The sequence below is a fragment of the Lethenteron reissneri genome, chromosome 39 (assembly GCF_015708825.2).
Source record: "Lethenteron reissneri isolate LAM-NWPU_2019-01 chromosome 39, ASM1570882v1, whole genome shotgun sequence".
Classification (NCBI taxonomy): Eukaryota; Metazoa; Chordata; class Hyperoartia; order Petromyzontiformes; family Petromyzontidae; genus Lethenteron; species Lethenteron reissneri.
The window spans coordinates 5,082,883-5,140,412 of record NC_083817.1 but is presented as its reverse complement, the minus strand read 5'-3'; the positions used below and the strand labels follow the sequence as shown (position 1 = coordinate 5,140,412).

The 57,530-nt window shown below is 51.8% G+C and overlaps 1 protein-coding gene across 1 annotated transcript; it reads right to left on the bottom strand.

Annotated features, from left to right (window-relative positions):
- Window positions 1–42,007: 42,007 nt before the first annotated feature.
- LOC133351985 (GTP-binding protein Di-Ras2-like) lies at window positions 42,008–53,349 on the bottom strand. Its single transcript, XM_061567651.1, has 3 exons — window positions 53,266–53,349; window positions 47,372–48,469; window positions 42,008–46,614 (listed from the first exon to the last, which is right to left on the bottom strand). The coding sequence occupies exons 2-3, from the start codon at window positions 47,507–47,509 to the stop codon at window positions 46,153–46,155; spliced, it is 600 nt and encodes a 199-aa protein (XP_061423635.1). The 5' UTR covers window positions 47,510–48,469; window positions 53,266–53,349; the 3' UTR covers window positions 42,008–46,152.
- Between the last annotated feature and the right edge of the window lie 4,181 nt (window positions 53,350–57,530).

The window sequence follows — 57,530 nt, the reverse complement described above, 5'->3', positions numbered from 1 at the left end:
TATGACTGTTACAATCGCGTGTGTGTGTGAGACATTGCTGCAATCAGTCGCAGCAACAACATTCGTCACTCAGTGGCGGTGACGTCGCCACGGTGCTTGTGCCAGGCTAGGTGCACTTGGAGGCCACGTGAAGTGTCGAAGACTTGCTGCTGGCAGGAGTTCACGGGTGGGTTGACTGCTGTGCCAGGGTAGGTGCAGGAAGTCACGGGACAGACCCAGGTGTCGTGGGTTGACTCCCGTGCCAGGCTAGGTGCAGGAAGTCACGAGACAGAACCAGGTGTCATGGGTTGACTCCCGTGCCAGGCTAGGTGCAGGAAGTCACGGGACAGACCCAGGTGTCGTGGGTTGACTCCCGTGCCAGGCTAGGTACAGGAAGTCACGAGACAGAACCAGGTGTCGTGGGTTGATTCCCGTGCCAGGCTAGGTGCAGGAAGTCACGGGACAGAACCAGGTGTCATGGGTTGACTGCTGTGCCAGGCTAGGTGCAGGAAGTCACGAGACAGACCCAGGTGTCGTGGGTTGACTCCCGTGCCAGGCTAGGTGCAGGAAGTCACGGGACAGACCCAGGTGTTGTGGGTTGACTCCCGTGCCAGGCTAGGTACAGGAAGTCACGAGATAGACCCCGGTGTCGCGGGTTGACTGACCGAGATGACAGAGAGAGTGCACTGTGCACTGACTCATGCACACTCACTCACTTTACAAACTCACGACAAACACATCCTGAATACAAGCAGTCAGGCGGTAATGAATGTGCAAGCATTTGTTTTAATGGACAAACAAATACTGGAAATCATCAACCATGGTCAATCCACTGCTGGATGAAGCACCTCTTCCCCCCCCCCCTATAAGCCGCTGGCCAAAATAACAACCCGAAATATAATGACGGTGGCGAAGCGGTGAGCGCACAGCGCCATCAATAAATCCGCCGCCCCGAATCCAATCCCCGGCAAGGGCTAATGTCAGTGGCGAGTGATATCACCCCCCAAACAAAGACAACTCAATTCACCATCCTGCAATGACCAGCGTGATGAAGTATGGTCACGGCGTTCATGGGGGAGGTGTTCGTTCAGGAGTGGATTGACAAAGGGGGGGGGGCGAATTGAATGATACAGTAATCAGAAAGACAAATTCTAGATTTGAAGCTTTCGTGACTGCAAGCATTCATACTCTTAGGCTTTTTAGGTAAAGTCACGTAGGTAAAAAAAATATATAGAGTAATATAGAAATAACGTCGTGATTTATTATTTATTTCTATTATTACTTCTATTAATTTATTTTTTATTTTTTACCTACGTGACTTTACCGAAAAGCCTAACAGAAAGGACAATGATCTCCCGCATAGCCTTACAGACTGTTGGGGCAAGTGCTGCTAGCGAGCACCTATGAAGGCCGGAAACGGCACTGTGGCACACACAGAGCGGGTTGGCGGGTGGCCAGCACCACGCCGGCCGCCTTTGTCTCCCCCAGGACCAGTTCAGATAATCGTCACCGGTGTTGGCCGTGAGCGAGAATCGAACTCGGGTCGCCGGGTTCGTAGCGCAGCGCGCTAACCGCTACATTACCGCTCCACCACCGCTCCACTACACAGTAATCACACCCCACGTAACACACACACGCGCGACCACGGGTGCTTTGTGATACAGGCCTCCGAGATGATTAATTAGCTCGCTGACTCATACGCTAGCTCATACACAATTAGGGCGAGCCGACGCGGTCATTCACTGGCAGGGACCAGGGAGGCCGGGTCACACAGGTTTGGGAGCCACACGTCGACCCAATTAGTAGAACATTCTTCATGTCGAAATAAAATGAAAGCTGCGGCATCAAGACGTGAACACGTTGAGCCTATTTCTTTTATGACCAAATCGCGATCAGTAAAGAAGACTCGAGCCTGAAACGTGCTGACCGCTCGTACTGGATAACTGTGAATTTTTTTAAACACGCTTTTATGAAATGTACTAGTAATGGAAGAACTCCACGACTCCAGGAAGTGGCCCCGAAGCTTGCCATAACGTAAGGGGCCAATTACAGGCAACGTTTGTTGACCGTGACAATTAAACCCAAGCCAAAACATAACATGTAAAAAAGAATGTTTAAAAATATATATTTTTGTATGATAGAATATAGTATTGTCATCAGTATGAGCAGCAGGGCTCGTGGAGCAAGATCCACTGTTGTCCTGGCGAAGTATGGTCAAAACACATTCCTGCGGAGGGAGCTGGTAGGAACGTTGGGTTGCTCGGTCAATGGCCAGGGTCAACGGCGGCGTGGTGTATTCTGCAAATATGCCCGACTGTGAGGGCGGGCACAAGCCGGCGTGAGTAGGTTAAACGTTGAGTTTTATAAGGGCACCACGGGGTGACCAGCCCCTCCCCACCCAGCCATACCCCTTCCACCCCCCACCCAGCCCCACCCTCCCCACCCAGCCCCTTCCCACCCAGCCCCTCCCCACCCAGCTACACCCCTCGCATTTTTGGATGCACGACGGACGGACGGACACAATAATCCCCTGTGGGCTGGTGTAACCAGGCGGTTCCTACCAGTATAACCCCCAGGTGTGATGAAGGCCCTCATCCAGCAGTGGATTGACAAAACCGGTTGTTACGTGATAATAATCACAAGAATACAAACTCCGACGGTGCGACCCAGCCTCCCTGAAAAATAGTAATTAGAAATATGCGAATATTTTTTTGCTTTCTGTGTGCAAGCATCTGGTACAGGGGTCGGCATGTAAAATTACAAGAAAAGCCATTTTTTGTTGTCGGCTTTGGGCTGAGTCGACCTGATATTTAAAAGAGATGCAGATAATGTGTGTTCACCTTTGTTCTTGTCCTTGTTTGGGTATCGAACTCGCGTCGCTTGGCTCGTAGCGTGGTGTGGTAACCACCGTCCATCAACAACAACCACCACCACCATCATTATCACCCTCAGTTCCACCGCGATCATCACCACAAACAACGATAACAACCATTGTTTGTGGACGGAGGGGTGGTGGTGCAGTGGCGACACGCGTGACCTCACAACAAGAAGCCCCTAGGTTCAAGTCTCGAGTCGGGTTCGCCTTTCTGCGTGGAGTTTGTATGTTCTCCCCCTGTCCTGGTTGGGTTTCCTCCGGATTCTCTCCTTTCCCTCGATAGCGAACAAAGCCCCCGCACACAATGCCACTGCTATTGGACAAACATCCCAATGTAGCAGGACCTTCGTAAAACAAGAGACTTGTGGATTTCCCCGAGTAAATGTATTACTACTATCGTATCATCCGCCACAACAATAACATCACAAACATAAACAGCAGCCACAGTAGCCTTTTCAGCGTCCATCACCACAACCAACAACAGCAGCAACCATCCGTCATCTCTCACCACCAGCAACCCTTCATCACCTCTCGCCACCACCTCCTCTCATCTCCCATCACCGCAATTGAATGTGTGGTGTGTGCTTGTGGTGGTGTAACTATGTGTGTGTAGGGAGCTGTGGTGCAGCGGTTAGCGCGCGGCGCTACGAACCCGGCGACCCGATTTCAATTCCCGCTCACGGCCAACGCCGGTGACGATCATCTGAAACGCTACTAGGCCTCCCCTAGGTCGACTCAGCCTCAAATGAATATCTGGTGCTGTGTGAAAACATCGCCACTAGGGAGACAAAGGCGACCGGGCGTGGCGCTGGCCACCCACCCCCTCGTGCGCACGTGCAGGCCTTCATAGGTGCTCGCTACCAGCACTTGCCCCCACAGTATGTGAAGGCTATACGGGGGATCTTTGTCTTTGTTGCTCTGTGTCTTTGCGCGTGGCCGCCCATTCTGCCCAGTGGCTGGGTGTAGTGTGGACAGATGACAAAGCTGTCGACCCATACGGGGTTATCCGTATTCTTGTCCGGGGAATTGACTAAGAGAAACATGTCTATTTGTTTGTGTTTCTCTCCCTTGCGATGGGACATTGTGGGATGAACGTTGAGATTCATAAGGGGCACGGGGTGACCAATAAGATCTCAATTGGTCTGTAACAAGGTAGGGCACTGATAACGGGTTGATGATGGGCGATGATAATTGTGTGCCTCATTGATGATGATCATTATTTTGTGCTACATTTATGATGATTTTCTACATTGATTAAGCCGATGACGATCATTTTCTTCTACATGATGTTGTTCAACATCGTCAGTAATGATGACGCATCTCATTCCAGCGTCTGTCCAGTCGTCATGTTGTGTTCAAGACAAAGATCCCCCGTATAGCATAAGCACACTTTTGGGGCAAGTGCTGTTAGCGAGCACCTATGAAGGCCAGAACGGCCTACGAAGGAGTAGGTGGCCAGCACCACGCCCGGCCGCCTTTGCCTCCCCAGTGGCGATGTTTACTACACACCGCACCAGCTACTCATTTGAGGCTGTGTCGACCGAGGGGAGACCCAGGAGCGGTTCACATAATCGCATTTCTGTTGAGCGTAAGCCGGAATTAAACTCGGGTGGTCCGGTTTCCGTAGCGCAGCGTAGCGCTCACCGCTGCACTACCGCTCCCACCGCAACGCGCCGCACACGCGGACACAGCGACACATCACGACGAAGAGGAGGCACTTCCACGCACGTCTACCTCGGCAATCCCCTGCGCGTCGGTGCTAAGAGATGGGAGAGGGAGGTGAGAAACAAAAATTACGTAGAAAACAGGGGGGACATCGACATGGAGTAGGGAGAGAGGGGGTAGAGAGAGGGGGTAGAGAGAGAGGGGGATAGAGAGAGAGAGAGGGTAGAGAGAGAGGGGGTAGAGAGAGAGAGGGGGGGTAGAGAGAGAGGGAAGGGGTAAGAAGGAGGAGAGCAGAGCGTGAAATCTTTCATTTCAACAGGGGGGGGGGGGGGGCACATAAAGCAAAGCATTGAAAAAAAACGAAATGATGAACGAAGCAAAGTGCCGACAACACCGAGCATCTTCTTGTTCCTCTGATCGTAAAAGAAAAAGAGAGAACCATAACGGAGCCAACACACAACACGGCGGCGAGGTACACGTGAGACTGACGATGCTGATGATGCTGATGGTGGTGTTGATGCCCGGCTCGCCACCGGTGTTCACGGTTCCATTATTTTATTTCCTTTTCGCAAAATTGAGCCGAACGTGTCGGTGAAAATGGGGGGCGTGTGTGTGGGGGGGGGGGGGGTTACGCGGGGGAGAAGCCAGGAGATGATAGCACGCTGAGAAACAAAGAGAGGTCCGCACGCACGGGTTCACCAACCCACGTGCTTGCACCGTCATCCCGTGGCCTTCTTACAACAGTCAGCATCGGACATGATCAGTCCACTGCTGGATGAAGGCCTACCGCCTCCCGCGAGCTTTCGCCATCTCTCGCGGCCCGCCATTGCAATGATCCATCAAGCCACGTGCAGCGGCAGCTGATTCTATCGCTCCATCTCCGCTGTGGACGTCCTCTCGAGCATGCTCCTTCCCTTTGGCTGTTATTCCGCCGTAAGTCTCGACCAGGGATCGGCAAACGGCGGCTCCCGAAGGACTGCTTCGAGACGCGTCATTTGTCAATGACCACCACCGTCTCGTATTCGCATGCATTGCGACTCTTACAATATTGCGGGGTTTTTTGTTTCTTTGTTTTTGTTTAACCGATGCTAGAAAAAAAGATTCTGGTTTCCGACCCGCCTGATTTACACCCTCGGCCACCATCACCACCATCACTGTATCCGTGGCGTGTCCTACACACGCCCGCTTGTGTCGATGAAGCCCAAAAGAGAGATGCGATTTCGCGTTGGGATTGGTGCTGAATAGTCAAGGGGCCAGAATTTAACCAAAAATGGTACCACCTAATGTAGCAAAACTTTATTCGTGAGCATGTACTATATGTGTGTATATATGACGAGTAAACGTTAATTATTTTGATCACTCCACTTACAATCGAATGGCCAGTGCACTATTCATTGTCATTGGCCGCATAGAGAAGTGGGAACTATCGATTTAAAGCTTTCGTGACTGCAGGGATTCATCTTCTTGGTTCTTTCGGTTCAGTCACGTAGAATGGAAATAATAAAATAATAAACATAAAACATAATAAAATAATATTATATACTAATATAATAACATAATACAATAAAATAATAGAGTATAATAATATAATAATATTTTACTATGTTTTATTTTCATAATTTCCATTCTACGTGACTTTACCGAAAGAACCAGAAAGATGAAGTGGGAACTAATATCATGCCACCACCTCGGATGGTACCGACAAGTAACTCACCTGGACCGGACTCGTCAACTGTCAGCACCAACGACAAAGGTCAGCACAGAGGTCAACAACAACGCCGCACTGCAATATCTCAGGCGACGTTTCGGGCACTGGCCCTTTGTCTGGCCTGCCACGAAGAAGGGAGCCGTTGTCCGATGCGTTGCCTGGTAAGCGTCTTCATCTGGGGCGCCGCGGTGGCTAGGAGATGTTACCTCTCTCGCCTGGTATGCAGGAGGTCGTGGGATTCGATCCCGACCCTGACGCTTGCAAGTACATTTTGGAGTTTGCGTGTCTCTCTCTCCGTGGCCGCGTGGATTTTTCGTCCGAGTCCTTCGGGTTTCCCTCCCCTCCACATTTAGAATCAACGTCACACGTGTTTAGATAATTTGGCTGCTCTGCATTTCCACGTGATACGCCACTTCCACGAGCGATCATTTGTGGCCAGGTCGCTTCTGAAAAAAAAACCAATAGATATATAGCTCAGTGTGCCTTACCTGGTCAAATAAAATAGTTGTAATAGTGGTAGTCTTCAGGGGGGGGGGGGGGCAGTGCTGTTGACGACCAATGTTGAGTTTGCATCACGTTTTTTGTAAGTAAAACCTTTTATCCCCGGTGATTTTGTGCAGCCTGAAAAACAAATGACATTCGTGCGCATCCGTGAGTCATTATTTATGAACCGCCTCCGTCAAAACACACACATTCACACCGTGACATTTGCGAGGGTTATTTCGACGGGGGCGTGGGTGTGTGAGGTGGATGAGCGGTGGTGCAGCGGTTAACGCTACGCTGCGCTACGAACCTGGCGACCCGGGTTCGATTCCCGCTCACGGCCAACACCCATTGACGATTATCTGGACTGGCCCTGGACCTCCCCTAGGTCGACTCAGCTTCAAATGAGTACCTGGTGCGATGTGTAAACATTGTCACTAGGGAGACAAAGGCGGCCGGGCGTGGTGTTGGCCATCAACCCCCTCGTGTGCCGTGCCGGCCTTTATAGGTGCTCTCTTACAGCACTTGACCCTACAGTCCGTTAAGGCTACATAGGGGATCTTTGTCTTTGGAGTGGTGGTGCAGTGGTTAGCGGCCTCGCGCTACGAACCACCCGGCCACTCGGGTTCGATTCCCGCACATGGCCACCAACGCTAGCGGCGATTATCTAAACCGGTTCTGGGCCTCCCCAAGGTCGACTCAGCCTCAATTGAGTGTCTGGTGCAATGTGTGAACATCGCCAGTGGCACTTGTCCAACGGTCTGTTGAGGCTAAACGGGGATCTTTGTCTTTGGCGTGGTGGGCTACCAGCTGTCGAAACCATGATGACTGAGTCATGCATGCAAGGTAGTGAGTGGGTGGGAAGTGAGGCATAGTGGTGGGGGGGGGGGGGCCTCCGCCTCCCACCTCTTGTCCCATTACACGTGGAGGGGCGTTGTATTAAAACACGCAAGACCGAGATAATTACGTGCGGAGAGAGTGAGTTTACATAATCTGTGAGCACGTGTAGAGGGTATTTAGTTGTAAGCGAAAGTCTGGATCGACAGATAAGGTCTCGTCCCCAATAGTTCGGCTAACCGAGGCTTTTATTGAAAATAAAAAAAGCTTCGTTGAGTGGATGAACCACCACACAAATGTTTTTGAAATTCCCCGTGACCGACGAGGTTTCCATACCCTGACTCGCCAGGATCCAAAGCCCAGGGTCCTTGGATTGAACTTCTCGTGTTCGCGGGGGGTCCCACGACCCTTTTTCTCACACTCATTAATGGGCACTTCCAGTGAAATTTCCATCTGACGCCGATGGAACGCGAGGCCGGAATCGATGGGCGGGCGAGATCAAGTAATGGCTCACCGGTTGATCGTCCACGCGGGTAATTGTCGCTCTCACTCTTGCGAAGTCTGAGTGGGGAGAGCGAGACCTCGAGCGCTGAATCCGGAGCCGTTCCACCAAGAGGTGGGGGTTGCGACGCCTTTCCTGCCGTCTCTCTCTCTGTCATCGTAAACACCGCGACCGTTTTTTAAATTCTGTTTTAAACTACAGGGTGTTTCATAACGATGGACGAGATTTGAAATCGCTATATCTGTGAAATTGTGTCCATCATTTTGAAACACCTTGTATTAAGCGTTTTTATTTTTCGTCATATTTTCTATTCTTTACCAGGTAAGGCTCCATTGACCTATGGAGCTTGTTTTTCACAAGCGACCCGGCCACAAATGATAGCTCAACGAAGTGGCTTATCACGTGGACATTTATATCAGCGGCCAACTACTCTAAACGCGTGATGTTTATTCTAAATGTGGATGGAAAACCCGGAGGACCCGGAGACAAATCCACGCGACCACGAGGAGAGAGAGAGACACGCAAACTACAAATATACAGCAGCAGGCGTCAGGGTCGGGATCGAACCCACGACCTCCTGCACACCAGGCGAGGGAGTTAACATCTCACCACCGTGGCGCCCCACTGGGATGATTGTACAGAGGGTGGGTGGAGGATTGCTCATGCCTGTGCAGTGTGCTCATGACGAGCTTTCACACGTACAAAGACAAAAATTCCCCGTATAGCTTTGAACGGACTTTTGGGACAAGTGCTGTTAGCGAGTACCGATGAATACCGAAGCTCGGCACACGAAGAGGGGAGATGGCCAACACCACGTCCGACCCGGGAGCCGATGTTTTCACACCGCACCGGCTCCTCAATTTAGGGCCGAGTCGACCAAGGGGAGGCCCAGGACCGGTTCGGATATTCGTCACCAATGTAGGCTGCGAGCGGGAATCCAACTCGGGTGGAGGCGCGTTCGAGCGAAGTGCGCTAACCACTGCGCCCACCGCTCCCCACGCACACACGCCCAACACACACACAAGGCGCTGTGTGTGGAGTGCTGGGGACGAGGGAGGGGGGCGGGGTTTGGGCTCAGGGGGCTAAAACTGGGAGAAGGCACAGAACCGGTGGAGATAATCCCGCAATTTATTATTGATCTTTATTATTGATCGTGAGCGGAAATCGAACTCGGGACATCGGGTGCCCAGTGCACTGCCGTGCCACCGCTCTCCCCACACAACGGGACGCCACGCGCAGTTGCTCGCTTCTACCCCCCCACCCTCTCTCTCTCCCCCCACTCGTGCCTGTCGGCCCCCTAAAATATTGATGAGGTTTGTGCCGAACGCGCGATGCAATGGACGAAAAGTGCTGCGTGGATTGTTTCCTATGAAGGGAGAATTTGAGGGGGGGGGAGATAGGGAGGGGGGGGATGCAGGAGAAAGAGAGAATGGTGGGAGGGTGTGCAGGGTATGGGAGTCATATTTCTGCTGCTATTTTTATAGCGCGGATGTTGTTTACGCGGTCAGAGACAGCACGGGCTAGACAGTGTGTGTGTGTATGTTGAACTTCTTTCGCATCGTACGTAGCCAACCGTGCGAATCGGAGATGCGCGGGGGGGGGGGGACAACAACGAAACACACAAAAATCAGTTCTAAAAAAATGAGTTTGTTAATGTAGATGATGATTTCAAAGTGCATAGCTGCCAGTGGCTTCCTGATATCGGAAGGAAGAGCGTTCCAGACGGCCACAGAGACGGTAGAGCCCCTCGTGTGCACGGTGTCGCGAGGATCACAAACGGAACCACCAAGGAGGAGATGGAACGATAGCTGTGGGGTAGACGTGTGCGGAGAGGTGGGGTAGTGGCACGATGGTGGTGATGGTGATGACAAACTGTAGTTGTGTTGCCTGCTACTGATGATGATGGTAATTGTGCCGCTGCTGATGTTGCTGCTGCTGATGATGATACTAGTGGTGGTGCTGCTGAAGATTATAATGAGAGCAGCAATGTTGCTGATGATGATACTAGTGGTGATGCTGCTGATGATACTAGTGGTGATGCTGCTGATGATGATACTGGTGGTGATGCTGCTGATGATACTAGTGGTGATGCTGCTGATAATGATGATACTAGTGGTGGTGCTGCTGATGGATTCTAATGAGAACAGCAATGTTGCTGATGATGATACTAGTGGTGATGCTGATGATGATACTAGTGGTGCTGCTGCTGCTGATGATACTAGTGGTGATGCTGCTGATACTAGTGGTGATGCTGCTGATGATGATGATACTAGTGGTGGTGCTGCTGACGATTATAATGAGAGCAGCAATGTTGCTGATGATGATGATGCTAGTGATGCTGCTGCTGATGATACTAGTGGTGATGCTGCTGCTGATGATACTAGTGATGCTGCTGCTGATGATGATGACGATGGAGGCGGTGCTGCTGCTGATGACGCTGCTGATGATAACAATCATTTTGCTACTGCTGATGATTCCACTGCTACTGATGTTGATGCTAATGCTGCTGTTGCCGATGATGACGACAATAATAGCGATGCTGCTGCTGCTGCTGATGATGAAAATGCCAAAATGTGACGATTCTGCTGGTGTTGATGCCGATGTTGCTGCTGATACAGTACTAACAATGCCGATTCTAGTGATGATTATAATGGTGACGATTGTGCTGCTGATGCTGCCGCTTGCTGCTGCTGCTTACATAGACGTTGCCGTTCAATAAGTGAACTCACCACTTAGAGTCACCATCGCTCCAACCATTACACGGAGCATTGAGCCAGAACCCCCCCCCCCCCCCACCACCACCACGGCCTCGATAAACAAAACAACAATGCCCGCGTGGCATTCCGTTTGACATTTGCACGAACAACGATTCCGTCGAGTTGAACCCTCGCGCTCTCCGGGCGGGCCAAAATTCCTTCTCCGCCGTGTCCCGCGTCGCCCCCGTCGCTTCCGCCGAGAATCCTGGGAGCCGTGAGGCAGCAGAGAGGGGGCGCGGTGCCCAAGACGCCCAGCGCGAATTGATGGCACACAACGAGAAGCATTGCCAAGAGGTTAATGTCTGAATGGAGGTCGGATAGGGTCGGGGTTTGTTTTTTTTTGCACGGGGCGATAACAGCTGTTTTCCGATTATCAGTTCAACAACAAACTATATGTGAACTTAATGGCGGTACCCCGGGGTTCAATAGTACCCCGGCTCTCGCACAATGTCCGTGATGCGGTCATTCTTAGTCTGTTGATGGTCGGCGATGCGGCAATCGAACTCATCTCAACGAGCTGTACACGATGCACCGCTACGGAGCGTACCGTGAGCGTTCAGGGTTTCGGCGCAATCGTCCTCGCTGCGTTTCGACATCGCGGAGTGGCACCACCGACTGAGGATTGATTGCTACCCCAGTCGCGGAGTTTAAGTAACACCCCTGGAAAAAAATTGCGTCCTAGAAATAAAATATTTAATTGCCTCGGCCATTTGGTATGATTTACTAACCCGGGTACCGCCATAAGGATCACGTCGCTTCGACAATGCCACTGACATTCCCATCGCAGGGTGGCGCAAGCGGGTGATTGCAGCGCTGCACCTATACCACCTCTACCCGGGGCGAAGAGGTGGCACCGGGTAGCACCGCTGCAACTTATGAACTCGGCAACTCTCCAGAGTTCGATTCTCGGCCACGACTAACTTCAGTGGCGAGTGATAGCTGAACCGGTCCTGGGCCCTGTCCTCTCTCCTTTCGTTGTGCTCAGCGGCGTGGTGACGTATGACGCAATGATCGACGTGTGGTGGGGGGGGGGGCCTTTATCCATTAGTGAATTGACACATGGCTGTAAAACATGCCCCTTTATTTATCAAGGAAAGTATCACTGAGTCTCAGGAGTATTTCTGCATTAGCGCTGCCACAATGGGATGTTTGGCCAATTCCATTAAGGGAGTGTTTGACTTCACGTGGGAGGAAGCCGGGGAAACCAGAGGGAGGCCACCGCACACGCGATGGAATAAAACTCAAAACTCTGCACAGATAGATTCAAAAATCCACTGCTGCCATCTCTTGACCACGTCTCAGCAAGCAAGCTTACAACAACCCGGTGAAATTTAGCCAGTCTCCCATCTGTGTGATAATTATCAGATCCAACCCAGAGTAGCTGAAAAAATCCGATGACATTTGCTGCATTTGACGAGACATTGTCATGGGCGATTTGAAAGAAAAAAAACAGTTATACCATATTCTCTGAATTATAAGAGGCTCGTGGATGTAAGACGTGTCCCAAACTCGTGCCCGATGTTAATAACACCCACCGGATTATAAGGCGCGCCTCCAACTTTTGATTTAAATTAGCAGGCCGCATATCCGTTGGACGTGACCGTGTGCCCGTACCTCCAGCCAGCCAGTCAAACTTACACAAAATATATAATGGAGTATGAATACAAGGCTCGGGGTGGAATTTCTCGTGCTAAAATCCAGGGAAATACGGTATGTGTCAGCTCACAGATTCTGTTTGTGAAGGGGCATGGGTAGCTGACCCAAACTCACCCCTTGTGTCACCCCTTGTGTCACCCCTTTTCTCGGCACAGCAAAGTGGTATCTGAGCGGCAGCGTAATGGGCACTGTCCATGGTGCTGATTCTAGATGGGGATCGATATTGCCTCGCACTAAATGTGGTGTCTTATTCTTCGTACAACTGTTATGCTTTGCATTTTTCCGGGAAAAGAAACCTCGCTAAGTCTCGTGACTCCTTTTCAAGAGGGTCCTGCCAAGTTTCCGTAGTTGGGGGGGGGGGGGTCGCATTATTAATATGTATGTTACAAATGAACAATTTATGGTAAATTGTTATAATTTGTCAAATGTGTATCGTGACGCAGGCACACAGTGGCTCACTCTTGCGAATGCGGCTCACGGGATGCATGTGCCAGATCTCGCCAGATTTCGCCAGATCTCGCCAGCTAAGGAAAATGTGATTATGGTTACTATGCGGATGGCTGCTTTGATGACGCTGATGATGATGGGTAAGATTATGGAATTTATTTGTGACGACGACGACGATGATGATGACGACGAAGTGGTTGACGACGATGAACATTAAGGACGACTATTTACCGAATTTCGCAAAGTTTGATGTTATTGCATCCTAAACACGTGCACGCAGAATAAAAGCTGACAATGCTATTTCACAAACCGCACGGTGCATATCGTTGCTACCGCTGCTACGCGTTTGTACAACAAGACCGGCGGCACGACTGTTCGCACTGTGCTTTGAACCCGGCGACCTCAGATCGATTCCCGGCCACGGGTGACATCAGTGGAGCGTGAAAGGTTGGCTACGTACGGTGCGAAAGGAGTTCATCGTACAGTACATACATTTCCCCTTCACCACCCGCACCCACTTCCCCTTAACCAACCCGTACTGACCAACGAGGTGAAGTATGGTTTAAAATCGCCTCCTCGAGCCGCATGCCGCGTGGAGCAGACCTGCACTGCAACAACAGCAGATGCAGGCCGCGCACGTGCGAAGAGCAGCAATGGCTGATGATGATGATGGTGGTGATGACGATGATGGTGACGTCCTACATTGACGACTATGACGTAGAGCGTTACAGGATTAATCACGTGAAGAATCAGAATCAGAATATATTTAAACTGGAGGAATCCGATGAGCTATGAAGGGTTTTGTTTTCACAGATGGCTGGTAGGGGCGGGTCAGACACGTTACAACAACAACACAACAACATAGGAAAGGTAAGCAAATCGCTTAAATGTATAATGATGTTCATCCAAATATCACACTTTAATAGAACATTGCAACTTGCATGCACGACACATTATTCTGTGTGTGTATATAATAAACTGTACGGCACAGCAGCGCGTATTAACTCGTATTTATTGCGCCGTTAACAGCGCCGTCTGTTGCTGGCCGCTTGGCGTTTTTGGGGCTGCGCTCAGCAAAAAGAAGAAGAAAAAACGAGATTGAATAATTTAATAAATACAATACGAGCACGGGGAACAGTGGCAATGATTTCGGAAAAACTGCGTTGGCGGTGGTGTGCAGGAGCACACGTAACAGCAACAACAACCTTCACTATACACATACTGCGGCTTTAAAATAAAAAAAACAATATATATACAAACATCCAGGGTAACCACGACGTCCCTTTGCATGAAAGAACAACGAGAATCTACCTCCTCCATTGGAACGCCTCCGCGTGTTTGCCGTCCGCTGGATCGGTGTCCGAGTTTCCCCCTTGCGCCACGTGTCCTCCTCCGAGCGGGACGAGAGGCGCTGCTGTGCCGGCGACATCAGGGAGCAGGAGCGGCTGCTCCGAGTCGCACGCGTGTTCGCCAAACCGCTTTAAGATCGTGCGAAGCGTCCCTCCGCTGGCCACGGCGCAGATCGGATCCTCTCCCAAATCAATCCCCGCACGGAAATTCCTGGACTCGAATAATTCACGATTTTGCGAGGGGCATAAACGCGCCCTGGAGGCCCCCAGCCTTGCTGGCAGGATGCATGGATTTGCGACGGGATTTTGCGGCCATCCCTGTATAATGCGGGACGTTTCGGGCGATGACCCTTGCTCATTGCACGTAGGATAGGGAGGGCCGGAGAGAGAGACCGTCGTCGATAAGACTTGTTGGAGGCTGCTCGACTGATGGCATCGCGAGGGATAGCTTGCGAGAGGGACTTACTTAAGGCAATGAACACTGTTATTGTGTCTGCCCGCGCAGCTGTGCACCACCCGGTAATGGTTCGGCCGTCAAGGCCTCGCATTAATGAAACCATTTAAATGCAAAACGCCGCTCTGACATTCTGCTGCTGCTGTTTGTTGTTATCAAGGTGCATTACCGCGTGTCTGCTCCAGAGCTACAAAACGCCACTGTCCGCTTTGGAAATCCGCGGTAGCGTAAAGCAATGCGGACAATTGTGGTGGCGGTGGTGGCTGTGGTGGCAGTGGTGGCGGCGGCGGTGGCGGTGGTGGTGGTGGTGGCTGTGGTGGCGGCGGTGGTGGTGGTAGTGGCGGTGGTGGCTGTGGTGACAGCGGTGGCGACAGCGGTGGCTTTTGTGGTGGTGGTTGTGGCGGCGGTGGTGGTGGCTGTGGTGGCGGTGGTGGCGGTGGCGGCGGTGGTGGTGGCGGTGGCGGCGGTGGTGGCGGTGGTGGCGGTGGTGGTGGTGGCGGTGGCGGCGGTGGTGGTGGCTGTGGCGGCGGTGGTGGCGGTGGTGGCGGTGGTGGCTGTGGCGGCGGTGGTGGTGGTGGCGGTGGCGGCGGTGGTGGAGGTCGCAAGCGTCCGGACACAGCGGCCGGTCTCAAAAGTCTGCATCTGCGTCGATCCCCGTCGCCGAATGGCTCCGACAGAGACCGGCAAAGTGAGTCCATAGTTTCCCGGCATTGATTGCTGGATCCCGTCATTGGACTTCTCGGCCACCACCAAACCCCGATGGACGTCATCCGCGAATCCCGAGGGACTGCCGATGACGACGACTGCTGCTGCTGCAACTCAGCACTGTTCAGGAATCCGCTCGTCCAGAATGCAACTGCTCGAGTGCTCGCGCGCACGCCAGCAGCAGCGTAACTCACGTGGGTGCGAGCGGGCAGGGGGTGCCTTTGCCCCCCCCCCACACCGTCCCCTGGTGGGCAAAGCTACGAGTTGGCAGCCCCCTTGACAAGCACCAAAAACAACAAAAGTGTCAAAGAAATAAAAACGTATTTTTAGCGACGAGCGGAGCGCCTCCCGCAGCGTTAAATGTCCGAGACCGTGAGCGTGACGACGATGTGGATTAAGGCAAGATAAGGCGCGATGTATAAACATCTTCCTCTAGCTGTGACCGTGCGAGACAACTCACAATATTAGGGGGGGGGGGGCTCCACCTGACCGATTGCCCCCCCCCTCCCCTGAGCTGATTAATGTCGCCACGACGCAACTAGCGCACGCACCGTTCCGCGAGCACATCACACGCCTCAATATCACGTCTCTACATTGGCTACCAGTGAAATATCGAGCGGATTACAAGATCCTGCTGCTGCTGTTGCTGCTGACCTACTACAAGGCACTCGATGGGTTAGATCCGCAACGTTGGCGAGAATTCATTCATCTTTATACTCCGACGACGTCCCAGAGACCTTGGGCTCTTCGGCTCGTCTTCCGCCCCGTGCCGATCGGGCTCTTGTCACTGTGCAGCTCCCGCACTGTGGAACAACGCGCCCCTGACTTTGGCAATGACGCAATCGGAGTCGTTGGAGCGGTCTAAGTCCCGTCCTGAAAACTCCCATCACTTTCTTATTAACACCACGAGCCTGATTTTACGTCGCCTCGACCCCGCACTTACGTCGCTCACAGCATCACCGTCCGTCCAAACTCGTTACCCGTCGCCGCTCAGCCTTCGCCTCCACCACCTGCACCCATCGCTTCGATCGACGCCGTTTCGATATTCGTCATCGCGCCCTTCCATGAACGCATCGGTGACGTAAAGCCGGGGGTAGCAACGTCATCCGACGTTGTTATGCGGCGATAAACGTCGTGGGTGCCACGCGCGAGAGGGTGCCACGTCCACGGCTGTATCCGTACTTGTATGCGCCCACAGTCGCGTGTGCCGCCCGCCGCCAATACCGCCGCGCCACGTGGCGGCGTGATGAAGTGAGGTCAGAGAACGCGCGGCGCTGGAGGCGAGGCCGTCGTATCCCGACGGCGCACCGACTCAAGATCCGCGCGTGGTCCGAATGCGTTCGGGACGGAGAGAGTTTGCGCGGACAAATTCGTGGATGAGAAGCAAAGCGATTGCGGTCGTTACCCAGATTGATCCACCGCATGAATCTGAAGAGTGGGTTTAAACAAATAGATATATACACACTATTGGGGCCGCTATAATGTGGACCGAGTGCTCTTGCCAATAACAGGCAACGGTTATTGTGCAGCGAGAGAGTCTTGACTGCCGCTGTCAGATCCGAGGCGTGAGGGGTCGACACCCGAGGCAGAGCTTTCTGGCTGATAAATAAACGCCGATGGAAAATATTGCTCTGGACAGCCGACAAGGCTCGTACTTTCAAACACACATATATGTGTGCGGTACAATGTATGTGGAGAGACGAGGTGGGGGCAATTTATTTACGTCCGCAACGTAACGCATAATTGCATCACCACCACCACCACCATCATCATCATTCTAGCAATTCGACATCATTACCCACAACATCGTCTTCATGACCACACTTAATGATTGATGCAACACGTCATCGCTATGATGCTCATCCTTGCTACACATCATCATCATCATTTTTCTCCCCCCACATGGATGAACGCCCATTAGCGGAGTTGGGTTAATATGCCAATACAGGACGGCAGAGCTTGCGTAAAACGATCGTCGGTGCTGGTTCTGGCTGCCTTGCCGCTTTGTGTGCGTGTGTGTGAGTGTGTGTGAGTGTGTGCGCGTGTGTGTGCGCGTATGTGTGAGTGTGTGTGTGCGCGTGTGTGTGCGCGTGTGTGCGCGTGTGTGTGAGTGTGTGTGAGTGTGTGTGTGTGCGCGTGTGTGTGAGTGTGTGTGTGCGCGCGTGTGTGCGCGTGTGTGTGAGTGTGTGCGCGTGTGTGTGCGTGGCTGTTTCCCCTGCGCCTCCCCGATGCGATAAAATATCCACATTAGAGAAAAACATTTAGCAGCTTGAGTAATTTTATGTACAATGCCAATCTTCGTGGATTACGTCATATATCGCGTACTTTTCTGTCTCCCCCTTTCAGGCCAAGATCAATACCCCGGCCAGCCGCCACTCAGTGACGGTGACGTCACCACGGCGCCTGTGCCAGGCTAGGTGCACTTTGAGGCTGCCACGTGAAGAGTCGAAGGCTCGCTGCTGACAGGAAGAGGGCTTGGGTCAGACCCAGCAGGTGCCATGGGTTGGCTGACTGAGATGACCACTGGTAGATGCACCACCAGCTGTACCCCTACTGTGCCAGGCTAGGTGCAGGAGGAGGTCTCGAGACAGACCCAGCAGGTGCCATGGGTTGGCTGACTGAGATGACCGGTAGATGCACCACCAGCTGTACCCCCCTGCTGTGCCAGGCTAGGTGCAGGAGGAGGTGTCGGGTCATACCCAGCAGGTGCCATGGGTTGGCTGACTGAGATGCCCACTGGTAGATGCACCACCAGCTGTACCCCCTCCCCTACTGTGTCAACTTGCTGCGTCTAAGGCCGCTCCTCTGCCCCCCGTTGTTGCTGGAGGTCGACTGCCTCCGACTGCCCAGCAGCAGCAGCGTCCTTCACGAGCCTCCTTCCATAGTGGCCGATCTTGGCAGCATTTAATGCCACACAGACACACAGGATTGTTGACAAATGTGTTGATGTTGGTGTTGTTACCTGTGCTTGTGCATCACTGCAGCAGAAACACTAAATACAAAGGTTATTTTGGGTTTTTTTTAATTTCAATATCGCATTTTATATTCATCATCACCATCATGATCGCCGTACTCGTTAAGTATCAACACAAATGTCGTCATCGCGGCTTTAACTGCGGCGCGTACATTGCCATTACCGTGAAATCATCGCTCACACACTGCACGCAGTTTACTGCGCAGTCACAGAATCTATTCCTTGTTGCCAGCTGGGTTCGCTGTTGCCGTTAATTAGGGCGATGAGAATTAGGGTACTTTAAGAATTGCTGTGTACGAAACATATACACGGCGTAATATGGACGTGTCAAAATGTATAATTGAGACGCTCTGACCTGATGATGATTATTGTTGTTGTTGTTTTCTGCTGTGTGCAATGCGAGCTTCCGCAGATTTCTCTGAGCACGAGCGAATTTTTTATTTCGAGATGTGAGTCAGCCGGCCGGGCGAGAAACGACAGCGGCCACAACCCCCGCACCCTTCTCCCCCCCCCCCCCCCCCGAGTTACCCCCTCCACTGAGTACCCCCCTCGCCACCCCCTTCAAACTCCACACGCCACCCCCCACGCTCACCCCGACACACTCCCTACAAGACAAAGACCCCCCACCGTAGAGCCTTAACAGACTGGTGGGGCAAGTGCTGTTTGCGAGTAGCACCTATTAAGGCCGGCATGGCACACGAGGGGGTGGGTGGCCAGCATCACGCCCGGCCGCCTTTGTCTCCGCAGTGGCGATGTTTACGCACCGCCGCACCGGGTACTAATTTTAGGCTGAGTCGACATTGGGGAGGCCCCCCACACCCCCCTCCCTACCAACCCCGCACACCCACACACAAAACGTACCAAAATAAAAGACAAAGACACAGATGCCCTATGTAGCCTCCGCACGCTGCTTGGGGCAATTGATGTTTGCGAGTGAGCCGATATATGTTGGCAAGGCGCACGAGGTGGCCAGCCAGCACCACGCCCGGCCGTGGCTTCAAGAGCGAGAAGACGCTGACTCTTTCCAAAGGTGGCCACTCTCTGCAAACTTGGAGGTTGCATTGACCGCGTTATCTGGTGGTGATTCTCCTGCTGCTGCTGGTGCTGCTGCTGCGTTACAACACGTGTGTACAAGGACAACCAATAATGACTCATTCTTCATTAATAAACAAGTGGCCACTGTGGACAAAGAGCTCAACACTTCCTCAATAACACAGGGAAAAAACCCCCAATATAATAGGCGACGTTTCGGGTAAGGGTCCTTCTCCGTGTGCTATTGAGAAGAAGGGCCGTTTTCCGAATCGTCACCAATTATGTATGATTATATTATCCTGCATTGTAAGGCAGTGTCATTGATTGACGAATACGTTTAGGGGTTTAGTTGTTGTTAGCTCTGCTTCTGCACCACTACCAACGCAGCAGCATAACCACCAAATAGGTTTAGATTCAATCGAAACTAAACCAATTTTATTTTATTTTACCAGGTTAGGGACCACTGAGCTATATAGCTCGAAGAAGCGACCTGGCCACATATGATCGCTCAATGAAGTGGCTTTTCATAACGCGGGGCTAAACCGAAGGACCCAGAGAAAAATCCACGCGACCACGGTTAGAGAGAGAGAGAGACACGCACACTCCAAATATACTACAAGCGTCAGGATCGGGATCGAACTCACGACCTCCTGCATACCAGGCGAGGGAGTTAACATCTCCTAGCCACCGTGATGATGATAAGAGAGATACACGCAAACTCCACATATACCGCAAGCGTCAGGGTCGGGATCGAACCCACGACCTCCTGCATACCAGGCGAGGGAGTTAACATCTCCTAGCCACCGTGATGATGATAAGAGAGAGACACGCAAACTCCAAATATACTGCAAGCGTCAGGGTCGGGATCGAACCCACGACCTCCTGCATACCAGGCGAGGGAGTTAACATCTCCTAGCCACCGCGGCGCCCACAAATCACTGGGGGTGCGCCCAGAAAGTGGGGACTCAACCCAGAGCGAACATTTCCCCTTTGCACTAAAATACAAAAAACGCGTTTCAGCCCGAACAGCAGCTGGCTTCCACAGCCGCGAATTAAATACCAACGCACATGTATGGAAAAAGCGTTTCGGAATCCGTGCGTGTTCACGGTGTTTTTATTACACGCTTTCTTTTAACTCACTCTGTTGTTGTTGTTGTATCCTCAAATCTTGTAACTCAATTTTAACCCACTTCCCAATGTGGTATCGACTGCAAACTTCGTATACTTATGTCATACTGATGACAATACTATATTCTATCATAAAAAATATATATTTTTAAACATAATTTTTTACATGTTATGTTTCGGCTTGGGTCTAATTGTCCACGGTCAACTGACGTTGGCTGTAATTGGCCACGGTCCCTTGCGTTATGGCAAGATTCGGGGTCACTTCATTGGAGTCGTGGAGTTCTGCCATTACTAGTACGGTACATTTCATAAAAGCGTGTTTTCTCAATTTTTTTTATATTACTTATTTCTTCTCCATTTCTCCCCCTGCCCCCAATTTCAAGTCGGGCGTGAGTGCGCCACCACGCCAGTTCGCACGAACACCGCCGATGTCAACGGGAAGGCGTTTGTTGAACAAACCAAGGTTGTTGTAAAACAACCGGTGGTGCTCTATCACGCGACTTCCTCTGATCAATGGATCAGCTCCCATGGGCCCTTCTCTAAGACTCTGCAGTGGCTCTGTGATACCCTTGCATCACACCATTGCATCATGTCAATACATCATACTCTTGCAGTATACCCATGCATCATGTGTCATGCATCATACTCATGCATCACACCATTGCATCATGTCCATGCATCATACACATGCACCATAGCCATGCACCATACCCATGCATCATGCCCATGCATCATACTCATGCATCATGCCCATGCATCATACCCATGCATCATACCCATGCACAATACCCATGTATCACATCTATGTACCATACTCATGCATCATACTCATGCATCATGCCCATGCATCATACCAGTACATCATACCCATGCATCATACCCATGCATCATACTCATGCATCATGCCCATGCATCATGCCGATGTATGCGTGGGTTTGATGCTCTGTGAGGCAGTGACGCCGGTAGCACAATCGGGAGTCAGAATCCGAATGTTTATTTATTTAGACTGGAGAAATCCTATGAGCTGTAAAGCTCTTTCTCACAATGTCCAGCAGAAGCGGGTCAGAACGTGACAACAACAAACAGAACAACAAAAACACGATAGGAGTGCAAAGTATAGGAAAGGTAAACAAATCACTTTTTAAAAAACGCACAAATAAAACTAAACTATTTCTATAGTTTTTATCTTACCAAGCAAAAAGCGCGCTGAGCTATTAGATTACAATTCAATAGCGACCTGGCCACAAATAATAGCTCAACAAAGTTGCTTATCACGTGCAAATGTATAGCAGCAAAATAAAAATAGTATAATTAGGGGAGGCGGGGGAGGAGGGGGAGGAGGAGGAGGGGGACGAGGAGGGGGAGGAGTAGGGGGATGAGGAGAAGGGAGGAGGAGGAGGAGGGGGAGGAGGGAGGAGGGGGAGGGTGGAGGAGGAGGGTGGAGGAGGAGGGTGGAGGAGGAGGGGGATGAGGAGGAGGGGGATGAGGAGGGGGGGAGGAGGAGGGGGATGAGGAGGAGGGGGATGAGGAGGAGGGGGGGTGAGGAGGAGGGGGAGGAGGAGGCGATAACAAAACCGAATCGAACTTCACGGATTTTTGGGCGGCACAGCTGTCGATGACCCCGCCGAGAGGGCCAATTCGCGGCATCGCAGAAGACGCTCCAGCCACGTGGCGCCCGAGACCTCGATTCGAACGCAGAAGTTCAACAGCGCCGGCTCGATTCTCTGAGACGACATTCCTTCCACAAACATCGAGAGGAGGCTTTATCCACTGACGTAACCCCCCCTCTCTCTCTCTTCCATTACCTGTCTCTCTCCCCTCTCTCTTTCTCTCCCTGCTTCTCCGATCAAATAAAATAGAAATAAAGCGCATTGAATTTCGATTTAAAGCTTTCGTGACTGCGGGGATTCATCTTCTTGGTTCTTTCGGTAAAGTCACGTGGAAGGGAAATAATAAAATAATAAAAATAAAACATAATAAAATGAAAAATTCTCACGACGTTTCGGCCACAACACAAGCAGCCGTCCTCAGGTGAAGAAACAGAGCTGTCGGAAACGTCGTGAGAATTTTTATTTTATTATGTTTAATTTTTATTATTGTATTATTTCCCTTCTACGTGACTTTACCGAAACAATCAAGAAGAAGCGCATTGAATAATGGACGAGTGAATGAAGAGATTCTACGCAGAGACTCCCATGACGCATGCGGGTGCTCGTGTGAACACACGCGCGTGGGTGTCGGTGTGTGTTTGTGTATGTGTGTGTGTACGTGTGTGTGTCGGTGTGTACGTGTGTGTGTACGTGTGTGTGCGTGTGTGTACGTGTGTGTCTGTGCGTGTGTGTGTACGTGTGTGTGTACGTATGTGTGCGTGTGTGTACGTGTGTGTCTGTGCGTGTGTGTACATGTGCGTACGTGTGTGTGTGTACGTGTGTGTGTGTGGTGGGGGAGCGGTGGTGTAGCGGTTAGCGCGCTGCGCTGTGAACCCGGGCGACCCAAGTTCAGATAATCGGTGACGATCAGATAATCGGTGACGATTATCTGAACCGGTCCTGGGCATCCCCTAGGTCGACGTATTCGCTATCACCCGTGTTGGCCGTGAGCGAGAATCGAACTCGGGTCGCCGGATACGTAGCGCGGCGCGCTCCCGCTGTGTGTGGTGTAGCGGTTAGCGCTACGCTGCGCTACGAACCCGGCGATCCGAGTTCGATTCCAGCTCACGGCCAACACCAGTGACGATTATCTGAACCGGTCCTGGGCATCCCCTACGTCGACTCAGCCTCAAATGAGTACCTTGTGGGGTGTGTAAAAACCACTGGGGAGACAAAGGCGGTCGGGCGTGGTGTTGGCCACCCACCTCCTCGTGTGCCGGGCTTCATAGGTGCTCACTAACAGCACTTGTCCTGACAGTCTGTTACAGGCTAGACGGGGGATCTTTGTCTTTGTACACACACACTCACGTGGTTGTACACACACACCCACGTGGTTGTACACACACACCCACGTGGTTGTACCCGCACACCCACGTGGTTGTACCCGCACACCCACGTGGTTGTACCCGCACACCCACGTGGTTGTACACGCACACCCACGTGGTTGTACCCGCACACCCACGTGGTTGTACCCGCACACCCACGTGGTTGTACACGCACACCCACGTGGTTGTACACGCACACCCATGTGGTTGTACCCGCACACCCACGTGGTTGTACACGCACACACACGTGGTTGTACCCGCACACAGGCAGGGTCATTGAGACTCGCGCTCTCTCTTCTTTCACGCGAGACTTATGTGCTGAGCTTAAGCAGGGACAGATGGTTTGTGTTGTTGCTGTACGTGTTCCCAACACGTGGTGATGCTTACACTTGGAACCCGCGTTATCACATTTGAACACCGAAGCCTCGCCCCTCCACGGGGGTTATCTGCAATCGGCAAATCCGCGATCCGCTTACACGACCGCTCCCCACACGGCTAAACACACACAGAGACACACACACAGACACACAGACACACACACAAAGACAAACACACACACAAAGACAAACACACAAATACAAACGCACACACACAGACACACACAAGCACACACATAAAGACAAACCCACACACACAGACAAATACAAACGTACACAGACAAACAAACGCAGACACACACACAATTACAAAGATCCCCCGTGTAGCCTTAACGGACTGTAGGGGCAAGTGCTGTACCTGGTACGGTGTCTAAGCATCGCCACTGGGGAGACAAAGGCGGTCGGGCGTGGTGCTGGCCACCCACCCCCTCGTGTGCCGTGCCGGCCTTCATAGGTGCTCACTAACAGCACTTGCCCCGACAGTCTGTTCAAGTCTATACGGTGGATCTTTGTTTTTATCTTTGTACAAGAGAATGATAAGTGTATGTATATGATGCATACATAAGTATGACTCACGCATGCATATGGTGAATGCATGCGCGTGATGCATGCATATGCATGATACATGTGTAAAGTAGTAACTCGGCAGGAGACGACTTCACGGGTAGCACACTCTTTATTTTCACCAACTTGTAGTTACACGGATGACTAACACCCTACTTCGTTACACGGGTGACCAACACCCACTTAGCTACACGGGTGACGGACACCCACTCAACTACAACTTCGTTACACGGGTGACCAACACCCACTTAGCTACACGGGTGACCAACACCCACTCAGCTACACGGGTGACCAACACCCACTCAGCTACACGGGTGACCAACACCCACTCAGCTACACGGGTGACCAACACCCACTCAGCTACACGGGTGACTAACACCCACTCAGCTACACGGGTGACCAACACCCACTCAGCTGTACTGACACGGGCTCTTACGCCCTGTAGCCTTCCGGGACACACCCAGCCGGGGTGCCCGTCTCGGCTCTGGGTACCACCGTCCCGACCCACACGGGCGTCGGACTACGGTCCCCCCAGTCTCGGCTCCGAGCCACACAGGGCCCCTACCTCCTCCACCCCGTCTTCGGTCTTCAACTGGTTAACACTGACCACGAGTGCTCTCGCGCGTCCCCCTTTATACCCCTCCTGCGGACGTCGCTGAGAGTACTCACTTATCTGACCAATCACTGCGCACTCGCTACGATCCTCTTTTCCCAGCTTGTGTGAGCGCGCCTCCCCACCGGCGCGCGCGTCCATGCCACGCCCCCCACCGCGTGCCCAACCCCGCGCCCCGTGATCCATCACTCCCGGCGCACGTCAATACCACCACTACATCACCCCCTACCACATAGCTCGCAGCCGACCCGGCTGCTAATAAAACATACTACACCCCTTCACCCCCACGTGTGCCCCGTAACATAACACAAACCCTAACAACACAACATGAACACCGCAATCCGCAAAACCCAGCAACCGCCACACCCGCAACAAGAACAACATGCACAATCCGGCGAATGGCAACGATACTGTGTATGCGGAAAGAGTAACAATAAAAAAAATTTCTTTAATCATTTTCTCTTCTTTTCTCTCCGACTCATGCAGCGTCCCGATGTCCGAGCGTCCCTTGAACGGGACATTACCCCGGCAGAGGGGGAAGCCGGCAACGAAGTCGGGCTTTAACAAAAAAAGAAAATTTTTTTTTTTTTTTTTCATGAAAAGTGTTGCGTCCTTGACCGAGTCCGCCTTGCCGGACCGTCGTACGGCACAGGACGCAGTTGGCCATCCGGCGGCGCCGGCAGTTCAGGAAGGCATGGGCCAGGCATCGGGGCTCCGTGCGAGCCGCGGGGTTCCGGTTCTCGACGGTCAACAGCCGTCAGGTCCGAGACACCTGGGGGTGGGTCAGGTGGAGACACGTGAGGATCAGCCTGCGACACATCCCTCCCCGAGTCGACGGTCACATCACACGCTCGGTCGTCACGGCACAACCCGGGGTCACGTGGTGCCGCGTAGGGTTTCAGTCGGGAGGAGTGCACGTACCAACGGCGTTTTCCCCATTTAATCTGTATACTCTGGGGTCGTGCAACCCGCACAATTTCCACCGGTCCCCTCCATGGTCTCAACAGTTTGGGGGACGTAGCCAACGGTGCGTGTGGACAATGCAGCCAGGCCTTATCGCCCGGTTCCCAATTGTGCGTATGCACCTTCCGTTCACGCAATCGCTCGTTCGCGATCTGCCGAGAGCGTGAATTCAATCTCGCAGCCTCTCGCGCCTCAGCCAATTTGGCGATGTTAAACTTAATGTGGTCTGCCAATTTTGATTTCGCACGTGGCTGTGAAATCCCCAGTTGGACGTCCATGGCCGGATCAGCCTCCCGCCCATACATCAGAAAAAATGGAGAAAACCCCGTCGCCGCATGGGGTGCCATCCGATAGGCCGCTAGTACCCCCCGGTACCTGTAAGTCCCAATCCACCTGGTCGTCGCATACCTGTTGGCACAGCATAGACGTAATCGTCCTGTTCAGACGTTCAACCATACCGTCAGTCTGCGGGTGGTACGGGGAGGTACGTACTTTCTTTGTACCCAACAGGTCGCACACCTCGCGCAACAAAACACTCGAAAAGTTTTTCCCTTGATCCGTCAACAAGCGTTCGGGGGCGCCTTTGTCCAAAACGTAACCTTGGACAAAGGCGTCCGCCACTGCCGCAGCCGACTGGTTGGCGAGTGGCCACGCCATGGGCCAGCGGGTGAAGTACTCTACGCCAACCAGCAGGAACTTATTTCCCCGAGGTGTAGTGGGAAAGGGCCCCAAGATGTCTAGCGCGACCAATTCGTTCGTGCGCGAAACTTGAATGGATTGAAGCGGTGGATTAGCCGCTATTTGTGGCGGTTTTCTTTTAGCGCACCCTACACACCCCTTAAGAATGTTCGCCACGTCACTGCCCATCCCAGGCCAATAGTAGTCTCGCTGAATGAGGGCGAGCGTTTTATGAAACCCCAGATGCATGAGTCGTTCATGGGCAGCCAGGACGACCTTACCCCATACAGCAACCGGCACCACAAGCATGTGACGCCAGGACATGGAGTCCCACTTCATCAAGAGGCCCTGTCTGCACACCCAGGAACCGACCCGCGTTTCCCCGCCCTCGGGAACGTTAACCTTCCGACGTAGCGCGAGTAGGGAGCTGTCGGCCATTTGCAGACGGCCCCACTCGATGAGAGGCAATGCTAACAGCGAGTCCCTCCCCGTGGGGGCGTCGACCCCCGTAGTATCCGTGGCGGCTAGCACTACTTCCGCGGGGACATCGACAGAAGGTTTACACCGCGCCGATCCCAACTGACATGCGCATTCCGTACGCGTCGGCAACCGTGACAATGCATCCGCGTTCGAGTGGCGCAACCCCTTGCGGTAAATCGTCGTGAATTGGTAGTCCTGAAGGACCTCCAACCATCGGGACAATTGGCCGGATGGCTGCGCCACCCGCATAGCGTATTGGAGAGCCGCATGGTCCGTGCGAACCGTAAAGTGACGGCCATACAGATACGGCCTGAATTGCTGTATAAAAAACACAATCGCCAGCAATTCACGCCGTGTCACGCAGTAGCGTTGTTCCGCGGGGGACAGAACCCTGCTACCGTAGGCGACCACCCGTTCGACCCCCCCGACCACCTGTGAGAGCACTCCCCCGATACCCGTGTTACTGGCATCCGTGTCGAGCACAAACGGTTGCGTGAAATCGGGGTAACACAAGGGGGGAGCCTGCACCAAGGCGTCACGAAGGGAGCAGAACGCGGCCTCCTCCTCCGGCCCCCAGTGAAACCGCACCCCTTTAGCCGTCAAGGCGTGCAGGGGCCTGGCTATGGTGGCAAACTGTTTGACAAAACGACGGTAATAGGAGGCAAATCCTATGAAGCTGCGGACTTCAGTAACAGAGGTCGGTGTTGGCCATGAGCCGACGCATTGCGTCTTAGCAGGGTCCGTCGAAATCCCCGAACGGCTAACGATATGGCCCAAATACCTGACCGATTCCCGAAGCAGAAAACATTTAGCCGGTTTAAATTTAAGCTTCGCGGAACGCATCCTGAGAAACACTGCCCTCAGTCGCTGGAGGTGCTCCTCAAAAGTTCGGCTGAAAACGATGATATCATCGAGGTAAATCAAACAGGTGTCCCATTGAAGGCCTGCCAAAACCAATTCCATGAGCCTCTGGAACGTGGCAGGAGCGGAATGTAAACCCATGGGCAATCGGTTGAACTCAAATAGGCCTCCCGGTGTCCGGAAAGCGGTTTTAGGTTTTGATTCGTCATCGAGGGGCAATTGCCAAAATCCCGAAAGCAAATCGAGCGTCGAAAAAAACTGTGCTCCTGCCAAGGCATCCAGCGACTCATCCATCCTGGGGAGCGGATACGCATCGGCCATTGATATTTTGTTTAGGCGGCGGAAATCAACACAGAACCGCAGGGATCCATCCTGTTTTTTAACCAAGACGATAGGAGCACCCCACGGACTGGAAGAGGGCGCAATGATGTCGGCCGCCAACATGTCATTTACTGCCGACTGCACATGCTCCTTCTCGGCTGGACTGAGCCGGAAGGGATTCTGTCGAATAGGGGCCGCGTCCCCAGTCTCTATGTGGTGGCGCAACAGGTCTGTGCAGCCAATGTCGTACTTGTGCCTGCTAAACACGTCAGCGAACTCGAGCAGCAAGCCCCTCAATGCACCCAACTGCACACTGGACAAGGTACTGGACCCGGCACACAACGCGTCCAACCACTCCGTCCCCTCCTCACTTTGGGGATGCGTATTGACATGTGAATCGGCGTGAGCAACGAGCTGTTCCTCGACGGGTAGCGGCGCGGCGTGAGCGAGCATCGTTCCCTGCGTAATCACGGCCGGCCGCGACCCCGTATTCAGGACCACAACGAACGGCTCACTGTCCCCCCTCACCATGGTCTGGGCCACCGCTAAGCCGAGGTCCCCTTTAGCCCTGTTAGACGGCCCCAATAGAACTCCCTGCGCCCCCGCATCCGCCCCCAGTTGTTTTCTCAACCGAAGGGGTACCAACATTTGCGATCCCGGGGGCACCCGTACAGTCCGGGTTGCCAGCGCCTGCACCGTCGCACAAGCCGTGCGTATCTTATTTGGACTCTTCAAAAACTCAACCCGCCGACCCGACGGAAGCTCAATGCAGGCCTGGTCTATGAGAATTTTTATGGGCATTTTAGACAGAAAGTCCGTGCCTAGTAAACAAGGAACGGCCAACGATGATGATACAAAAATAGGACCCGCCAATTTAATGTCGCCAATACAAATATTCGCCCGAATCTGGCCGATGATTCCCAAAGATCCCCCGTTTGCCGCGTAAAATGGTACGTCCACCGGCAGAAGTGGTCGACATTGTACGGGAAGAATATTATAAATAAGGTCCGAAATAATAGTGGCCGACGCACCCGTGTCCACGAGCACCCGGACCTCAACCCCGTCAATGTACCCCGTTACCACGGACGACCCGGCCGACGCAGCCACAATCCTGTGGGCCAATTCGGACCACTCGACTGCCTTCGGGCCGTACGCGGACCCCTCTCGCCGAACCGAACCCCCGGCGCCCATACACGGTCCCCCCACCGCTAAGCGGCGATCCGAACGTGCCGTGCGTGTGGACCGAGCGTGTGAGGTGCCGCGACTTGCCGGGTTCAGTTGGGATGTCTTGAGTCCCTGGTCGTCGTCCGGACGTGGTCCCGCGGTGCGTTGACGCGGGGCCCGGCACCCGGCCGCGACGTGGCCCCGAAGGCCGCAGTTGTAGCAGACGACGAGGGACGTCGTAGGTTTCAGTTGCTCCAGCTTGCGGGAGGAGCGTGTGGGCGAACGACCTCCCGGTCTCCACTCCCCCGGCCTCGAACCAGCGAAGGCCTCCTCCCGAGGCACAGCAGGCTGGGGTCCGCTGATCGTGGCGGCCGGTGCCCCGTTCTCCACCGATGCGCAGGCGACCGTCGGCTTCCGCTGTAGGACCTCGTAAGCGTGGATACTCGTGGCAATCCCCAGGGAGCAGATGTCCATCTCGTCCGCCGTATTAATGGGAACTCCCAATCCGTGGGCCAGCGCCAGCAGCTGCTCCGTCACCATGGCGTCCTTCCCCTCCTTGTCCATGCGGGGAAAAGCTGAATCCGCCAGGGCGAGCAGCGCCGTGCGATAGGCGAGCGTTGTTTCTCCAACCACCTTCCGCCGATCGTAGAACTGGTGGCGACAGGTCGAGGGCGGCCCGAACACCTTGGCCAACAGGTGCAGCGCGGCCTGGAGCGTTGAGCGGGACGACCTCGGGGCAGACGTGAAGGCCGCAAGCGCGTCGTCGTCGAGCATCGCTGGCAGCGCGCGCAGGGCCGTGGTGTCGGACCACCCCGACATTTCTTGATGCGCGATGAACCGTCGCTGGAAGGCTCCCCAGTCGCCCCCGTCCGCCTTGAACACCGACAGCGCGGGCAATCGTTGCTGGAGAACTCGATCGTCGTCGTCGTCGTTGGAACGATTTTCCCGCGCGCTGCTGTGGTTGTAGAAAATGTCGGCTCCCTCTGCAGGCGCAAAATGGAGAGCTCCGGCGCTCGCCGATGACGCGGGCTGCGCTGTGTGGAGACCTCTGGCCACGTGGTGTCCGCGTTTCCCGCCAACCGGAGGCGGACCCTCAAAAATGGCGCCAACTCCCAAACTTTTGGCGCGAAACGCCTTATGGCGGGAACCCTCCAGCCGCGCCGCCTCTTCCAACCCCGCAGGCGTTCCACCGGCCGCTGGAACGGAGATCTCCGCCAAGATCGCAGCGGCGGCGAGCAGCAACTCCGCCAGGCGGGAGTGTGCGTCCTGCAGGCTGGTGTCGGAGGCGGGCGGAGCATCGGCCATTTCCGCGAAGTGCTGCATCGGCGGCAACTCCTCGTCTTCTCCTCCCGAGGGTGGTGTCACCGGTACGTCGTCGTCTCCCCGGTCTTGCACGTGGGAACGAGAAGTCTTCCTTGTGTCCATTCTCCTTGAAGACAGGTTTACTTCTGACGCCAGTTGTAAAGTAGTAACTCGGCAGGAGACGACTTCACGGGTAGCACACTCTTTATTTTCACCAACTTGTAGTTACACGGATGACTAACACCCTACTTCGTTACACGGGTGACCAACACCCACTTAGCTACACGGGTGACGGACACCCACTCAACTACAACTTCGTTACACGGGTGACTAACACCCACTTAGCTACACGGGTGACCAACACCCACTCAGCTACACGGGTGACCAACACCCACTCAGCTACACGGGTGACCAACACCCACTCAGCTACACGGGTGACCAACACCCACTCAGCTACACGGGTGACTAACACCCACTCAGCTACACGGGTGACCAACACCCACTCAGCTGTACTGACACGGGCTCTTACGCCCTGTAGCCTTCCGGGACACACCCAGCCGGGGTGCCCGTCTCGGCTCTGGGTACCACCGTCCCGACCCACACGGGCGTCGGACTACGGTCCCCCCAGTCTCGGCTCCGAGCCACACAGGGCCCCTACCTCCTCCACCCCGTCTTCGGTCTTCAACTGGTTAACACTGACCACGAGTGCTCTCGCGCGTCCCCCTTTATACCCCTCCTGCGGACGTCGCTGAGAGTACTCACTTATCTGACCAATCACTGCGCACTCGCTACGATCCTCTTTTCCCAGCTTGTGTGAGCGCGCCTCCCCACCGGCGCGCGCGTCCATGCCACGCCCCCCACCGCGTGCCCAACCCCGCGCCCCGTGATCCATCACTCCCGGCGCACGTCAATACCACCACTACACATGCATGGGTATGATGCATGCATATGCATGATACATACATGGGTATGATGAATGCATGCGTGTGATGCATGCATTATATGCATGATACATGCATGGGTTTGATGCATGCATGATGAGTATGAGGCACGCATGTGTATAATACATGCGCTGGTACGATGCATGCGTGCGTACGATGCATGCATGCAGTGTAGGATGCATGCGTGTGTAGGATGCATGCGTGAGTTTGCCTGTTCGCCCATCAGCACCAGCAACGATCCTTAGTCCACGCGTGCGGAGGCGGATTGCGATGGGATAGGTGGAGGGGGTGCGTCAAAGTGTGGAGGGGGGGGGAGGTATGGAGGTTGGGATGATGAGAGATACGGGGGGGGGGGGTGATGGGGTTTTTGGTGAGGTGATGTGACGTGGGAGCGTAGCGTCAGGAGTGGGAGATGATTCAAAGGGAGTGTGTGGGTGTGTGGGGAGATCCACACTAATCACGTGTCTCCTAGCAACAATTCTATAGCTGCCGCATAGCGTCACACGCACGCACAATCGTACGGACTCACACGCACATAGGTATATATATAGCCCGCATAGACTGTTACATATACTGGTGGACCAGGCATTGAACTCAGCTGCGCGAGTTAATAGAACCGAGTGCTAATCACTGCGCCACCGCTCCCCGCTCTCCCCAATAAAGCAAATATCCACCCTCGTGTCGTCTTTACCAGACTGTTGAGGCAACCGCTGTTTGCGAGCGCCTATTGACGTCGATGGTGGGTGGTGATGCGGAGAGAACCACACCAGGCCGCCTTTGTCTCTCCACTGCTGATGTTTACACATCGTACTAGAAATGTTTTTTAAAGGCTGAGTCTACCTAGGGGGATGCCCACGACCGGTTCATATGTCCATCACCGTTGTAGGCTGAGAGCGGGGTTCGAACTCAGTTCGCCGGATTCGAGTGCAGTGCGCTAACCACTGCGCCACCGCTCCCCCCACACACACACAAATACATCAAAGGCACTGCGTGTTGAGTGGTGGGGGGTTGGGCTCAGGGGGGTAAAACCGGGGGCTTTGGGCACCTCAAGGGAGTAAAAGGAATAGAGATCGCTTTGAGATTCGATTATTCCTGTCCCAGAGATAATGTTGGATGCTTGAATGCCTTCGGTTAGGGATTTACAGATGAAACAGCTGAGTGTGAGTGAGTGTGTGCGTGCGTGCATGTGTAGCGAGCGACCTCCGACACGCGTACGAGTCGAAGGCTTCTTATTTAGAAGGTGATACACTTCGTAACGCGGCTACCCTAGGCTGTCCAAACACGTAACCCATATTCTTAGGTTTTTTTCGGTAAAGTCACGTAAGTAAAAAATTAAAATTAATAAAAATAAAAAAAATTAACCCGTAAAAACAAAGTTTTTCACTATAAATCATTTATATGCGTGGCATCGGTTTAATTTTATTATTCATTTCTGTTTTTCTTGAGTAAGAGTTTCATTTTTATCACATTGGTATTTTAAATTAAATATGCATTTTTTTGCCACGCACAACGAGTCTGTGTGCAAAATGTCAGCTCGATTGGATCACGGGAAGTGGGTTAAAAAACGACCGAAAGATTTGCACGGTCGTAAGCGCGCAAGCAAGCAAGCAAGTGAACTTAATATAAAAGATTTAATAAAAGTCACGACGTTTCGGAGGCAACACAAGCTTCCGTCTTCAGGTGGAACCGTCACAGCGCGCTTGCTGTATCAAGTAAATGAGAAATTCCAAGAGATACTACCCCGTATAGCCCATCTCCGAGATACTACCCCGTATATATGTAGCCCATCTCCGTTCGTGCGCTACGCTCTGGCTGGCAGACGAGCGTAGCGGCGGCGACGGATCTGCTCTTGCAGAAGAGCAGTCATGCGGTCGAAGAGATGGCGACCTTAGGAACGCAACCAGGACCCAGACTCCACACTAATAGCCCCGAAGCTCTGGTTCGCTGCTCCTTATATCTGCCTGGCCACGCCCCCTTTCTAGAACCTTCTAGAACCTTCGGGATGGTTCCCGGCGCTTCTCGACTGACTCCGCCTTTGACCTTTACCCCAGATACGCCCCATCACAATAAGGTTGTGAGATGACGCAGAGTCCGCAGTGTGTGTGGTCACATCGGTCGTGCAGCGGTGAGCGCGCTGCAACGTGGACCCAGCGACCCGAGTCAGAGTCTCGCTCACGGCCAACATCGGTGACGATAAAGATGGACCAGCCTCGAACGGGAACCTTGCATGAGGTTTGAACATCGCCACCTGGGAACTGGCCACCCGCCCGCCGGCTCGCCGTGCCTTTTCATAGGTGCTGCTCGCTAACAGCACTTGCCCCAACAGTCTGTTGAGGCTACACTGGGAGTATCTATCTCGTACTTTGTCCATACCACATCTACACCATAGAACAGTGGTGTTTCACCTTGACTTGCAGCCTTGCATCCCTTTGGTTCTCAATCGTTAAATATTTTCTTAAAATAATAATACTCTTTGGTTCTTTCGGTAAAGTCACGTAGGTATAAAAGAAAATAAATCACGAAGTTTTGGGTGCAACACAAGCGTCCATCATCAGGTGGGAAAGCATGGTCTGCTGCTGAGGCAGACTGTTGTAAAAGCTTTGAAATGGGTGTAGCTCAAGGTTCATAAAGAAGTGGCCGGGGCTAGTGATGTTAATGTGAGAGATTAGCATGATGTTAATGTGAGAGATTAGCATGATGTTAATGTGAGAAATTAGCGTGATGTTAATGTGAGAGATTAGCATGATGTTAATGTGAGAGATTAGCATGATGTTAATGTGAGAGATTAGCATGATGTTAATGTGAGATATTAGCATGATGTTAATGTGAGAGATTAGCATGATGTTAATGTGAGAGATTAGCATGATGTCAATGTCAATGAATACATATGGTTTGATGAAACAAAGTAGTTGCTTAATTTGTGTTTTCGATTATTTACCTTCTAAAATGTAATTTGGCCATGTCTCGCACCCTCCAGAAAGGGCATCTCACACCCCCAGGGTCTGACGCGCACCCCCCAGGTCAACACGATGAAAAAGAACCACTGCCAAAGACAATACTTTCAGCAGCAATGGTTCAACAAAAGCTAACCCTGGACCCCTTACGACATGAATTGTCTCACCGCCAGCCTCGGGCTTGATGGAACCAACGCTGATGACCGGCTCAGCTCAATTTTAGTGTGCCTTTCTCCTAATTTTCAAGCTTGCGTGCCGTGCCACGTCGTCATCTTATTTGCAGCAGCAACACGTTGCCGTCCACTCGTTGATATGCAAATTTTTTCTCTGCCCCCTCCCTCTCTCCGCCCCCGCCCCCCTCTCTATATTTAAGGCCCCGTCACAGAAACGACCTCTCTCTTTGTGCCGATATGTGTCCTCTCTCTGTGTGTCCTTGTGATGTCTGTCTGCTTGTATGTCTGTCTATAGTTTTCTAGTTAGATTTTTGTTGCTATTTCTTTTATGCCTGATGATGATTGCTTGTGTTGCAATCGAAACGTCGTAATATGCTATTATTTAATTTATTATTTTATCTTCAGACGTGACTTAACCGAAAGAACCAAAGATTAATGACCGGCTCAGCTGTTCAAAGGTTAAGGAAGGACTCTCTTTCTTGGACGCAAAGCTCCGTGCAGAAATGCAAAACGCAACATCATCATTAGGGTCGTGTTGGAGGGTACAAGTAGGGAAATGATAATTCAGACAACAATACGCCTCCATTCAGATGTACCTGTCCATCCGCATGAAGAATAAAAGTACAGGCAGACCTCGTTTAGCGCAACACCCCCCTCCTCCTCCCCCGTATAACGCTAATACCTTAAAGCGATTAATACTGTGCGCACATATACACAGCGATTGTTAAAGATCCCGTGACGTGATTGGCAAGAGTAGGCCATCGCGTACTGGCGGCGTCAGGGTTCGAATCTTTCCAAAATGTTTATCGTTTATACCGCAAATCAGCAAAATAAACAACAAAAACTTGACAGGACCCTCATGGAACGGAGTCATGAGACTCGGTGATGCTCGACACGTGGGATAATAATCCAGAGTTGTGGTGATGATGACGATCAAACGCTGCACCAAGGGTGCACTGTCACGGTTACATAATGGTGCAAGATTATGGATGATGACAATTCCACGTTTCAGTGACGGGGCCCAGGATAGACATTTATTTTAAATAACAACAGCTGGTATTAATTTTACCGACCCTACGTGATGATGCTACGAAACAACGGTGTGATGACAACAATAATAATTACAATAATGATACAGTGATAATAAAGAACTTTATAAACATAGACCAGGCCACGTGAGCGGTGAAGAGATGACAGATGGCTGATCCGCGGGACAGGAGGCCTTTAGCAATATGGAGAATTGATTTATCATCAATCAATCAACCACCAAATCAATCAATCAACCAACCGACCACCCAGACAATCCATCAACCACTCGAATAACCAACCACGGGCCTGGTGATGACGCACGACTGTGACGCAGAGGCAAGGGTTTGTGGATCTCGTAGAGATCCGTGAACCTCCCCACACCTGCTGGGGAAGTTGTGGGTTCCTGGACCCGTCTGTGGACCTGGGAGTGTGATTATCGTCGTGTAACACACACACACACACCCCATGTACGCGCACCTCACAGAGACTAAAGGACGCACAGCAGCTGGAGATATTATGTCGCGCATCGCACCAGCTATATCATTTAAGGCTGAGTCGACCTAGGAGAGGCTCAGGCCTTGTTCTGTCGTCACGTTTCGCGCTTACCGCCGATGTTAGCCGCGGCCGGGATTAGGACTCAGATTTCGCCAAGTTCGTATCGTAGTGGGCTAACCACTGCGCCACCGCTCCCCACTCGACGAACGACCCGTATGGCCTTAACAGACTTTAGGGGCAAGTGCTGTTAGCGAGTAGCACCTATGAAGGCCGGTACGGCACACGGGGTGGGGGTGGCCAGGGCCACGCCCGGCCGCCTTTGTCTCACTATGGCGATGTTTACACACCGCACCAGGTACTCATTTGAGGCCGAGTCGACCTAGAGGAGGCCCAGGACCGGTTCAGATAATCGTCACCGGTGTTGGCCGTGAGCGGGAATTGAACTTGGTGGCCGGGTACGCAGCGTAACACTACCCGCTGTGTGTCTGGTGCAATGGTTAGCGCGCTGCGCAGCGAACCCAGTGACCCGAGTTCGATTCCCACACGCACACACACACACATGCATACACACACACACGCATACACACACACACGCATACACACACTCGCACGCGCACACACACACGCACACACACCCACGTACACACACACACTTGCACGCATACTCGCACGCACACACTCACACACACACATACACGCACTCGCATGCGCACACACACACACATACACGCACACACACACGCACACACACACTCGCACACGCACACACTCGCACACACACACACGCACAGATGGAGGCGACGTTGTGGTGAGTGGAATTGCAGAGGGACCTGGGTGTGCGAGCCGCGTGCAATATGGACGACTCAGAGAAATACAAAAATAAACATCGTGCGCAAACAATTGAGATGTCTTGGTGGGTACTTTGGCCCGGATGACTCACAGATGCCATTTTCAACGTGAACCCGGCCGGCTACGGGTACGGGTAGGCCGTGAGTCACTGGTGAGTAACCGTTCGTCACTCATTTCCCAACGTCTTGTCTCTTCTCACAATTCAAGTTCCTAGAATCAACCCACCCGCGCCTGCAACATGGCTTCATCCCAGAGGTCGCAATCGGGTACCCGTACCCTACCCGATACCCGGCCGGGTACGGGTAGCCGGGTATCGGGTAGGGTACGGGTATGGGTACCCGATTGCGACCCTGGTGCGGCCGGGTACGGGTAAGGAATCAAAACCCGTTTGCGACCTCTGAGGCAAATGAACATGCCCTGACTCTGCTGATGAGACACTGTGTGGTGGAAACGGCTCACAGAGAGTTTGTGTGTTTTGGGTTGTCTTTCAAATCGACGCCGCTGACGAACACGCGCTCTCAGAATGCCGTGACGGGAGGCGTGGGACGTACTTTTGTGTCTCATCAAGACGGCTACGTGAAGGGAGACGTCGTTCGCTTATTTATTTTCCTATTTGCATTCTACACAACGATGCCCATGATTATTCTGAGGCGGGGGGAGGGAGGGTGGTGGTGCTGGATAAAACGAAGGGCGCTGCTTTGTGAGATCAGATCAGCGGCCGTGCGAGGCAAGAGAATAAACTCAAACCGTGGGGTTTGAGTTTAAGACTTGAGCGGGGACAGGGAGTCAACAGCTTGGACGGCTGGGGAAGGGGGAGGGCGTTTCAGAATCTATACATCCTTAGGGTACAACGACTTTGTCCTTATTTTTGTTAGGAGGGGGTATTGGGGAGTGCGGGGGGTATAGGCTGCAGCGTGGAGACGGTGCAGGACAACTGTTGAATGTAAACCGAGACGTTTTAAGGGCTATTCGTGGGGGGCCTGGGTGAGGGGCGTGGAGAGGAGTGATTTTGATTGGGGGGGGGGGGGTCACAAGATTCTGACTGAGAGCCGCTGCTATAAGATTATCATGATGGACATTTGCGGTTTTTATGTTCGTTTTTGTATTACCTAGGTCATAGATGATCACCATCATCATTATTCGTATTCAATTCATAGGGCCCTGGTTCCTCCTGGTGAGAATCAGCCCCTGCTCGACTCTGAAGGTGGAAGATGACTGAATGAACTCTGTACCGTGACTTGTGGGGGAACGAAAGGAGTTTATAAAAAAAATCAAACTTCAAATCTATAATCAGTTCATAAACAGTTCGGACACTTCACATTAATTCTAGATTTGAAGCTTTCATACTCTTAGTTCTTTCGGTAAAGTCACGTAGGTAAAAAATGAAATTAAAATTAATAAAAATAAAATAATAAAATCACGACGTTTCAGGGGCAACACAAGTCTCCGTCATCAGGTGGGACCGTCACAGCCAGATTTGCTGCATCAAGTGAGGCTTTCGTGACTGCAAGGATTCATACTCTTAGGTTTTTTCGGTAAAGTCACGTAGGTAAAAAATAAAATGAAAAGTTAACATTTAATTTTATTTCAATTATTACTTTTATTAACTTTTAATTTTATTTTTTACCTATGTGACTTTACCGAAAAAAACTAAGAGTATACTTAACATTAACACGGTCAATCCATCAATTTAAAATGTTTTTATAATGCGCGCCACAATCAGCAACAAAGCTCAGACGAAAGCGCTGATGGTAATGAGAAAACTAAACTCAATGAAACTAAGCAGAAGAGATAAGTAAATGTTTTCGCCTGGACTTTAAATCACCGATCGTCACAGCTTCAGCGCACTTCAGCCGGCATATAGGGTACTACTCTGTACACACATTCACACAGAGCAAGGATTCAAATTAAGCGCAGTCTTTGACATTTTTTAATGAAAGATCGTTCATATTGTATGTACATTGTTAAAATACATTGTTACGTTTGTCATTCATATTATGTTTGATTTATATATATGATGCAGGGTGACACAGAGATGAACATTAATACGATGCAGATGACCCTATCCACCCAGATTCAATTCCTAACCATGCAATTCATATCGTTGGTGGCAAATTGGGTTCTGAATCTGGCATGGGCATCCCCTAGGTCGACTCAGCCTTGAGTACAATACTCGGTGCGGTGTGCAAACATTAGCTAGGGGAACATATATAAAGAGGCGGCCGTGCGTGCCTGGTGCTGGCCACACCACCCCCTCTCCGCACTTGTGACGGCCCTAATAGGTGCTCGCAAACTGCGCTTGAAGCATCGGCAGGAACTCGGCACGTTCGTCGCAGGGCAACGTGGTCCAGGAGCTCGATGGCAAAGTCGAGGTGCTGCTGCTCGCCACGGCGAGAAGAGAGAGTTGGTGTCGTTTCGCTGTTCCTCCTCCTCCTCAGTTGAAAGAGCGCAGATCGCAGTTGGGTTTACGACGCGGTCCGCAGTTTCGGTTGCATGGCCACAGACGCACTCGGGTGGCCTGTCTTTAATTTTCCACTTGTCATTTGATGCAAAATACGCCCACACACTGCGCACATGATAAATACCAGCACAGTGTGTGCGCTTGTGCGTCCCCTGTGCCCGCGTGTTACGGGATGCGGCGATTTCATCGATTAATCGCTTTATAAATCACGACGAACCGTGCGTGCGAGGACTGCTCGTTCTCGATTTGCGCAAAATCGATGGCGCAACACGCGACCCTTGTTGGGCTCATGGGACGAACTGGGCGGAGCTGAGGGACGCGGGAGAGAGAGAGAACAAAATGTAGACAGAGACAGGAGGAGCCGAGCGGTACTAAACGAGACGGGCAGTATGGGGACAAGGCAACCGAGACAGACGTACAGACAAGACACACACACACAAGATCGCACGGGCGGGTACGAATCGGACACGACACCACCGAGACCAAAAACGAAATGAATTTTCATTCGAAATAACCGACGGCGAAACGTGAGGTCCGGATCGCCGCCGACGCCGCCGCCGAAGAGGGAACGGTGGGGGGATTGGTGACTCTCGGCGTCATGAACGCTTCGGTATCAATCGCTCCCCCACTGCTGCGTGCAGAGTTATTGTGCCCGGTGGGTTTATTGATCCCGTACATGCACACGGCGTTGTCCGATACCATAAATAATACCGCACGTAGGAGTTTTCTGATCTCCATAACATGTACACGGTGCAGTCCGATTCCAAACACGAGTGTGGGGATTTTTTTTTTATATGACATCATGTCTTGGGATTTTATGATCCAATGAATGTGTATGGGATTTTATGATTCCATAAGTGTGTATGGGATTCTAGGACCACATTAATGTATATGGGATTGTTAGATCCCATACATCTATATGGGATTTTTTTGTACTCCATGTGTATGGGATTTTATGTTCTCATAAATGTACATGGGATTTTATAATCCCAAAAATGCACGTGAATTTATGATTCCCATAAATGTATATGGGATTGAGCGCAAAACTGTATGCGGCTTGTTTGAGGATTTTGTTTAATTCTGTGTGGAGTAGACACGAATCACATAATGATGCAGCTCCCCAACCCTCTCCTTCCTCAAGAGTTGATTCATTAAATAGAGAGCACACATTACGGTACATTGCATCCTGATTTTGGACCGGTCGCATGAAACGTCAGCCCCCCCACCCACTGAGTACAAAACAAGGTGATAGTATACAGGGAGGGTATGTTACAGGCCTCGTGCTTCAGAGTATAGGTTAGACACCAGCCCACGTGCTTCCCCGTGCAACAAACACAGTCACAGTTACCACTGCACCCCCCCGCCCCCCGTTACGTACAAATGGGGCTGTGTGCGTGTAAAGGAGAAGACTCACTTCCATCGTAATTGGCCAAACATCCGAGTGCATGACCCTCCTGAGCACGAGTCTTGAGACTCGGCACGTGCTTTGAAGAAGCACCTCCGATTAGCACGGTAGGGCTACGTACGGTGTGAAGTAAGTTCAACCTACATACGTACACGTAGCCATTGGCGGAATCAGAACCTGATCATTATTTTTTTGAAATCCTTTATATTAAGTTCGCTTGCTTGCTTGCTTGCGCGCTTACGACCGTGGAAATCTTTTGGTCGTTTTTTATTTAAATCCTTTATATTAATTTCGCTTGCTTGCGCGCTTACGACCGTGCAAATTTTTCGGTCGTTTTTTAACCCACTTCCCGTGATCCAATCGAGCTGACATTTTCCACACAGACTCGTTGTGCGTGACAATTAATTTTCGTGAATAAATTTTTTTCCTAAATTTTACACTTTTTAGGAACAAAAAATTATATGAAATTACCAATTGCTTAATGGTGCCAAGCAATAATCTGACCCATAGGTGGCAGCCATCTCAAGCCAGAGGACGAGAGGACTCTAGCCGCCACGCATATAAAGGATTTATAGTGAAAAACTTTGTTTTTACGGGTTAATTTCTTTACCCTTTTATCTGGCAACAAAACTGACACCTTTTTTTACAAGGAGTCATGTTTGCATTGACCACAATACCTGCGGTCGGAATGCAAACAAAAAAACACAACTCTGATAATGTATGCACTGTCCTTGAAATTGATTGGTCCACACCCGAAACAGCTTTCTTAAGTGCGCCTTTTGGCGTCATCTGGTCCAACACCATGTGAGACTAGGCTCTAAAGAAAGCTGTCTCGGGTGTGGACCAATCAATTTCAAGAACAGTGCATACATGATCAGAGTTGTGTTTTTTGTTTGCATTCCGACCGCAGGTATTGTGGTCAATGCAAACATGACTCCTTGTAAAAAAGGTGTCAGTTTTGTTGCCAGATAAAAGGGTAAAAAAACAATTATCATATTTTGCTACTGACAAAGGAGGTTCCAATGCGATAATTTACTTGTTATTTTTGCAGGAGGGTCCCTCTGCTGCTACATTGGGTTTGTATTTCAAGATGTTTTCGGCCAATTAATGACGAGTGTTTATTTTACATGTGGCCGGAAACAATCTGTGTGGCTAAATAAATTATTTACATCATGATCGTTGTCATTATTATTGATGATGTTGTTGTTGTCATCATGTCCCTAGAAAAAAAATATATACCAATGCAACATGCAAGTAGCGTGGCCACGGTCAGGAGTCGATGCCACCTCATCTCGCCATCGCTTCCTTCCTTCTGCTAGAACTCAACGTTGTTGCAAGCTCATTACCCCTAATTCTAGATTTGAAGCTTTCGTGACTGCAAGGATTCATACTCTTAGGTTTTTTTCGGTAAAGTCACGTAGGTAAAAATAAAAATAAATAATAAAAATAATACAAAATAAAATAATAAATCACAATTTTATTTATATTATCATTTTATTAATTGTATTATTTCTTTTTACCGACGTGACTTTTCCTCAATACCCAACATCACCACCACCACCACGAGGTCTTCCCCTTGCTACACAGCCTTGTCCTTCAAGGACTCTCTTCGTCTCATCATCAGCATCACGTGGCTTCAGTCTGCCCTCCTCCGTCGCGACCTCGTTACACCTACAACGCCTTCCGTGAGCCACGTGCTGCCACGCCCGGGACTTTAAAGTTGCCCACCCAACCCCCGTGAGTGGCGGCAGCGGTAGACGGGAGTTATAAAGATGGGGACACGTGTGGTGATAAGAGACCGGCATACATGGGGGGTATATGTCTCTCAACACGTGCTCTGGATTTACACAATATCGGAGGGGGTGACATCACGTGCAAGGGCTGGGAGCGATTGGCCAGACATTTGTCATCGTCGTCGTCATCAGCAGTAGTCATAGTAACCATCGTGGGCTTTGTGATGCAATACAAAACAATCAGATCCACGTGTTTCCCCCTCGAGAATACACAAGGGTGCGATTCCACATAGAAAATAAACAACTCAATCACTTCTTCAACCGAAGTGTCGTCGTCCCCCCCCAACCCCCGGACTTCAAATGTGTCATACGTTCATCATCCGACAGCCGTCGGTGGACATTCCGTGCCAATTACGGATGTACCTGACCTCGGCACGGTGATCGCCGTTCACTTGCCACACCGAGTGGTGTCAGACTCACGTTGTGGTCCTGTAGTTGATCGACTCTGCAGAGATGATGATGGTGATGATGATGGTGATGATGGTGATTATGGTGATGATGGTGATGATGGTAATGATGGTGATGATGGTGATGATGATGATGGTAATGGTGATGATGGAGCCCAGTTAACCCTTGCAGGGATTCAAAGTAAAGATCTTAAATTGGGGAGCTCTCTTGCTCTCTGCCCACGACAATACATCCCTATTGTAATTGTAATTGGTTGCATTATTACTTTTACTAAGCCCTCGACCACCTCCGATTAGCACAGTTGGCTACGTACGGTGCAAAAGAAGTCCAACATACTTACAGACCAAATCACCAAATTCCAGACACCAGGGAGATAAACACAGGCACTGGAATTGAATCCAAGTAATTATCCCTGCTGTGTTGACCCTGTGCAAAATTATGAATTTTTGGTGATTGGAATGCAAGGTCACACTGGAGTCAATAATAATTTCGATATTTAAAAAGGGAAACTTATGGCATGCGCATTAACTGGGGATAACACACTGCCAAATCCTGTTTCGGTCATTCTGACTCCATGCACCCCTCCACTGGAATTAACCTCCCCTCGACATTGAATCACACTGCACCATAGACTCAACACTGCACCATAGACTCAAAACTGCCCATAGACTCAAAACTACCATAGACTCAACACTGCACCATAGACTCAACACTGCCCATAGACTCAACACTGCCCATAGACTCAACACTGCCCATAGACCCAACACTGCACCATAGACCCAACACTGCCCATATACCCAACACTGCACCATAGACTCAACACTGCCCATAGACCCAACACTGCCCATAGACTCAACACTGCCCATAGACTCAACACTGCCCATAGACTAAACACTGCACCATAGACTCAACACTGCCCATAGACTCAACACTGCCCATAGACTCAACACTACCATAGACTCAACACTGCCCATAGACTCAACACTGCACCATAGACTCAAAACTGCCCATAGACTCAACACTGCCCATAGACTCAACACTACCATAGACTCAACACTGCCCATAGACTCAACACTGCCCAGACTCAATACTGCCCATAGACCCAACACTGCACCATAGACTCAACACTGCCCATAGACCCAACACTGCCCATAGACTCAACACTGCCCATAGACTCAACACTGCCCATAGACTCAACACTGCACCATAGACTCAACACTGCCCATAGACTCAACACTGCCCATAGACTCAACACTACCATAGACTCAACACTACCATAGACTCAACACTGCCCGTAGTCTCAAAACTGCACCATAGACTCAATACTGCACGATAGACTCAACACTGCCCATAGACTCAACACTGCCCATAGACTCAACACTACCATAGACTCAACACTGCCCGTAGTCTCAAAACTGCACCATAGACTGAACACTGCACTATAGACTCAACACTGCACCATAGACTCAACACTGCACCATAGACTCAACACTGCCCATAGACTCAACACTGCACCATAGACTCAACACTCCACTACTTCCCGTCCCTCCCCTACCCTTTGGTGATCCCGAAGTACCCCTCCATCGCTGCCGCTCATGCCTCCTCACACGCCTGCCAACTACATCGTCCTGTCATCGTTTGGTAAGTGGCGTCAAGCGCCTTGAGTGAAGGGACTCTACGAATCAGATGAGATTATGTACAACGTCGAATGCACTAACCCACACTTTGTAAACTGAAACAGCTGAAACTATTATTTGTTTTAAATCGGTAAAACCGGAATCAACCCGTGAGAGTCTATCTTGAACCTGTTGAATTGTGACCGCTTCAATTGGTTTTGGGTTTCACCCAAACCAAACCGAAAAAGCAATGGGTTACACTCCCTGCCGACCGCATCAATCGATCGCTCGTTGCTGCCGAGCCCAAATCTCTCGAGGTGGTCCTGCAGGCACGTGTGTCTGTGTCCAGGAGAGATGGTGATGATGATGATGGCGGTGATGTTGATCATGGCAGTGGTGACGACGACGACGGTGATGGTGACGTTGACGGAAATGATGATGATCACGGCCCTGCATATGATCGTGGTGATGTTGACGATGGAGGTTATACTAACTGATGATGTTACGACGATGGATGTGATGATTATGGCAGTGGAAATAACGATGGCAGGGGTCATGTTAATGATGACAATGGTGATGATGGTGTCGATGTTGACGCCGAAGCGTGCAGCGCTGCGTGGGGAGCGACGCTCACGCGATGAACACGCGGGCAGCTTGGGGACCACCCCGTGTGGGAGGGGAACTGAACCCACGAGGTCGGAGGCTTCGAGGTGGTGAACCCAACGGGCCCGTCCTGTAGAAGCCTCACATGAGATCCCTCTCACTGTTAGAGCACTAAACTAAACACAAAAAGAACCGATGTCCTTTTAAGCCGTATAAATATCCAATATTGCACATCGACCGTTTGTTTTCAAAGTCCTTTGCTGAAGATGGGGCACATCTCAATGTGTTCAGTTGTTTAAAAATAACCAAAAATGTGGACAAACAAGCACAACAACAACAACAATAATAAAATATTAAATTAAAAGAATCCCTCTTGACCACCTTCAATCACTAAGTTCTGTCCACCGGTTTTCCTCTGCTACAAATGTGCCATTGTCATCCTCCGTATAATGAGAATTTCCTTACGGTCATCATTTGGACATTCCTATCATCATCATCATCATCAAAGTTCTACCTCTTCATCAAAGTAATTTGGCCATTATTCTTCTCATCATCGTCGTCGTCTTCCCCATCCCCTCTTACATGACCACGCACTTTCCCTTCATCCTCTCCTTCTTGCCACCCTCCGCGCGCGACTTCTTGCCCTCCACGTGGAGGCTCACGTTCCTCCTCTTCTCCAGGTTGAGCAGCTCCTGGAAGAGCTCGCGCACGTTGTAGTCCATCTTGGCCGACGTCTCCATGAAGGCGCACCTCCAGGCCTTGGCCTGCGCTTCGCCCTCCGTCGTCTGCACCTCGCGGGTCGTCTCGTCGCACTTGTTGCCCACCAGCATGATGGGCACGGCCTCCGTGTCGCCCTTGAGCGAGCAGATCACCTCGTAGATGGGCCTCAGCTCCTCCAGCGACTGGCGGCTCGCGATCGAGTAGACCAGCACGAACGCGTGGCCCCGCGAGATCGACAGCCGCTGCATGGCGGGGAACTGGTGCGAGCCCGTCGTGTCGGTGATCTGCAGCGTGCAGATGCTCTTGTCGCAGCTGATCACCTGCCGGAGGGGTGGGGGCAGGGGGTGGGTGGGCAGAGCGAGCAACCGTTGGTCTCGTCCGTCCTTCCGCCGCGAGAATCGCTGCCCGCGACGTCCGCGGCGGAGGCAGTCTTCACCGAATTGGAACGAGGATCTCTGTGCGAGTGCCTGCCACAATATGGGTCTACTTGCAAGCCTGTGGGTTTCTATGTACGCCGATGGGTCTGTGTGCATCTGTCATTCTACGTGTGTTTATGGATCTCTGTGCGAGTACGTGGATCCACGCGTGAGCCTATGAGTCTCTATGTGTGTTTATGGATCTCTATGCGAGCCTACGGGTGTTTATGCAAGTCCGTGGTTCACTATGTGAGTATATGGCTCTCTACGTGTGAGCCTATGGGGCTCTTCGTGTGTTTATGGATTTACATGCGAGCATACAGGTCGATATGCCAGTCTGTGGGTTTCTATGCGAGTCTGTGATTTTCTATGCAGTCTATGGGGCTTCATGTCCGGGGTCCTCCGGTTTTCCCCTCGACATTTAGAATCAACGTCACGCGTTCAGAGTGTTTGGGCTGCTCTAAATTTCCACGCGGCGACAAGCCACTTCGTTGAGCTATCAATTGTGGCCAGGTCGCTTCTAAAAACAAAAAAAAAACGTTACAGTATAGCTCAGTGTGCCTTACCTGCTAAAACAAAAAAAAAACAGTTCGTGAGTTTAGTTTCATAGTTTTAGATTTGTTGTATTCCAAGCGGCCTGACGGCTTCGCGGAGCGAATACCTGGCGGTAGGTGTCCTCCACCGTGGGGATGTAGCTCTCGCGGAATGTTCCGCGCACGAAGCGCAGCACCAGCGAGCTCTTGCCCACGCCGCCGGCGCCAAACACCACCACGCGGTAGTCGTTGCTTTGCTCCGGCATGGTGCGGCGGTGGCGGTGGTGGCAGTGGTGGCGGCGGCGGTGATGGTGGCGGCGGTGGTGGCGATGTTGGCGGTGGTGGTGGTGGCAGCGGCGGCGGTGGTGGCGATGTTGGTGGTGGCGGCAGTGGCGGCGGTGGTGGCGATGTTGGTGGTGGTGGTGGCGATGTTGGCGGTGGTGGTGGTGGCAGCGGCGGCGGTGGTGGCGATGTTGGTGGTGGTGGTGGTGGCGGCAGTGGCGGCGGTGGTGGCGATGTTGGTGGTGGTGGCGATGTTGGCGGTGGTGGTGGTGGCAGCGGTGGCGATGTTGGCGGTGGTGGTGGTGGTGGCGGCAGCGGCGGTGGTGGTGGCAGCGGCGTTGGTCGCGCTGGTGATGGTGGTGTCGATGCCAGTGGTAGTGGTGACCGTGGTGTTAATTGTGGTGATGTTACATCTAATAAGGATGATGATGATGATGTTGATGATGAAGCATCTGCTTATGATAGTGATGCTGCTGCTGCTGATAACGATTAGGCTGATGCTGAAGTTACAGAGGATGGTGACGCTCGCCAATGATGCTTGTGATAGTGATACCGCCGATGCTACTTACAACTCATGATGGTGATACTGCTAATGCTCTTGATAATGATGATGTTGTTGGTGGTGGCGAGGATGCCGTTGGCACTGATACTGTTGTGATCGATAACGACGCCACTGCTGCTGACGACGTCTTTGCTACCTACGATTGCTTGCTGTTGCTGCTTGCGATGACGATCATGACGACAACGATGACGATGATGATGATAACGACAATGAAAGTGACGATGCTACAATCTGCCGAGGATACTAGCTGCTGCTGCTGATGGTGTTATTGCTCACGACCATGCTGTTACTGATGCCGGTATTTGTGTTGGTGGAATTTATGCCGCTGCCGCCGCCGCTGCTTCTTGAGTCTCTGTCGCTTCAGCTCCTGCAGCCGTTGCGTCTGCCCACGGGGTTGAGAGTTAATGTTCGACTCCTGTTCAAGCTCTATGCCTTCATCTACACACATCATAGACTCAGTATTGCTATAATCCGAGTAGGTACATTCATAAATTATTGTTAATTTTTTTGTTATAAATTCACGACAATACTATCACTGTCCCATTGCTGCACCGTGCAATGCTCCAACTTATATTCTCCCCCCTCCCCCCCGCCGCTTTCACCAACGCACACGGACCGGAGCGGTGAGGTATGGTCGATCCACGCAGGCACGGTGAGGGGAGGGGGGGGTGACCCCACCTCATCCAGCAGTGGATAGACATAACGGTGCTGCGCGTGTGCGTCATTATCGCTGTCGCCAAGTGGGGAGGAGGGAAGCGAGGAGAGAGGTAAATGAAGAGAGAGAGAGAAATGGGGGGTGGTGGTGGTGGTGGGGTGGGAGAATACACGGCAAAGCAACGAGAAGCCGACACCTGGACCGCGCGTGCTCTGTGTTTGTGTTTGTGCGCCACGGCGAGGCAGCTGGGGGAGTCTCGCTGATCGACTGAACGAGGTTCTCGAGACATCAAAATACAAGTGGATTTTGATGTCTCGAAAGCAAACAAAAAGGAGGGAGCGGCGAGGAGCAGGGGGAGGGAGAGAGAGTCAGGTGAGGGGAGAGAGAGGGGGAGGGTAGAGAGAGAGGGGGGGGGGGTAGAGAGAGAGGGGGGGGGGGTAGAGAGAGAGGGGGGGTAGATGGGGGGTAGAGAGAGAGGGGGTAGAGAGAGAGGTGAGGGGAGAGAGGGGGGGTAGAGAGGGGGGTAGAGAGAGGGGGGGGGGGGGTAGAGAGAGAGGGGGGGGGGGGGATAGAGAGAGAGGGGGGGTTAGAGAGAGGGGGGGTAGAGAGAGAGGTGGGGTAGAGAGAGAGGGGGGTAGAGAGAGGGGGGGTAGAGAGGGGGGGGGGTAGAGAGAGGGGGGGTAGAGAGAGAGGGGGGGGGGATAGAGAGAGAGGGGGGGTTAGAGAGAGGGGGGGGTAGAGAGAGAGGTGGGGTAGAGAGAGAGGGGGGTAGAGAGAGGGGGGAGTAGAGAGGGGGGGGTAGAGAGAGGGGGGGGGTAGAGAGAGAGGGGGGGGGATAGAGAGAGAGGGGGGGTTAGAGAGAGGGGGGGTAGAGAGAGAGGTGGGGGTAGAGAGAGAGGGGGGTAGAGAGAGGGGGGGTAGAGAGAGAGAGGGGGTAGAGAGAGGGGGTAGAGAGAGAGGGGGGGGGGTAGAGAGAGAGGGGGGGTAGAGAGAGAGAGGGGGGTAGAGAGAGGGGGTAGAGAGAGAGGGGGGGGGGTAGAGAGAGAGGGGGGGGTAGAGAGAGGGGGGTAGAGAGAGAAGGGGGTAGAGAGAGGGGGTAGAGAGAGAGGGGGGTAGAGAGAGGGGGGGTAGAGAGAGAGAGGGGGGAGGGGGGTAGAGAGAGAGGGGGGGGGGGGTAGAGAGAGAGGGGGGTAGAGAGAGAAGGGGGTAGAGAGAGGGGGTAGAGAGAGAGAGGGGGGTAGAGAGAGGGGGGGTAGAGAGAGAGAGAGGGGGTCGAGAGAGAGAGGGGGGGGGGGTAGAGAGGGGGGGGGGTAAGAAGGAAATATTTCGTGAAATCTTTCATTTAAACGGGGGGGGGGGGGGGAAGACATAAAGCAAATCATTGGAAAAAAAAAACTGAATGATGAACGAAGCCAAGTGCCGACTACGCCAAGCATCTTTTTGTTTCCTCTGATCGTCAAAAAAATGAGTGGAGAGAGGAAAGGAGTGGAGAGTGGCAGGAAAGTGACAGCTGAGGAGGGTGAAGGAGAGTGGAGCGGAGAGGTGGGGCCACCAGATGGGGAGGAGATCGGAGGGGTTCAGATATGAGAGGAGAGAAAGAGGATGAGAAGAGAAAAGAGGAGGGCAGTGAAGAGAGAGAGAGGGGAGGATGATAAGAGAGAGAGAGAGACTAGGAGAGAGACGGGGGAGAGAGATTGGGTGCAGCGGACAGAGGGACGGGGGGGGGGGTGAGCAGGATAGGAGAGGGGGACTGGGATAAGAGAGAGGCAACCAGGGAGAGAGGCAGAGAGAGAGTGGCTGAGCTATGAGACATCATCACGGAGGGAATCTGCAGTGTTTATGCGACAGCGAGCGGCTTGCTGCTGCTGCTGCTGGTGGAGAGAGGGGGGGGATGCCGCATCAGCAAGGGGCAACAACCATCAAGCACCCAGCCATGCCTCTCGTCTCTCACGCCGCTGCTGCTGCTGCTTCCATAGCCACTGTAAGAGCAGCAATAAACAGCGGTCACCACCACCACACAGCATTGTACACCACCACCACCACAGCATTGTAGACCACCACCCCCACCACCACCCCCACCACCACCCCCACCACCACCCCCACCACCACCCCCATCACCCCCACCACCACCCCCACCACCACCCCCATCACCCCCACCACCACCCCCATCACCCCCACCACCACCACCCCCACCACCACCCCCATCACCCCTACCACCACCCACACCACCACCCCCATCACCCCTACCACCACCACCAGCACCCCTTCCACCACCACCACCACCACCCCCCACCACTACCCCCACCACCCCCACCACCACAGCATTTACCAGACTGTTAGGGCAAGTGCTGTTTGCGAGCACCTATTCATGAGGGCTGGTACGGCCTTCATTATTATTAGGGGTGGTGTTCAGCAACACGCCCGGCCGCCTTTGTCTCCCTGGTGGCGATGTTTACACCCCGCACCAGCTACTCATTAGAGGCTGAGTCGACCTAGGGGAGGCCCACGACCGGTTCAGATAATCGCCACTGGCGTTGTTGGTGGCCGTGAGTGGGAATCGAACTCGGGTCGCCGGGTTCATTGATCCGCTGCGCTAACCACTGCACTACCGCTCCCCCAACACCACTACCAACTACCACCACCACCAACCACCACCACCAACCACCACAGCCAACGTAAAAACCATCACCAATAATAACAACAACAACGCTACAAACATCGTGTTACACCACACTAACCACCACCATCACCACCAGTAACACAACCACCACTACCAGCACCATCATCATCATCCCACCACCACGACCGAAACAACTTCACCTGCACATCGATATCGCCACGATAAATTCCACCACCACCACTGCAACAACACTCGAACTGCCACCAACCAAGATCACCACAACCACCCCATAATAACAGCTGCCACCCATCACTAACATCGCCACCACCGCCACCACCACGATCAACATCACGGCTGTACATCAACATCACCGTCACTGCCACCACCACCATCACAATCAACATCATCACTTTCCACCACTACCACAACGAACAAAACAAACGCCAACTTTACAATCACCACCATCGACGCTACGACAACAACAACAACCCCCCATCATCACCACCACCACCAGGACATCACCACGATTGCCACCGTCACGACCATTTCAACCAGCTTCACCACAACCACCACCACCACCACAACCGCTGCCACCCATCGCAACCAGAATTGACATCACCACCGTCAGAACCGCCAAAAAACACAATCACCACAACAGAAACTTCCATCCATCGCATCCATAATCACTCGCCACCCATCTCCACCACACTGTTCAGCACCATCACAACATCCACCACTACCACCACCACACAACCACCACCAACTTTAAATATAACAACAACAATAATCGCCTCCCCATCACCACCATCATCAACATCACCACGACTGCCACGACCATCACCACCAACAACATCGCCCCCACCACCACCACAACTTCCACCACCAGCATCACCACTATAAATCAACATCACCACCACCACCAGCCACGCACACCACAAACAGCACCACCACCGCAACAACAACAACCACCTCCCACATCACCATCATCCAACACCATCAACACAGCTCGTACCAATTTTTATTATTTTGTACATCTTTTTTTGTACATTTTATTATTTTATTACTTCCCTTCTACGTGACTTTACCGAAAGAACCAAGAAGCTCGTACCAACTTCAGCTAAAAGCTATGTGCGCTAACGCGATGGAACATATAATCACCATCATCATCATCCATTACCATCACGCTCTCCACAGCGTCATCCGTACATCATCATCACCCCTTCTTTACCATCATCATGATTATCCCTACAGCATCACTCTACATCCCGTGCAACGATACTTTAATACTGCACACCATCAACTCTACACCATCAACACGATCACGAGATCATCACCATCGCCACGACATCATCATAACCTCGACAGCACCTCCCCTACACCATCACTTTTCAGCGTCATTCCTACATCAACATCATCACCCCTACATAATTATTCATATAACATCATTCCGACATCATAATCCGTGCATCCCCACTGCATCACCTTCACCACGACAGAACCATCATCCCTACATCATCACCACGACAACATCATCCCTGGATCATCAAATCGACATAATCCCTGCACCACCACCACCAGCACAGCAGCATCAACACCCCTGCAGTATCACCATCAAACCCGTTGCAGCTTCACCATCAATATCATCATCATCATCATCGCTGCAGCATCATTATCATCACCCCTACATCATCATCACCTCCGCAGCAGCAGCATCATCATCATCATCCCAACAGAATACAAATAACGTCCGGAGCACGACATACACCGCCTGCCACTGCGCCGGCCCTGTCTATAGAGGTGCGAAGCAACACGATGAACACCATCACCAACATCATCATCATCACCAACAACAACATCATCATCATCATCATCAAAATGAACCCCCCCCCCTCTCTCTGCCCACCTTGCCGGGAGAGCCGCGTGCCGGAATGCGACCGCGTCTTGAGCAGTCGCGATGGAAAGCACTTCCCCCTCCCTTCCCTCTCTCCCTCTTCCCCCTCTTCCTCCTCCTTCTCCCTCTTCCTCCCTCCTCCTGCTCCTCAGTGCGGGAGTCACTGCGAGGGGAGGGTGGAGGGGTCCTGGGGAGGGGGGAGCGGGCGGGGAGATGGGGGGAGGGGGGAAGGCCGCGGGGGCGGAGGGGTGGCACGGATGGAGGAATAGTGGGGACTGTGTGTGTGTGTAGGGTGTGTGTGTGTAGGGTGTGTGTGTGTAGGGTGTGTGTGTGTAGGGTGTGTGTGTGTAGGGTGTGTGTAGGGGTGTGTGTAGGGTGTGTGTGTAGGGTGTGTGTGTGTGTATGTAGGGTGCGTGTGTGTATGTAGGGTGTATGTGTGTAGGGTGTGTGTGTGTGTAGGGTGTGTGTGTGTGGGGTGTGTGTGTGCAGGGTGTGTGTATGTAGGGTGTGTGTGTGCAGGGTGTGTGTAGGGTGTGTGTGTGCAGGGTGTGTGTGTGCAGGGTGTGTGTGCAGGGAGTGTGTGCAGGGTGTGTCTGTGTCTGCAATGTGTGTGTGTGTGCAGGGTGTGTGCGTGTGTTGAGTTGTGGGGAGCGGTTGTGTAACGGTTAGGGTGCTGCGCTACGAACCCGGCAGCTCGGGTTCGACTCCACGGCTAACACCGGTGACGATTATCTGGACCGATCATGGTCATCCCGTAGGTCGACTCAGCCTCAAATGAGTAGCTGGTGCAGTGTGTAAACATCGCCACTAGGAAGACAAAGGCGGCCGGGCGTGGTCCTGGCCACCCATCCCCACGTGTGCCGTGCCGGCCTTCATAGGTGCTATTCGCTAACAGCACTTGCCCCAACAGTCTGTTAAGGCTATACGGGGGATCTTTGTCTTGGTGTGGTTTTGTATGTGTTAGGGATGTTTGAGGCATAATTTAAGATTGTATTTTTTCACATTTTCAGATTTCAGCGTTATTAACCCTTTAACAACTTTCACATGTTATGAACAATGTTCACATTTTAATTGTAATTGTACGACAACGGTTTTCATATTGTTAGGTTTTTTCGGTAAAGTCACGTAGGTACCTACGTTGTCGTGTGTGACTTTACCGAAAAAACCTAAAAATATGAATCCTTGCAGTCACGAAAGCTTCAAATCTAGAATTAACGGTTTTCATATTTTTAGTAACTTGGAAAAAACAAAGTGACGTCCAGTGCGTCCTCACGTTTTCGGACAAATCCTAAACAGGCAATTACATCAGAAAGGTCACGACTTTTTTTTTTATATATCAAGGCCAGATTACCACGGGAATCTGGAACACATCCCTGGTGTATATGTGTTCATATAGATGTGTGCAATTGCATACTGTACTCTATATGCATGTATGCATACATGCAGTGTGTATAAGCACGTATGGACGGATTTGGGTTCAAGATAGGGGCCCAGTAGCAAGCGGGTACCTGAATCTAGCCTGGACACAGCCTTTGCAGCAGAACTTGCCTACAGGGAACTTCCCTAGGTCTACTCGGCATGAAATCCGTTACCAGCGCAGTGGGTAAACATCAGCGCGGGTCGCTGCGGGTTGATGAACGATTGTCTTACCCCACTGCCCGGCCCAACAAATTGGATGCAAACAATTTTTATTTTTTAAATTACCCGCAAGTCACTCCGTGTGAAGATACAGCACATGGCAATCGTCGCCCCCACCTCCCCCCCTCCCTCGAAATGCGACAGCTTGGAAGGACACTCCAAGCTGCAAAAAAATAAATCACGAGACTGATCTTCTTGGTTCTTTCGGTAAAGTCACGTAGAAGGGAAATAATAAAATAATAAAAATTAAACATTATAAATAATTCTCACGACGTTTCGGCCACAACGCAAGCAGCCGTCCTCAGGTGAAGAACAGGTCTGTCGGAAAGACAGCGTCTGAATGAACACCACCAGGCTTGGCAGCGTATATTTAAGCTGGGTTGGAGGGAGAAGAGCGCCTTGACAAAATAATTTGCATATCAAGAGGACTTTCGAATATTTATGGAAAATGCAGATATGGGATTAGTCACTACTTGTGGAATGCGTAGTAGGTGGGCGGGGGGTTTCAAAGTCATATTATACCCGTTCATTATGCATGATTAGCAGCATCAAAGGGAGTAAGTAGGGTTAGCATTAATAAAGAGACTGAGTGAGGCTTTCCTGGGTAAGGTATACCTCGTAAAACAACAACAACTCAATAGCAGCACAAGCACCAGCCACAGCAAGGACGACTCTCGTCACGCCAGACACTCGATCGCGACGCGATCCACCAATTCCGTCCACCACCCCAACCCATCCACCGTCTTGCGTCTCGATCACGCAAATCTCGTGCCTTTGGCAAAGGGCTCTCGATGCATGTAAACGCGAAACGGCTACATGGAATTAGCTCACTCTCCCGACACGCGCTCCTCAAATTATGATTGTGTGGAGCGGCAGGACCATGATTTAGAGCTTTGGAAGAGGGGGGGGGGGGCAGGACGGAGCGGCGGGGTGCAACAATGAGAGGTGGTGGTTGGGTTTAGCGGGGGCGAGGTGGAGGAGGGCTGGGGGAGGACGGAGCACTTGGGATGATGAGGTTTGTGTTAGCCAACAGCACGGCCCGCCAGATTCACGTTTTGGCGATCGTTCCTTAAACGTCCGATTTAATTTCGCGTGGAATTCTGCTGAATTTCTTCGTTATATAAATAATTTTAAAATTGCAGGCTGCTCAGGGAGGCCATAATTGTCCGTGCCCGAATGAGACGGCAACGCCGAGCACCTGAGTTTGAATCCGGCTCGACCGCGGTGAGATCGGTTTCTCGATTGTGGAGAGGTGATGGTCTCTTTCCGGTCACTAACTACTACTACACACACACAACTTAAAACGATTCTATCGTATAAAATTAGATGTGTCACATAATTCGTCTTATTTTTTCTCCTCCTCTGACAATCAAAGAGAATATATTTGGCTGCGATGTGACAAACGTTTTTTGCAGGTCATATAAATAAAGACGCGTTCTCGAGTGTGAAGAAGATAAAAACAGATTTGAAGCTTTCGTGACTGCAAGGATCCATACTCTTAGTTCTTTCGGTAAAGTCACGTAGGTAAAAAATGAAATAAAAATTAATAAAAAATAAAACAATAAAAATCACGACGTTTCGGAGACAACACAAGCTTCCGTCTTCAGGTGAAACCGTCACAGCAAACTATCTGTACCTTATATAGTGGTTAAGGGGGGAGCAGCCAGGAAGGGCAGCGGGGGAGGAGGAGTTGGGAAGTGGTCAATTACTGCTTTTGTTATACTGCTGGGTGGGTAAATTCATTCATTGTTTTATTTTTATTAATTTTAATTTTATGTTTTACCTACGTGACTTTACCGAAAGAACTAAGAGTATGAGATAAACACAGCTTTGGGACGTCACCTCCCTGCTCACCGCGAGAGCCTCCTGAAGGACACTTCCAGTATGCCCCCAATGACAACACGACGCCGTTTGCGAAATTGGAAAACAATTGACAATCAAGTAAATAGTGGCCATTACTTATTAATAACGACCTTTATTTACTCAGCAAAGCCTCACCGAGCCTCAATTACCCTCCTTTTTTTAAAAAAAAAAAGAACCCCTCATTGGGATGTTTGACCCAAATCGACCACTGAGAGTTTGGAAAGCCGAGGGCCTGGAGAGAAAATCTCACCGGGAATACGAGAGGGGTTGGTGGGTGGGCAGGTGGTGTCAGGGTGCTGTCAGTGCTGAGTGGCGCCACCCTGGCAAACCCGCGTGGCCACCTAGGCTCGTTCATCAAATTCGACTCCGGCGAGACCTGAGCGAGCGAGACCTCACGAGTTAGGGCATTGCTTGGGGAAATTCATCATCAAAATATCTACCAATACTGGAGGAATCCGATGAGCTATGAAGCCCGTTTTCACAGCTGTCCGGTAGTGTTCACAGATGCCCGGTAGATTGGGGAATAATTGGTAGTCAATTATCATGGGTAACAATGATTCATAATCAACGTTTTTGGGTTTAGATCGCGTTATTTATAAATGTGTCGTAACCCTCCACCACCCGACACGGCCAATCAGTAAAAAAGTGTCACGTTGACAAAAGACAAATAGTTCACTGCTTTAGCCCATCGGTGTGTTGAAGCGTGAAACCACAACATTTACAATGTGTTAAACTGGGCAACAATGATGTTCGCGAGCACCTATGAATGTCGAATC

Coding starts and splice junctions, on each gene's coding strand:
- LOC133351985 (XM_061567651.1), bottom strand. CDS start 47,509: ATGCCGGAGCAAAGCAACGACTACCGCGTGGTGGTGTTTGGCGCCGGC. Junction 46,615..47,371: donor TGGAGGACACCTACCGCCAG/GTATTCGCTCCG, acceptor CCCCTCCGGCAG/GTGATCAGCTGCGACAAGAG.